General features: G+C 42.3%; 1 protein-coding gene across 1 annotated transcript; it reads left to right on the forward strand.

Moving 5' to 3' along the window:
- The first annotated feature begins 7,396 nt into the window (after positions 1 to 7,396).
- IFT56 (intraflagellar transport 56) lies at positions 7,397 to 52,466 on the forward strand. The gene is made up of 18 exons (XM_054167652.1): positions 7,397 to 7,444; positions 7,560 to 7,697; positions 8,052 to 8,144; positions 16,661 to 16,775; positions 27,481 to 27,530; positions 29,600 to 29,745; positions 31,107 to 31,278; positions 31,750 to 31,824; positions 33,049 to 33,151; positions 34,448 to 34,503; positions 36,266 to 36,319; positions 36,723 to 36,786; positions 42,553 to 42,641; positions 45,288 to 45,371; positions 47,488 to 47,557; positions 50,044 to 50,150; positions 50,564 to 50,697; positions 52,021 to 52,466. Exons 1-18 carry the CDS (start codon positions 7,424 to 7,426, stop codon positions 52,130 to 52,132), a joined length of 1,683 nt encoding a protein of 560 aa, XP_054023627.1. The 5' UTR covers positions 7,397 to 7,423; the 3' UTR covers positions 52,133 to 52,466.
- Positions 52,467 to 63,625: the final 11,159 nt, after the last annotated feature.

The following is a 63,625-nucleotide window of genomic DNA, read 5'->3' on the forward strand; positions in this document are numbered from 1 at the left end:
TCCCCAGAAAGAATATGATGACATGGAAAAGCAGAGCAAGAGTCTCAAACACTAGGGATATTCTGTGCAAGATAACCTCCCCTGGCACCCCCCAGGTTAAGTCACAAAACATCTTGAAAGCAAATCTTCTAGAATTGCTTATATCTCTCTTAAAAAGAGTCGAGGTTTAATCATCTTCTAATGAATAAAGTTCTAAGCAACTGCATCTGACATCCCCAGTGCACTTTTTCCAAGCTGTGGCTTCTAGGCATCCAGCTACTGTTGTCATCTTGTCAGAAAGAAAGATACCAACATTATCTTCACCGTGTGCAATTATCTATCCAGAAAGTCAATTCCTATGTGCGCATCAGTTTGAGTACCTCATCTTTGTAATCCCAGCATTATTTACAGCTGATGGATGTCACCCTTTGAGTCATTTCATACAAACCCTGTAGTTTATCACTTCTGTCTTCACAAGCTCAGGGATGATTAAGATTCAGATAGGCAGATCCTGTGTTTATTTGTCTGAGGACAAGATGCATTCCTTTGCCAACAACAATAATACTTGTGCATACATTGCATGGATACAAAGCACCGTAACAGGTCTCTGAGCAGTCCTCTTAAAATCTGTGTTAGATTAGAAATACCAACTCAGAATAACTCACCAGAGAAACTGGTTTCAGTGAAAAGTGATTTTTAGTGCCGAATTCTACAGTACCATTTGTTTGTTCTGACCTCTGTTTTATTGGACAATAAACAACCGGATATTATAGGGTGTATTTGAAAGAGATCATTAGCACTGACTTCCTGATCTAAAACTACTCTGAGAGGTTCTTCCAGTCTTCTGGAATATTCAAAGACACTTAAACAGAGAAAATGAAACCAGAAGAGCAAGAAAAAAACTCTAAGAGTAGTTCCTCTAAGTCTCTCAGCCTATGTAAGATTTTGCTCTACAGAACATTCTCCAGTCCTTTTGTTAGTGGTCCATGTGACAGAGCTTGCTGACTTTTCAGAACTGATCTTTTTTTCTCATCTACTGCACCAGAACATGAAGAAAGACTTTAGAAACACTATTCTTTGCAACTGAAACTATCTACTGATAAGCAAGCCTGTAAAACAGCAAGCAAATATGTAGGTCATGAGTTGCACGATCCTGATAGTACAGCAAGGTCCTGATCCAGTACAGTTCTGATAAAGCAGAAGTCTTCATTATATTGCCATTTCCATAGATTACTGATGTTCAGGTCAGTTCTTGGAGTTCATAGCTGCTGCCAGAGGTTAGGGCAGAACTGCAGTGCAAAGCACTGACTGTTCACAGAAGAAACTGCCAATCTAGAAAAAAGAAATCTACAGTCAAGGACAAGGAAAGTTGTAACTGGAATGGCATCATACTACCTGCAGCCTGGGTGGTGGCCTCATCTTCCCATTGATCTCTGTTGCTGCATTCCAGAAGAAGCAGCTAAATAGGTGATGTATCATATATGTTAAGCTCAATTAAGAAAGTCATCTTCCTTTTAACCCTTTCCCAACACATAGATACTTTGAGGTGAACATTATTGATACATTAACATGCATACTACTACCAAATAAATAGTAAGAATTCTTTCCTCTAAACTGATGATGATGTAGTCTTTCTCTAAAGCACACTTTGCTTCTCTAGTGACAGAACAGATTTTCCTTTCAGTGTAGGAGTTAGCCTCTGTTCTAGACACAGCAGGATATAGCTCTGTCAAGTGACAAATCTAATCTATCTGTAATGTGCAACCAGAACATCTGTTCTGGTTTTACTTACAAAGACAAAGGGCTCAAGTGTGTAGTAAGTTATGTCTTGGATGCATACTTCAGTTTCCACCCAATCAAGGGGAGCCCACTGACGAAGCCTTCTTACTCCAGCTACAGGAGGCATTGCACTCACAGGCTCTCATCCTGCTGGGGGATTTCAACCACCCCAATATCTGCTGGAAAAGTAACACAGCAAGAGACTGTAGGGTCTCCTGGAGTGTCTTAATGATGACTTCTTAAGATAGGAAATAGCCCCACCTGAGGAGATGTGATACTGGATCTCATGGTGACCAAAGTAATTGAGCTCCATCAGAAATGTCAGCAGCCTGGGCTGCAGCAATCAAGCACTGGTGAGTTCACAGTCCTAAGGGACATGAGTTAGGCAAAAAGCATAGTCAGGACCCTGAATTTTAGGAAAGCAAAATTCCAGCTCTTCAAGGAGTTAGTCAATAGGGCCCCCTGGGAAACAGTCCTCAGGGACAAGGGAGCAGAACACAGCCAGCAGATCTTTAAGGACATTTTCTGTAGAGGGCTGCATCAACAGAAGCATGGCCAGCAGATGGAGAGAAGTGATTCTGCCACTCTGTACTGTGCTCTGGTGAGACCTCACCTGCAGTACTGTGTCCAGCTCCAAAGCCCTCAACACAAGAAGGGCATGGATCTGTTGGAGAGGGTCTGGAGGAGGACCTCAAAAATTATCAGAGGGCTGGAGCACCTTTCCTATGAAGATAGGCTGAAAGAACTAGCATTATTCAGCCTGGAGAAGAGGTGACTCTGGGGAGACCTTACAGTGGCCTTCCAATACCTGAAGGGGGCCTATGAGATAGCTGGGGAGGGACTGTTTGTAGCAACAGGACAAGGGGCAGTGGTTTTAAACTATTGCAGGGTAGATTTAGATTGGACATTAGGAAAATGTTCTTTACTATGAGGGTGGTGGAACACTGGAACAGGTTGCCCAGGGAGGTGGAAGCCCCATCCCTGGCGGCATTCAAGGTTAGGCTTGACAGGGTTCTCAGCAACCTGGTCTAGTCAGGGATGTCCCTGCGTACTGCAGGGTTGTTGAACCTTCAAAAGTCCCTTCCAACCCAATGCATTCTGTAATTCTGTATTTCACCTTCTCTCACCATGGGTGGTCTGCACAGGGTGGATTAATACTTAGATGTTGCCAACTCCATAAAAAATGAGGAAATACTCTTCAAGTTCCTTGCTTTTAAAGGACCCATTTCCCATTTACACACCCCAGGGGACTGTCTTTGTAGCCTTAGCAGAGGAACATTTCATTGCTCTCACTTTTGAATATCATTTATCTTGCAGTGTTGTCAGATGCATTTTCAAAGACACAAGAGGCAGAACAGGGTGAAGCATCATTACTGAAAAAAATCCTATGATCTCACCTGGATATTGTGGGAATTGAAATGTGATTTTTGCTGTTGCAAAGGTCACTTCCTAACCTCCTGCTTTGGTTATATGGTTACTTTTTGCCCACACTTCTTACTTTTCCTTTCTCTCTCTTTCTTCTTTCCTTCCTCTCCTTTTCTTAGACCTCACTTTCCACCCTCTGATTTTTTTGTTTGTACTCTCATTACACTCTCCGATACCTATCTTGGTGTTTAGTCACAGGTGCCTGACTTCCCTTTTGCTGCTTTCAGTGCAAGTCAATTCCCTCTCTCCCAGCAATTTGGTGCAGGAATAAACACGATCATTAATCATTTTACAGTTCACAGCCTCCAAGGTAATGCCACTGCCTAATAGGGTGGTGATGGTAAGAACTGCAGTTTTCCTGCAGCTCAGCTTCTTGACTTGTCTTTAATTTATGAAGTGTCATCTTGGCATTTCATGTGAGGCAAAAATCATAACGTCTCTATTGACTTTGGTCTGCATCCTATAATAATATTTTCTACACCAGACATGCTAAAAAAACATTTTGGCCAATTTGATGCTGGTGAAAATGCAGAATGAAATTACATGTGTCCTCCTGCACAACTAACTTTGGTGAACATTAAACACCAATGATGATTCCAACTGCTCTGAATGGGTTTTAGACCACTCCTGCATGCAGAGAATCCACACTGACTGCCAAATTAATGCCAAATTCTAGTATTCTGCCCCCTGCTTACACTGCTCACACTCTATGTATAGGTAGCACCTCTGCAAATCAGGTAGCACCCCTGCAAATCAGGAGACAGTTTTTACATTGCATTCAATCCATGGCCCACTTGTTGAGTTGGGCAATTTATAACTAGCAGCTCTTCTGATGGCAAAATCTATGATTTTGAGGGATTACAATCACAACCAAACTCACCACCTTGTCCTTTAATACTGCTGTAGACCTCATCTATGAGGGAATGACCCGACAGGCAGCGTAACAGCTTTGCCTGATGAAGGCATGCCAGAATAACTCTGAGTCATGCTAAATCAGCTAAGAAGAATTCTTGGTATTAAATGCAACCTACAATTCTGCTTCATGTACAACATGTCCACAGTTTTGTAATTAGAGGCCAGACTGTCACATCCAGTTAGAATAAATAAATGTTTACTTTCTCACCTCACAGGTGAGTTGCATTTCAGTTGAACCTGACCTTTCATTGAACCTAACTTTATCTTTTTGGAAGCTATGACGGGACATATAAAGAGGTATGTGTGTACAGGCAGTGCTTAGATGATACGCCTCCAAAGCACAGCCATGGTTAGAAGATGTCTCCCATATGAGTTCACCCTGATAGGCACAGAGTTGGCAGCAGAGGAACACATTGAGCTTCCAAGCAGCCCCACTCTGCATGACCACAGAATTTTTGGTCAAGAAAATCCTTCCCTACAATGCAGGTAGACGTTAGAATCCCTCTGGTGTCATGTGAAACACCGCCTGCAAATTAAAAGGAACTGGTTTGGCTGCTATTACTTTTTATCTCAGTTGATACTGTCCTTCTTGTCTAACTCCCTGGTACTGCCCATCTGATAGCTTTCTCACATTCCCCAGCTTTGGACCCACCACAAAAGAATTTGAGAAGCCAATGGGAAATGAGAGAACTCAGTGGAGCAGCTGAGAGCTTTTGTCCACTTGAGTCAGTGTTTTAGCTGTATTTAGTATGCAGATGCTTAGAAAAGCAGGATCTCGTGAAAGAATCTATATTAAAAATGAAAGAAAGCAATGTAACATGATACATTTCTTTAACAAATAAGAATCTTGGCTAATTGTATTGTCTGTTGCTTCCATTTCAGCCAAAAATAGAACACCCTCATCAGCGACACCTTCTGCTCCTTTACCCAGTTTACTTCAGCTTCTGTATAGCAAAAAATTCTCAGATCAGAATCTTCAGTTTTCCTAGTGTGCTGTGCAGAATGTACTGAAAATCACTGTGAGGTATTTGCAAGAATCATTATTTTCTTTCTGTTTAAAATGATGCATTTCTGAGGCGATGTTTAAAAGCTAAAAGGAAAAAGTCATCTTACAATACCCCTGTCAATCTAAATGTTTCTCTTGATTTCACATTGTTCTGATAGAGGAGACTCTTAAGCTTTCTAGCCTGCTGAATTTTTTTCCTATTAGGCAATAGAAAATCCTAGACAACTGATAAGAGGACAGGTATCTCTATTATATGAATGAGTCTATATATACCATCGTGACAACATAAAACCCCACTCAAAATAAAATCTCTGACAAGGCAAATACTTTCAGAATTATTTATGGACAATAATTTTCTCCTGGCAGAAATAATGCCTTATTTAATAGAGAAGAGCTGTAAAAGGAGACCAAATCACTGACACAGATTCTTTATCACTTTGACTGACTAACTCGAAATTAATTTCCTGCAGCAGAATCCACTGTGGGAGAGTTGGTGATTTGCATTCATTCTTTATGGGCACATTCATAAGCAAGGGACACTATGGCTGTGCTGTCGTGCTCCTGTGGTTCCTGGTTGAAGAGTAACCTCTAGGGGACAGTTGCAAGGGTGTATCACTCCTGGGTCAAGCCATCCTGAAGTCATCAGGAGAAGGTTAATGTGGAACCCACGCTCTAAAGAAGCAGCACACAGCTCTTTACTGACAATGTGATAGATGATGGCACTGTGACAGGATATATATACTTACACACACACACACACAAAATAAAGGCAGCTTCTTTTTGTTCTGATGTAGTGCAAAAAAGAATTTTATTCTCAAGGAAGGAAAAATAGTTGAAATGCAGATACTTCACTGATCCTGCCCATGTATACGGGTTGGTTTTTTGTCTTGTTGAACTGTCAGCAGCAGTGTAACATCTGGAATTGCTAATGGCACAATGGTACAATTCAGGTTATATAAAAGTGAAAGTCTGGGAGATTCCACCCCATGGTGTTTCTCTCTAATTAGAAAAGATGTTTTATTTGCAGCAAATTGCCATGTCAGAGATGCTACAAGAAACAAGCTGTGCTTGAAAGTGGTCCAGAGTTTGCCAGAGAGATCAGCTACTGTATGCAGTTAAAGCATACACAACCCACATGCCTAGCATTTTATGTTATGCTTTCCAGCTTTACAATTACAGAAATGCAGCTGAAGTGGCTACATTTAGCAGGAAACTATGATCTTCTGTGGGATTCCACCCCCATAGGGCTGTTGCAGGAGAGTGATCTACCCATCAAGAACAACAGAGCAGCTCTCTGGTCATGTTACAGACTAAGGGGGACTGCTGATTTACAAGCATATGAGTCTCTTTAAGGCATGCCAGGGAAGGGCGTTTTTGAGATTGCACAAGACTTACTGTGGGATATTTATGTGAAGCACCAAAGGAAGGAAGAGGACATGGCGGGTTGGGGACGAACCAGTATGGGACACGGGACAAGGAGCTAAAAGGAGCCAGTGACGTGCAAACTGGTTTCACATCAGTGCATTTCTCTGGCTGTGTCCCGCACCTGATCAGCGTGGGGTCTCTTGTCTTCCTCTTAAACTCCATTTCATACGATTTTCCTGCCTGAGAGGAACCCCTGTGTGTGTGTACACGGAAGTTTAAGTGCCAGACTAAGACTATATAGAGGCCTATGTGCCCGGGGTGCCAGGAACCCGAGGGGCTGATTGAGAGGTCGACACGCGTCCATTCACGCTTCACCCCCCGCACTGCCGTGGTCGCTGCGGAGCCCGGGGCCGGCCGCAACCCCGCCGGAACCCGTGGGCCAGCGCCAGCCGCCAGCAGGCGCCCATTGGCCGCGCGCCGCAGCCCGCGCCGCCTCCTTCCGCCGCCCCGTGGTTACCCTGGCAACGGCGGAGCGGGGCGTGCGGGCCTGGCGGCGGGATGGTGAGGGGCGGCGGAGCGGGGCGTGCGGGCCTGGCGGCGGGATGGTGAGGGGCGGCGGAGCGGGGAGTGCGGGCCTGGCGGCGGGATGGTGAGGGGCGGCGGAGCGGGGAGTGCGGGCCTGGCGGCGGGATGGTGAGGGGCGGCGGAGCGGGGCGTGCGGGCCTGGCGGCGGGATGGTGAGGGGCGGCGGAGCGGGGCGTGCGGGCCTGGCGGCGGGATGGTGAGGGGCGGCGGAGCGGGGCGTGCGGGCCTGGCGGCGGGATGGTGAGGGGCGGCGGAGCGGGGCGTGCGGGCCTGGCGGCGGGATGGTGAGGGGCGGCGGAGCGGGGAGTGCGGGCCTGGCGGCGGGATGGTGAGGGGCGGCGGAGCGGGGCGTGCGGGCCTGGCGGCGGGATGGTGAGGGGCGGCGGGATGGTGAGGGGCGGCGGAGCGGGGCGTGCAGGGCTTGCGCGATGTTTCTCCCAGCTCGGGTGGGAAAGGCCTTGCCGCGGACCCCCTCTGATTCGGCTCCACTTTGCTTTCTGCCCAGATACTTTCCCGGGCCAAGCCGGCCGTGGGGGGAACCCCGCCGCCGGGAGACAGGCGGAGGAAGAAAGGGAAGAAGGTTCCGCAGCTGGAAGAGCTCCTGGCCCAGAGGGACTTTACTGGCGCCATCGCCTTGCTGGAGGTAACGGCCCAAGGCCGCCGCCGGTCCCCGGCCTACCCCGCTTCCCGCAGGAGAGCAGCACCGTCCTTGCCTGGCGGCGCCCGGCACGGCTGCGGGGCGAGGGGAGCCCCTCCCTGTGTCCCTCATGCCGCCCTCCACCCTTTAGGCCTCGCTGCGGCAGCTTTTCCCATCGCATGGCAGAAATGCCTTTGGCACGTGAGAGGGTTTCCTGCTGCTTCCCTCAGACGTGTGAGGGCAGCTCCATCCCACTACCATCCGCAGCTGTCAAACCATCCGTGATACGAGAGGGCCTAATATTACCTTATAGATGTGTGGCAGCTGACAAAACTCTTACATTCTTTCTTCTCTGCAAAGTTTCAGCGGCACGTGGGTGAGCAGGAGGAGGATGCTGACCTTTGGATCGGGTACTCAGCCTTTCACTTGGGTGACTACAAGAGAGCACTGGAGGTAAGGTGGGGAAATCCTGCTCACTGAGGTTGGAAATGGAGATGTTGTGATAAAGCAATGACAACAGGAGGAAGAAGTTCCATAATACAGAATCACAGAATTATTGAGGCTGGAATAGGCCTCTGAGATCTTCAAGTCCAGCCTATGACCTAACACCACCACACTGACTAGACCATGTCACTGCCACATCCAGTCTTTCCTTAGACACCTCCAGAGATGGCAGCTCCACCACCTCCCTGGGCAGTTCATTCCAGTGTCTGATTACCCTTTCCATGAGGAAGTGCTTCCTAACCTAAACCTCCCCTGGTGCAGCTTCAGGCCATGCCCTCTCATCTTGTCACAGGTTGCCTGGGAGAAGAGCCTGACCCCCACCTTACTACAACTTCCCTTCAGGTAAAGTGTGGTAACGTCCCCCCTGAGTCTTCTCCAGGCTAAACAGCCCCAGCTCCCTCAGCCTCTCCTCATGAGATTTTCCCCAGTCTCATCACTCTCCTCTGGATCCACCCCAGCACCTCAATATCTTTCTTGAAGTGAGGGGCCCAGAACTGCATGCAGTACTCGAGGTGAGGCCAGTGCCAAGTACAGGGGCAGAATTGCATCCCTAGTCCTGCTGGCCATACTATTCCTGATACAAGCCACTTGGGCACACTGCTGGCTCATGTTCAGATGGCTGTCAACCAGCACTGCCAGGTCCCTCTCTGCCAAGCTGCTCTTCAGCCACTCATCCCCCAGTCTACAGCACTGCATGGGGTTAGTGTGGCCAAAGTACAGGACCCTGCACTTGACTTTGTTAAACCTCATCTTTTTGGCCTCAGCCCACTGACCCAGCCTGTTTAGGTCTCTCTGAAGTGTCTTCCTACCTTCCAGCAGATTGACTCTTCCCCTCCAGCTTGGTGCCATCTGTGAATTTACTAACAGTAGACTCAATCCCCTCATCCAAGTCATCAGTAAAGATGTTGAACAGAACTGGGCCCAGTACTAATCCCTGGGGGACACCACTGGTCACCAGACACCAGCTGGATGCAGCACCATTCACAACCACTCTCTGTGCCTGGTCATCCAGACAGTTTTTAACCCAGCAAAGGGTGCACCTGCCCAAGCCACAGGCTGCCAGCTTTTCCAGGAGGATGCTGTGGGAGACTGTGCCAGAAGCTTTGCTGAAGTCAGGTAGACCACAGCTCTCCCCTTCTCTACCAGGTGGGTCACCCACTCATAAAATGAGATCCAATTGGTTAGGCAAGGCCTTCCTTTCCTAAACCCATGCTGGCTGGGCCTGGTCCCCCAGTTGTCTTGTATATGCTGCTTGATGGCACTCAGGATGAGCTGCTCCATGACCTTTCCTGTCACCAGGGACAGGCTGAGAGGCATGTACTTCCCTGGATCCTCCTTTTGGCTCTTCTTGTGGATGGGCATCACATTGGCCACCCTCCAGTCATCTGGGACCTCCCCAGTTAGCCAGGACCTGTGATAAATCATGGAGAGCAGCTTAGCCTGCTCTTGTGCCAGCTCCCTAAGCACCCTAGGATAAAGACCCATTGACTGGTTAGGGTCTAAGTGGCACAGCAGGTCACTAACTACTTCCTCCTGGATTACAGGAGGAATATTCTGCTCCTTATCCCTGTCTACCCACTCAGGAGCCCAGCTGTCCTGAGGATATCCAATCTTTGTTAAAGACTGAGGCAAAGAAGCTGTTAAGTACCTCAGCCTTCTCCTTGTCTCCCATTACTATGTTTCCCCCTCCATCCAATAAGGAATGGAATTTTTCCATGGCCCTCCTTTTGTTATTAATGTATTTATGAAAACACTTTTTATTATCCTTAACAGAATTGGCTAGATAAGTGCTAACTGAGCTTTTGCATCTCTAATTCTCTTTCTACATGACCTTACAATATCCCTAAACATTAGCATGTTTCTCTGTAGAAGTCTTGACAAAGTTTTGTTGTCTGTCTTGTTCTGTAACTCTGGGGGCTGGAATCAGTGTGCACACTAGGACAGGGGATGGTGTGGAGATACTCACAAGACTGTGTATGAGCTAGTGGAGCTTTGAAAACAACTCAGTGTGCCTGAGTATTGTCTCATTGCTGTATCCCTTTCAGATGCGAATTGCTGGGTCCATACAATGCTGTACTGCACCTCTTAAGGCTTGTTGTGTTTGGTTAGCATCAGCTGGGACAGGTCTCCATCATGATTCACTGTGAAGCATAACCAGCATAAGTATAGCTGGCTTTGCAGCTGTCCTGGTTTTGCTGAGACAGAATCATAGGCCAGCCCTCACTTGCAGGCCATTAGAGGTTTCGAGTCAGCCAGGAGCTTAAGCTGGGAGGGACAAAAGCCAGAGCAGCTGACCCATGCTGGCTCACAGGTATATCTTATAATGACTGTGAAGGTTACAGTATGAAAGGCAAAATTTGCTGAGAATGAGAGTTCCTCATCTTCCTCCTTAGAAGGGCTTGCTTACCATTCTGCTCCTGAAGACTGCTTTCCTATTTCTTGTGCTTGCTGTGCTTGAGTATAACTTGGTATGCTTTACATTTGCATGAGTGTGAATACGAGTGTTGCCCTTTCATTAACTGTATTTTCATTTCAGGCTGTGGGTCTCCTCTTTTTCCTGATCCTCCTCCCACTTCTTGGCTGAGGAGGGATCATCAGGTGGTAGAACAACTGCTGCAGTTTTAGCCTCAGATACAGGTTAAACATAAGACACCATTCCTTCAATTTATCTCCTCTGGAAGAAATACTAAAAACAGATGATAACTTAAAGTGTTAACAAAAGATAATAACCAGAGAGAAACAGATGAGAGACCAATGATACTTTTTCCTTTAGACAATGTTAGGTGTTTTAATTACAGTAATATGTGGTCACATGCACAAGATTTGAGGTGGAAACAGAATTTCTGAGGTTGCCAAGGAAGTTCACAAGGCACTTTCCCAGTTCAAAAAATGGAAGGTGAACAATCCCTTGGAGATGTTAGAAATGCTCAGTGAATCTGGATGACAGTGTGTAGAACAGTAGTATAGAACATTGTGGTAATATTCTTTCTCAGAGTTGTAGCGCTTGAAAACTGCAAAGGGAACAATCAGTTGCTGCAGGTAATTTGTATCTTGATGCTAGGGAGTGAAAGTTCAAACAAGAAAAAGGTTTGCATGCAAATGAAAACCAGCTTGCAGTTTCTTTGAGATAAATTCTAGCTGGAGCACCCAGGAGGTGCTCTCATAGCCCGAGTAGATTTTTAGATGTCTTCTTCAACAAAAGACTTAACAGGATTTGGTTTATTTATTTATTTATTTATAGCCATTCTGTTCTGTGCCTCGTGTGTGATTCTCCACTAGGTGATGCTCTTGATTCAGGCTTATAAAACCTGCAACCTCCTCTTCTTTTCCCCGGGTTTTCTGCCCAAGCAGGGACCATAAAAGGTTTGTAGGCACGGTTTGTGGTTTATTTGTTTGTGTGTGCATGTTAAGTCAGAGGTCACAGGGCCTGGCTTTTCACATCTAAGGTTGATTTTTGACACAATCATGAGTCCTGATCATTTTGTGGTGGCATGTGGGAAACGAGGCTGTGCATCTCAGCCTAGTTTCTTTTGGGACAGAGCACTGTAGTTGTAATTCCCAAGCCTCTAGTAATCAAGGGAAATGGTGCTGACTGTGGAGGCTGAATTGCCTTTCAGTTATCAGCTTCAAGGTTGAAGTGTAATGCTGTATCTTCTCTGCTATGTTACAGGGGTATTGTTGCTGTATTCTCAAGGACAAATTCCTTGATTATCTGTACCCTCCATATCATGGAGCACTCTCTGGGGAGTGCCAAGAGCACTGTAAATAAAATACTGTAAGTAGAAGATTCTGCAGAATTCTCCAGAGTGGCATTGCACACAATCTAAATGATTCACACTCAGACACACACTCTGTGTCACTATATACCCAGCTCATGGTTTATGTTCCATATATCTGACAGGGGTCATCAGAAATTATGCTGCTCAACAATCCTTTTATTTAAAATGATACTTTCATAGTGAGCCAGGTGTGCTGGTTGCATGGCAACTTTTGAAGAGGCTTGGGAGTTGGGGTGAGGTGGCCATCATTCTCTACTGGGAGAAGCAGGGGGAAAAAAGGAAAAGCACATACCTCTAGCTCCAAGAGTATCTTCAGAGAGCATGGCAGCAAAATATCTGGCATATACACTTGAGAGAATTCTCTTATAGGCACACCAACAGTCAAGTATTCTCTGGGTAGTGTGCTAACCTCAGCTTCACTAGGGTCACATTTTACCTTCTTAGTAGGTAGATGCCTTTCTCAAAGGATGTACACTGACAATGGTCTGGTGGGTTCATCCCTACTGCTGGCACTGCACTGGACTTGATTCTTCAAGCAGTCCTGGTGGCAGTCCCTCTCTGGAGACTGCCTAGCTTCTGTCACTGACAAATTGATCTTCACTAACACTAAGTGGCTGGTGTCATCCTGGCAACCAGAACACCCCTAGTGGATGGCAGCATCTAATTAGTTTTCTGGAGTTTTTCACTTGTACTACCTCTAATGGGGAAAACCCCACCTGTCCATCTGCCACAACTTGTTCATAGCACTAAAATGAAACTTCCCTGAAAAATTCCCCAGCGTCACCCAAGAACCAGAACCAGAGCATCATGATCTGATGATCAGAGAAGCTGCCTGATCTTACCAAAGGAAGCAACTGCAGCCTAAAGGGAGGGTAAGAAGATGTTTGAGGTATTGACAGTTTGAGAGGAACTGGCAGGGGCAGGTACACTGCTAGGTTCAGTTCAAGAGCAGGTTTCCCATTTGTGCTCCATGCCCTCTGAGCTGAAGCACACAATGCCATTTTGGCTAATCAGTTGTACACGTGAGGGGAGAAATCATCTCTGGCTGGAGCCATCAATGCATTGTTTCTGTCAACATCTCATAAGCTACAGCCAGCAATTCCAACAAGCTCTCCTATCTGCCACCTCCCTCCTAGGAGAGAACTGGGAGCCATTCCACCTTTGCACTGGACATGACCTCCTGCCTGCCCTGGCTTTGCTCAGGATAATTTCACTCACAAGAGTAAATTATGAAAGAAAGATGGAGATACTTGGGTAGTGTTTCACCCATGAGCAGTATCTTCCCTTACTTGAGTGCTTCTGCCAGAACTGGGAGAATACAGATCCATTCAATTTCCTGGCAGCTGAAAGTAGAAGGTGGAATTTTGGATTGTGGAAGTTCTCTAGACTTCTCTATCGTGACTGCAAATGGGTTGTGATGAGTATCTTCACAATCCAGACAAGTAATAAAGGCACAGAGCAGAATCCTGCTGGCCTCATCACTCATAAATATCTGTGGTTGTAGGCAATGAATCTGGCAGCCTGCTTTTGAGGATAAGTGCATGTGTCTTGTGATACAGGTGAAAGGTGGAGGAGAGTGAATTAGCAAGAAGTTCTTATGCTCCTGGTTGGCAAAGATAGGCCACAGGCTGACTGTCTAGAAATCTTGTGGAGCATTTAGTTAGGTTGGTTTTCTGGAGAGGAAGGGGAAAGCTCTTGTGAAGAAGTCTTTGAGAGACTGAAACTGAATGCCTTTTAGTGAAGAAAGGGGCAGCAGCATATAGTCTGGGCTCATGGCCCAGAACTACAGGGTAAGGAGCCCTAATAGTCTTCATTTTTATTTACTGTGTTTGCATAAATTCACACTGGTACTGCTAGAGCACTCTTTATGTATTGCTTGCTTTGAATGGCCAAGCCAGAACATGACTTGTGTTTATGCACTTTGTCTTTTCTAATGAATCTGCCTGAAGGCATAGCTGAAAGGGACCTCTGGGTGCATTTAATCTGAACACATTTTGAAAGATTCCAGATGGTCCCAATAAACAGCAGCAGCCTGTTTTTCAGAGCTTTGTGACAGGCCTGTGTCAAGATTGAACTGGTGTCAGTAGGAAAGGTTGATCTCTATGTAAATGTTTCTTTTTGATATTTATTTATTTAAAGTCTTTTTGAAGGACAGCTGGGCTCTGAAGCACTAGCAAGGCTGAGCAGGCTTTTAAGGGCATACCCTACCAATATCTTCGATGTTTGATAATGCAGTTTACTTTCACTTGGCAACAGGAAAACAATTTCTTTATGCTTGCAAACAATAAACTTTGCTGTCAGCATGCTTCTGTTCTCGGGATTCGCTGTCCTTTGTCCATGGCTTATTTTATCTAGTGCTATATATACGTCTGTGCCTTTCCTCCACAGTAAGAAGTCTTCACCAGCAGTGGCACAATCTGGTTCACTCTCTGTAGCAGAGGGAAATTCCAGTTTCTGTGTTTGGAGGAAGAGTTCAGAATCAGCAAGGGGTCATGTTGCTGGAAAGAATGAGAGGCTTGTGAGGACTGGGAGCGTGTGGATGGCATTCTTTCAGCAGCTCTTGTGAGAGCCTTGCCTGACCTTGCCTGCTTTGTCTTACGCCACCTGTGGGCATGGCTGGATTGAGAGCAGGAGCACCAGCAGGAGGCATCTTCACTGAGATGGTCCTTCCCAGTAATTTAGCAGAAACCTGCCAGAGGGAGAAAAACAGCATTGAATGGTCTTTCTGCCTCTATTTTTAGTATCTGTTGTTCAACAGACTGAATATATTCATCTTCAGGAGTGTCACAGTTTGGTACCTGCAAAGTTTGTATCAATTAAAACAAGTAGATTGAAAGATTGATCTGTTCTGTTTTTACTGCTTCACAAAGAACCAGAAGCAGTTTATGTGGCAGTATTAAGGGGTAAGTAGCAAATGTGGATGTGTAAGAAATATCAGAATATTGTATCTAGTGGTTTGCAACAGCTGTGGGCTGCAAGTAAATGGGAAGTGCCTTAGTATTTTTAAACTCTATCTTTATCCATTAGGAGATCTTGAATTTGCCCAATACAGACTTGTAGGCTTGTCTTTTAATGCAGTGGTCTGCAAATAATTTTGGTCATGTCACCCCCATGAGTAAAAAATCTTAGAGCATACTCTCCTGCCATATATACATACATGTGTGTATATAAATATAGATCTATGTAGGTATTACTGTACTGGCATTTTATGTCATTGGTTGGAAGGGACCCCAAGGATCATCTGGTCCAACCTTTCTAAGTGATAGTGTAGTTGAAATGAGGTGGCTCAGCACCCTGTCAAGCTGAGTCTTTAAACTGTCCAGTGTAGGGCAATCCACCTCTTCCCTTGGGAGATGATTCCAATGTCTAATTGTTCTCATGGTGAAAAAATTTTCTTCTGGAGTCCAATTGGAACCTCCCCAGGACTTAACTTGTACCTATTGCCCCTTGTCTTTTCTATTGGACTCCTTGTGAAAAGGGAGTCTTCATCTTCTTGGTATCCACCATGGTAATAAGGGCTCCCCTAAGCCTTCTGAAGTCTGAACAAGCCCAATTCTCTCAGCCTTTCCTCACAGGGCAGGGCTTCCAGTCCTCTCATCATTTTCACAGCCTTTCTTTGGACACTTTCCAGCCTGTCCACATCTTTTTTGTACAGCAGGGTCCAAAACTGCATGCAGTGCTCCAGCTGTGGTCTGACAAGCGTTGAGTAGAGTGGGATAATGACTTCTTTATCTCTGCTGCTGATGCCCTTGTGGATGCAACCCAGCATCCTGTTGGCTTTCCTTGCCACTGCAGCACACTGTTCACTCGTGCTGATCTTATCTACCAAGATCCCAAGTCCCTTTCCACAGTCCTGTTCTCCAGCTGGTTGGGTCCCAGTCTGAGCTGCACTCCTGGGTTATGTACTCCCAGGTGTTGAGCTTCATAAGGTTCTTGCTACCCTACTCCTTCAACCTGAAAAAAAGGATGAGGTAAAGATTAAATGAATGCTATTTTTAAAATATTTATTTGTTATTAATGGTACCAAGAAAAGTTTTCTTCCTCCCATCAGTGACACTGTCTTGCACAACTGCTGGGGTGCACATACCTCACTTTGGAGACCACTCTCTTAAGTTACACTAACAGACTACCTACAGGTTTGCCAAAGCATGCTTAACATTTGCTCCAGTAAGTATTCACAAAGAGATTTCCCTGGGGTTTATAGCTCCCAGGCATAGAGGAAAAGTTAGGAAAGCTTCAGAAAAGACTGAGGAAAAGGTGGTTATGTTGACACCTTTATAACTTTAACATCTTTATCTTTTATAAATAATAATACTATTTGATACTAATATCTAATAACAGGAATACATTTTTATAACTTCAGTATTGACAAAATTCTTGCTCATACAGTGAAGATTTACAGTGCTGCTTGTCCCTGTTGTCTGTTTCATTGTTGTAAACAAAATAAGAGCTAGGGCTACATCTTGGGTTAAAATGCAGTAGTTTTGTTAGAAGAACTGCAATGAACAGGTTGGACTCGATGATCTTTGAGGTCTCTTCCAACATTAGTGATACTGTGACTACTGTGAACTTGAGAACAAGTTGCTTGATCTCCATAATTTAATGACATGTTGGAGTAAAATGGTGGAAGAAAGAATGATATTTAATACAAGTCCTTTTTAAAAACCAGCCTTCTTTTCTGTGCAGGAATATGAGGCCTTAACCAAAAAACCAGCTTGCAGTCCAGATGTTTGGGTGAACCTTGCCTGTACATACTTCTTTCTGGGAATGTATACACAAGCAGAACAAGCAGCCTTGAAAGGTGAGATATGTATCTCTACTGGAAAGGACTATTTGCTGACTTGAACACCTAAAGTGATTCTCATAGAAAGCATTTGATGCTTCTTTTTCATGGGAATGAAGTGTCCTCTTGAGCAAAGTTTTTGGGTTTGGGGGTTTGGTTTGGGGTTTTGGTTCTGGGGGTTTTGTTTGTTTTCTTTTTCATTTATCAGGACAGTCATCATGCAGTTTGCTCTCTAAAAAAAACCACCTTGGCCAGGTGGAGTAGCTGGAACTGAAAGAAGCATCTGGAGAAAAAATTCTCCTACTAATTTCTAAATAAAAACCCTAGGGGTATGCTGACCAGCAAAATGTTACTTTTCCTTTGACTGATTCTATGTCTCTGAGCCAGTGCAGATGAAGCCAATTATGCTAGTGAAATTATCAAAAACTAAGCATCTGAAAGCGTTCAGCATTCTCCCTGATGTGGACAAGGACTCTGTTTATGTAGTTTCAGTGACTTAGTAGGTGGTCTCTTTGCCTTGTAAGTCAGATATTAGGTATCTGATTCTTCAAGGGGTGGAGTTCACTGAAGTCACATTTTTTATAGCTCTGTTTTAATCTGAACATGCATGGGATCACTTAAAGAAAACCAATGAAAACAGATTCCAAGGCAATTTTTACTGCCTAAAAATGTTTTTGCAGTTTAATTCTGTTACCCATTGCCTTCTGTTTATCTCAGTGATTTATACAACTTCCTGTAACTGTAGTATCTCAGTGCTTTTTAAGTGGAATTAATAGTAGTTACACTCTGAGTCAACTTCTAACTCTTGCCATTTCTAGGATAAAAGTCTTTTTGAAGTATGGGGTTTCTCCTTTCTTTAGTCTTCTAGTCTTGGATTGAAAATAGGGTGGGGAGCAAGTGATTATGTACTTTGCTACTGTACAGGAGTGCCTTCAAATGACAAATACTCAAAACTTTCAGTGCTTGAAATACCAGCTATGCCTGTATTAAAGTCCAGAGCTGGACAGTGAAATAGAGAAGAAAGGCAAGTACAGTGACTGATCTTGGCCCTGAAAATTGCTCTGGTAATTCATAGACTCATAGAATCAGTCAGGGTTGGAAGGGACCACAAGGATGATCTAGTTTCAACCCCCCTGCCATGGGCAGGGACACCTCACACTAGATCAGACTGGCCAGAGCCTCATCCAGCCTGGTCTTAAACACTTCCAGGGATGGGGCCCCAACCACCTCCCTGGACAACCCATTCCAGGGCTTCATCACTCTCATGGTGAAGAACTTCTTCTTCTCCCCACCTCCAGCTTCATTCCATTCCCCCTAGTCCTATCACTACCTGATATCCTGAGAAGTCCCTCCCCAGCCTTCTTGTAGCCCCCTTCAGATACTGGAAGGCCACAATTAGGTCACCTTGGAGCCTTCTCTTCTCCAGAGTGAACAGCCCCAACTCTTTCAGTCTGTCCTCACAGGAGAGGTGCTCCAGCCCTCTGAGCATCCTCATGGCCCTTCTCTGGACATGTTCCAACATGTCTATATCCCTCCTGAAATAGGAGCTCCAGAACTGGATGCAGTACTCCAGGTGGGGTCTCACCAGAGCTGAGTAGAGGAGGAGAATCACCTCCCTTGACCTGCTGACCACATTTCTCTTGATGCAGCCCAGGATCTGATTGGCTTTCTGGGCTGCAAGTGCACATTGACAGCTCATGCTGAGCTTCTCATCCACCAGCACCCCCAAGTCCCTCTCCTGATCCATACAGGTCATTATAATTGTTCTGATTTTTTTTTTTCTTCCTTCCATTTTTAAACTTTTTAAAGCCATACCTCTTAATCAAAAACCCCACCCAAATATCAAAAAACTCCAGGTGCTTAGAGGCAGCATTGGACTGTGACAGAAGGCAGGACATGGTGGTGTTGGGTCTGATCTTGGAGATTTTTTTCCCAACCAAAACAATTTAATGATTCTATAAAGGAATTTCAGAAATGACAGGTGTGTAGTATGTTTTGGAAGCTACTAGATTTTCATATACTCTTAAATTCCTCTGAAAGGTCACTCTGAGCTGGAATCCCACAACTAGAAATGTTTTGTTTCCAAGTGTGAAAAGTTTCATCAAGAGCTCTGTGATCTGTCTTGCTCAGGAGGTACTTAAATTTCTAATGTTTGCAGATAATAATTTAGTCTTTAGTATACCACGAAATTGAGCTTTGAAGAGTGTAAAAGCAGCTGAGCAATAGAGCTTGAGGTGTCACTGTGACCTACACCATGGGAGAAGCAAGCAGCTGCATCTTGCACCAGCTGGAGTCGTTGTCATTAGGTTCACATCACGTGAATTGCAATAAGGCATTCTAGAGATGACAGATACACAGCTGGGCATGCACCTTCATTAACTGGGAGCTGGAAGTGAGAGAAGCTTGAATTGTTTTTGTGCTCCTTCAGATTAGTTGGTAGTAGCATGGTGAGTGGCAGCTTAAGGGGTGCAGTTAGTGGCGCTTGCGTGTTGGAGGAAAGGAGCTCAAGACCGAGAGCTGTAGCTGAGGGAGGCAACAGAGAATAACTGAGTGTTCACACTAGTAATACCAGTTTCTGATTTTTATGAAAGTGTTTAAGATGGTCAATTTTTATAGTGAGATGCTAAACATTTCTTGTAAACTCTGTATTACTGACTTCTGTCTACTTCAGCTTGGTGGGGGACTCACAGCTGAAGATTTCTAACATTTGTTGATTGAAAGCTTCTAGTTGTTATCTGTTCCCCTTTCTGCTCCCATCACTTCAGTCTTTCTTACACTGAGGTTGAACCATTTTACTTTCACTCAAGATAGATCCTCCTTTAGGTTTTTTTAACATCTTAGGATTGCATCAGTGATGACTGTTAGAAATGTTGACAGCTGAGGTCATAACATCTTGTAATCTCCTCCGTGGTTTGGCAGAGATGCTGAAAAAGCCAAATATATCATTGGGTATAGACACAACAGATGAAGGCTCTAGAAGAACATCATTTATCCAGTACTGCCTTGAATACTACTGAAAAAATTATAGATAGTGTTAATGCTGGGCTGCTTAGCGTTGCTATTTTGAGATTATTTTGCCTGAGTTCTTGCATAGTGCTTGCTGTTTATTGTTGCAGTTATGCTAAGCCCCTGAAAGTAGCATAGTGCTAAAACAAATGAGGGAGAAATAATCTCTTTTCAGCTATCATTCTAAATTTCTACAGTGATGGAGTCTCTGTGTCTGCATTAGGCCTGCGCTAGGAATAGCGTGGCCAGCAGGAGCAGGGAGGTCATTGTGCCCCTGTAATCTGCACTGGTTAGGCTGCACCTTGAGTACTGTGTCCAGTTCTGGGCCCCTCAGTTTAAGAAGGACATTGAGACACTTGAACGTGTCCAGAGAAGGGCAACAAGGCTGGGGAGAGGCCTTGAACACAGCCCTGTGAGGAGAGGCTGAGGGAGCTGGGATTGTTTAGCCTGGAGAAGATGAGGCTCAGGGGTGACCTCATTGCCCTCTACAACTACCTGAAAGGTGGTTGTAGCCAGGAAGGGGTTGGTCTCTTCTTCCAGGCAGCCAGCACCAGAACAAGGGGACACAGTCTCAAGCTGTGCAGGGGAAGTTTAGGCTCGAGGTGAGGAGAAAGTTCTTCACCGAGAGAGTTGTTCGTCATTGGAATGTGCTGCCCGGGGAGGTGGTGGAGTCACCATCCCTGGAGGTGTTCAAGAGGGGATTGGATGTGGCACTTGGTGCCATGGTTTAGCCATGAGGTCTGTGGTGACAGGTTGGACTTGATGATCTTTGAGGTCTCTTCCAACCTTAGTGATAGTGTGATACTGTGAAAAGGAACATAAATGTCAGCTGGTTTGCAGCTTTTCCACACAAACGTGTCAATATGTGGAAATCAAATGGAAGTTCATTCTTGCCATGTACTGTTGCTTAAGAAAATTATTGTTATCTGTCTGAGGAAAAATATGCAGAGTATTAGGAAATTAGCATTAATAGCCATGAGGTAATGCTTGCATTTTGTACAAGATACATAGTCTGCAATCTCTTATGGAACCTGGTTTTATGTTTATTTTATGATAGATGTGTTCTCTGAGCTTGTTGTTACTTAACTAGAATTTCATGGGACATTTTCTCAGGGAAGAATAAATCTGTATATCAAAAGTCATATAAACCAGAATTACTGCAAATATAACCTAAGAAGTAGGGCAGAAAGGCAATAAAGAAAAATCCTTTGAAGGTTTCTCATTACAGTTGTACTTTATCTCCTCCAGGCTTTTTTCCAAATTCCTTTCAGATATTTCTGGCTTCTCCTTTTTCCCCTTCTGTGCCCTTACATTAAGGTTACTAATGTTCCTGGATCTGAGGTGAAGGTAGAGTTACTTCAAGTCATAGATTCACAGATTGCATCAGGTTGAAAGGGATCTTCAAAGGTCATCTTGTCCAACCCCCCCCTGCAGTGAGCAGGGACACCTCCAACTACATCTGGCTGCTCAGGGCCGCATCAAATCTGACCTCAACCACATCCCTGAGCAACCGTTCCAGTATTTCACTGCTCTCACTGTGAAAGAACTTCCTCCTAATGCCCAACCTAAACATACCCTGCTCCAGTTTCAAACCATTTGCCCTCGTCCTGTCACGACAAGCCCTTCTAAACATTCCCTCCACAGCCTTTCTGTAGGTCCCCTTCAGATATTGAAATGCAGCTACAAGGTCTTGACAGAGTCTTCTCTTCTCCAAACTGAACAGCCCAAATTCTTTCAGCCTGTCTTCATAGGAGAGGTGCTCCAGCCCTCTGGTCATCTTTGTGGCCCTCCTCTGGATCTGCTCCAGCAGGTCCATGTCTCTCTTGTCAGCTGGACACAGTACTCCAAGTGAGGCAGCTACTCTTGTTTTATAGTCTTCCCATAGTGAAGCTACCAAGTGTTGCTTTGTTAGCTCCTTTAGCAGCTGTGCTCTCATGCATTGGATGAATATGTTTTCCATGCTATGTCTTAGCCCATCTAGCCTTGGGCGAATGAGCTTGAATTTTTTTGTCTTGGTTTCATAAATAATAATAATTTTTTAAATCACCTTTTTTATTTCAAAACCAAATAATCTCATGTAGTGTTCCCAGTCCCTGTGCCTTGCAGAGAATGAGGGTGAGAAACTCAACCAAGAGGGCTCAACCAGTGGCATCCTGGCCTGCATCAGGAACAGTGTGGCCAGCAGGAGCAGGGAGGTCATTCTGCCCCTGTACACTGCACTGGTTAGGCCGCACCTCGAGTACTGTGTCCAGTTCTGGGCCCCTCAGTTTAGGAAGGAGGTTGACTTGCTGGAACAAGTCCAGAGAAGAGCAGCAAAGTTGGTGAGGGGCTTGGAACACAAGGCCTATGAGAAGAGGCTGAGCGAGCTGGGGTTGCTTAGCCTGGAGAAGAGGAGACTCAGGGGTGACCTTATTGCTCTCTACAACTACCTGAAGGGAGGTTGTAGACAGACGGATGTTGGTCTCTTCTCCCAGGCAGCCAGTACCAGAACAAGAGGACACAGTCTCAGGCTGCACCAGGGGAGGTTTAGGTTGGATGTGAGGAAGAAGTTCTATACAGAAAGATTGATTGCCCATTGGAATGGGCTGCCTGGGGAGGTGGTGGAGTCACCATCATTGGAGGTGTTCAGGAGGAGACTTGATGGGGTGCTTGGTGCCATCGTTTACTTGTTTAGGTGGGTTGGATTGGTTGATGGGTTGGACACGATGATCTTGAAGGTCTCTTCCAACCTGGTCTGGTCTGGTCTGGTCTATTCTATTCTATTCTATTCTAACCTGGCACACAGTGAGCCTAGCAACTGATGCCAGCATTGAGAAGCCTGCATAGGTGCTCTCAGAACCCTCTGGCTAGCACTGCATTAAGAAAAATGCAAGAGCAAAGTGTTCCTGTAAACCACAAAATGTGCATGAGTGGGGCCACAATCCAATCTGTTATGAAAACCAGCCTTTTTAGGCTAAACAGAATTTACAGCTAAATTGAAGATCCATGCACAGACAGGGTTGTGTTGCTGAAGCAGTCATTAAAGTTTGTTTGATATTTTTATTTTTGATGGGCAAAGCTTTGTAATTACTTCCTCACAACTCTGCATGTGTCAGATCTGAGTGTGGTTCAGCTGAACAAAGATACCTCTCACTGCACAGCTTGTACTGGAAGAAGCAATAGTGTTCAAAAGCAGAGCAGAGGTGGATCAGTAAGAACAATGACATTTTCCAAACCACTTTTGCTTATGCATGTACTGATGTTTGCCAGGTGTCAGATAGTTGTCACTGGTGAAAATGTACAGTTACAAGCAGGCATAGAAGGGTTGCTGGGTTTTCTCTGTCTTTAGACTGCATGTTCACCTGCACCCAGAATTATTTGGTTTCTGCTTGTACTGTATTTCTTGAGAGCAGTATTTCATTTTCATTGCATTTTAGCTGTGGCTTCGAAGCAGCAGAGCTCAATGCATAGAACTACCAAAGTGCACAAGTGAAAATATCAATTTATACATATTTAGACTTTAAAAACTATTAGCCTTATTTTCTTGGCTTGCCTTTTAAAGTATAGTGGAAGCCACAGAACAGGAATAATGGATAGTATTTTGCTTACATGATATTTAACTTACTGTGCTTAGCAACTGAAATGAAGTATGTTTCTTTTGCAAGCAACTGAACATACTTGAACTGGCTTTTGAGTATTTTGGGAATGGGAAAAATTTCAATGGATGCCCTCTAAATTTCATTCAAGCAAATTCTGAACAGTTCAGCTATTCAAGTATGTGTGTGAACACTACTGCTGGGCCATGTGGTTTCCAAACATTTTCCCCATATCCTTACATTTTCCCTGCACCAGCGAGCCTGCGGTTCTGAGGCACAGAGAGCCTCATTCAGCTACTGTTCTGGGGTGAGCAGGCTGTTGTTTCTCAGGGACAGGAGAGTAAGGTTTCCCTCTGGTCATGTTTTCTGTGCTGTCAGGCTGGAGCCTTCTCAGCACTGTTCCATTCCTACCAGCTCCTCTGTGTATGTTTAAGATGTGTTCTACATCTGTTAGTGTGTGAAGTGTGTGTGCATTATGTCTCCGAGATAGGATTTGTTAATGCAGATGCATGACCAGTATTGCCTTGCATTCTTAGGAGAGGGCACATATGTCCATGTGTGTGGCAGCAGTACTGAACCCACCAGGAGTCTCAGCTGGCATTTCTAGTGAGCTTAGGGTTTTGTTTAATAATTACTGAACATAACTGTTTTCACTCTTACTGTAGCTGTTTACTATATTTTAACAAATACTTCTCTAGGTGCCTGTTCAGTGTCAGCAAATAAAAATACACAGAATGCTTTCAAGGTCAATGTCAGCTTTAACTTTGATGCCTGGAACATAGGCAGTGAGCATGACAAAAAAACCTAGAGTGGGAATATTGGTGTGTTTACTAGCTGGGATGAGGTATATCCTGGCTTGCTACCTCAGTGATGTCTTTAGCACAAGGCCGGTAATAGACCTGGAGCAGGGGTCCAGTTTGTTATGCAGCATTGTCATCAGGTTTGTTGTGATCCCTAGATTGCTATGTACTGATTGAAAAAAAAGGGCAGTCATCTTGAAAAAGCAGGACAGGAAAAGAAGATTGTGCTTCCATGTGGCATTGATAGATCAGTGACAATGAAATTCTGTAGCAGCAGAGAGCAATAAAAGAGCAAGCCTAATGTCCCTTAAAAATCATTCTCTGTGATGAGGCAGTTGTATCACTTCCTGCTCCAGTGATTGACAAGAGCTCTATCCAATATTCTTAGGCAGATTCCTTCTGGAAACTAATCTGACCTTATTCATGTGTTTCCTTGTCATCCTCAAAAATGCATTTGGCTTTGGGAGAAGAGAAACTGCTGATATTGAATGTTTCAATATTGACAGGGCTTATTTTTGCCCCCCTCCTTTTGTGGTTGATACTAACTTCAAGTGCCTTATTGTGAAGAATATCAAATGCCTAGTACCATATCTTATGAAGCAGGACATTTTTTTTCTCCCTCCATACATCTGTGCGCAGCATCAGAACTCAGGTTTCATGTTTTGCCTGGCTTTAGGTATAAAATTACACAGACTAACCCTCCAGCTTTTGCCACAAAATAAATACCAATTTTGCTGTCAGATCAGATGCCAGGTTTGCAAGGGCAGCACTGCAGTCACTGGTTGACCAGTGGAAGAAGAATTCCTTGGGTTAGAGTCTTGAGGAGGTATTGCTTGCAAGTCACAATTTTCACAGTGTAATTAATGCCCCAAACCCACTCAAACAAACAAGTGGAAAAAAAAAGGGAAAAAGCAATGAACAAATACTTCATAAAAGGAACACTGGTGTCTTTCCCCACAGCACTGTGATTATACAATATGATACTTTCATTGTAAATCCCACAATCTGCCCTGCTTGTATTTTTGGAGTGTTTGAGGACCAAATGTTTTGAATTGTGAAGGGTGCTTCTAATTGGCTTAAGTTTCACACAAAAGCACATGTGGGGTCCATGTGCAACCCTTCTGAACTTTGATATTTAAACCTATCAATTACTGCTGGGGTACATGTGGAGCTACCACAGTATGCTTGCTGACAACATTTTGAAGAACATGCATTTAAATTAAATTACTCTTAACTTTTGCAGCCCAGTGGATGAGGTCATCTCTGGAATGTGCTGTCGTGTCAGTTACACTCCAGCTGCTGCTTATCCAATAGTGATTGCAGATCAGAAACCCTTTTTGTTCTTTAATAATTAGGCTAATGAGAATGCCCACATTTATCTTAGCTTGAAGACCACCATAACTTGATGCTCTGTTAGTAACACCTCCTAAGATGTGGCTTTGTGAGGTGGTTCTCATGCCTTTGTCTTTGGGAACTTCTAGCAGTTACAGTATCACAGTATCACTAAGGTTGGAAGAGACATCGAGGATCATCGAGTCCAACCTGTCACCACAGACCTCATGACTAGACCATGGCACCAAGTGCCACATCCATGCTCCTCTTGAACACCTCCAGGGATGGTGACTCCACCACCTCCCTGGGCAGCCCATTCCAATGACGAATGACTCTCTCGGTGAAGAACTTTCTCCTCACCTCGAGCCTAAACCTCCCCTGGTGCAGCTTGAGACTCTGTCCTCTTGTTCTGGTGCTGGCTGCCTGGGAGAAGAGACCAACCCCCTCCTGGCTACACCCACCTTTCAGGTAGTTGTAGAAAGCAATGAGGTCACCTCTGAGCCTCCTCTTCTCCAGGCTAAGCAATCCCAGCTCCCTCAGCCTCTCCTCATAGGGCTTGTGCTCAAGGCCTCTCCCCAGCCTTGTTGCCCTTCTCTGGACACGTTCAGACAATTCACTGTCTTCTGTTTCGAGGAATATGGTTAAAAAACACAGCTTGGGAAGGTGGGAAGGAGAGAAGCAGTTGTTGTAGAGGGGAGAAATAATTGCTGTACCTGTGAGAAATGGGTGGGCAGCCCTGTATTGCCAACCTGATGAGAATGGCCTGGGTTTTGGCATTGCCCACTGTGTTATAAAGCTTTCTGACTGTGCGGAGAAAGGTTATGAAGTTTGGAAATCTCTCCCTCTGTGGCTTTTTAAAAAAAGACTAACTTATTAGTAAAAAATTCCATCCTGAAGTAGGGGAGGGAAGAGGTTTTGGTGGTTTGAGCCCTCTTTCATGGTTTAGGATGTCAGGAGAATTACAGCCTTGTGTTGCAGGCCATTGCTTTGCTAACTCTGCACTTCTCCAGCCTCATAAGCACAGTAAGTAATTCTGCTTTTTGTTAAGATTCCATGTATGTCCTTTCTGTGGAACGTAGGTTGCCAGCTGGTTGGTCTGAGCAACAATAAGAGTGCTCATTAACTGAGGAGGCTAAAGAAAATGCAGGAAACAAGGAAAGGCTTTTTGGAAGATTGTTTGCAAGAGAAATTAATAGCTCTGTTGGACGAAGGACCTTTGTCACCCTCACTGAACCCTAATGGCTCTCTCTATTGACTTAAAGCTCTGCAGTTAACAATTTGTGTCATGAAGTGAGTTAAATCGAATTCCTAATCCTGCTAGAGCAAGAGATTTCATGAACCTTAATGGCTCTAGAAAGGAGATGTCTCCCTTAAATCCCTGCTGTATCTTAGTTGGAATTTTTTCTGCTCTGATTGTAGGATTTTTTTGTGTGTCTTTTGTTTCCAAGGACAGAAGAAATATTAGAACTAAGGATAAAGTAATGTGTATATGTTACAAAATGGTATATCATTGGGGTTTGCAATGCACTGGGAGTTGACAAGATTCCTAGAATTATAAATCATGACTTACTTCAAATGTGACACTTCCAGTAGCCTTGATCAGGAGTTTCTCTGTTGCTTTTTTATTTTGTAAAAGGTGATGTGCTATGTGTCACAAAAATACCCCAGAGAGTTATCCAGAAGGCCATGCAGTGAAATGATAGTGCAGTTCCTGAAAGTTTTAAGGCTTGTGGAAGACAGAAGCCAATGAAAAGTCATTTTCAATAGAGACTTCTAAAGAAATGGTCAGGGAGTGAATATGGGAAGAAGGGAGGCCTTTAAACTGCTCTAAAATAGGTAGAAACAACCCTGGGGCATGACCTGCAAAAGGCTGTGTCAGTGAACAACTGGGCTTGGACTCTTTAATGAAAGAATATGGATGGATGCATGTCTCCTGAGAAGGAGGGCTTAAAATAGAAGAGACACTCTGAGTTGTTCTTCACAATGATACTCACTGAGTTTTCCTTTCAGCACCAAAGAGTCATCTCCAGAACCGTGTACTCTTTCACCTGGCACATAAGGTACGAAGTCTTTTCTTTACTCATGCTTGCTTTGTTTTCTTTTCAATTTAGTGATGTGAAATTTATGCTGCAAACCTGGCAGAATAATGAAAGCCTCTGTGGTGGCAGGAGAACAAATGTTTTTCATAACTACTGTATTAATAAGTGGAGGAGAAAGTTAGTGTGAAAACATGATCCCAGAACAGATGCCCTCGGCATGTATCCAAGGAAAGTCTTAACAATGCATTTCACATAAGTCATACAACAGGAACCTGATGGTATTTTTGATCAGGAGGAACCTGGAACTTGAATAGAATCAGAAATGTGTAAGCCCCTGTTTTTCTTTTTCTTGCAAGGATACCATTTTCCTAACTTAGAGTTGGCTTATACTTAACAACTTGACCAAAATGGTCTAGATGCTACGTCTGATCCTCCTAAGTTGTTCAGTATCCCAGAAGTAATATTGTTTATAGCATACAATTTACTTTAATTTCAACAATTAAATGCTTATTTCACTTACCATACATACCTATCTTCCCTTCAATTTGGTTTTGTACCATCCTGTGTTATGCTTAATGACTATTGTGCTGCCAAAGGGACTGAGTTGAGAGAAAGTATGAATCCCCAGTGTTAGCTTTGATGTCAGATTCTTTTTACTTAAATCTCTGTTGAGTTTAAGAGAGAAATTTTACAACATTTTTGTAGCTCTCTGATGCAGGTGTGTGTGTTAAGGAGAAGTTGAATAATTCCTAGTCTTTGGAAATAAAGGAAGCCCATTGCCTTCAGTTCTGTTAAGCAACTTCTCTTGCTTTGGTACTGGAATATCAATTTGTGACTGGCCTAAAGAGGGAGGAAAAGGATTTGAAGAACACTGAGCAGACAGGTGAAAAACAAATTTGTGAGACAGAATTTGTGTAAGAGAAATTCATAATTACTCTTGATTCAGCAGTAGGGAAGCAAAGGGAAGCACTGCAGTAAGGGCACTAGACTAATGAGGTGAATAGCCTGAACTTTACTATTGTAACAAAAATATCACCAGTATGTTTAACTCTGTTCCTTGCTTTTGCCCTTGTGTGTTATGTGCTATAAAGCAGTGCTTTTAAAAATAGAATATAATAGAATAGAAGGTTGGAAGGTTGGAAGAGACCTTCAAGATCATTGCGTCCAACCTATCATCCAACCCACCTAATCAGCTAAACCATGGCACCAAGCACCCTCTCAAGTCTCCTCCTGAACACCTCCAATGATGGTGACTCCACCACCTCCCTGTCACTCTCTCTGTGTAGAACTTCTTCCTAACCTCCAGCCTAAACCTCCCCTGGTGCAGCTTGAGACTGTGTCCTCTTGTTCTGGTGCTGGTTGCCTGGGAGAAGAGACCAACCCCTATCTGTCTACAACCTCCCTTAAGGTAGTTGTAGAGGGCAACAAGGTCACCCCTGAGTCTCCTCTTCTCCAGGCTAAGCAAGCCCCAGCTCCCTCAGCCTCTCCTCATAGGGCTTGTGTTCCAAACCCCTCCCCAACTTTGTTGCCCTTCTCTGGACACGTTCCAGCAAGTCAACCTCCTTGCTAAACTGAGGGGCCCAGAACTGGACACAGTACTCAAGGTGTAATAAGCCATTTAGTTAAACTGGAATTTGAAGGGGCCGATGAAAGAGAATTTGCTAGTGCTGTAAAGAAGTCTTGTGAAAATTAGTGCTTGTCTGTTGGCAAGTCTTGCATTTTTCTGCTGTCTGCAAGAAGCAAGATTTGGATCTACAAACAGTGAAAGTCAAATCTTGTGTTGCAAAATCCTCTTTGTGAAATAATTCATGCAGCTCTTCCTCTCTTACCCATTAAAGCACGTGACATGTAATTATGTCTAAATCACACCTGAAAGGAAAATGTGTACTTAGTTTTAGCCTCACATTTATCTAGTTTCAACTGGTCTGCTGCTTTAATGTTTGGCTCAGTGGTTGAATTAACTGTACCAGAGCTTTTCCAGGTGTTTCCTATGAATCACCTACTGTTTGCCAACAAGGACAAAGCTAATCCAGCTCATTAAAACATTTCTCTCACTCAACTCTTCTGAGAACGTGTCACAATCTTTTTAGTTCAGTGATGAGAAGAAACTGATGAGCTCTCACCAGAATCTGCAAGACATTACAGAAGATCAGCTTAGCCTGGCATCTATCCACTACATGCGGTCCCACTACCAGGAAGCTATTGATATCTACAGGCGCATTCTCCTTCACCATCGGTAGGCACCTCTGCTCCAAACCTCCTTCCAGTGTCTCTGATTCTGTTGGTATTTGAATTCATTTACTTGCTGGGTTTCTGAAAGCAGGAGTTTTCCCCAATGACTATGTCCCTTTCCCACCACAAAATGTACACAAGTTGCATCCCCCTCAAGTTTGTTCATTGCAAAGCATTATTGAAGTACGCATGTTTAAAAAGACATCTGGTCTCTGTTGCTTTCTTTGGGGAATTCTTTCTCAGACTTCTGTTTGTTTGTTTTGTTACTTCTTCTGAGATTATATGTGGTCGAGTACCTGCTTTGTCCTTCCTCCCCCAGTCCAGCAACCCTGGCTTGTTGGTTTCTCCTTCACCTCTTAACCTTCCTAAGAAGGGTTTGGTTCTTAGTTTTTATGTAGAGAGTTCCTTGCATTCTTTCCATTTCTGTTTATCCTGGTATGACACTTGGCTGGTGTTTTTGCCTATTATGCTCTGCAACTTGTGATTCAGAATGTAACAAGGAACAAATTTAATTGAATTCTTAGGTGGTTGGAAGTATCCGTTAAATAAAATAGAAACTGCTGTCCAGAATGCACAGCTACCTTTCAGCAGTATCTCTTCTGCAGTGCTTCAGAGAAGTCCATCATGATGTATATAAGTATGTTATATAATGCTTGGGGAAAAGATTCTTGACTTCCAAGTCCTACAGAAGCAATCACTTAAAGCTAAATGAGCAACCTTATCATAGAATCAATAAGGTTGGAAAAGGCCTCAAAGATCATCAAGTCCAACCTGTCACCCAAGACCTTATGACTACTAAACCATGGCACCAAGTGCCACGTCCAATCCCCTCTTGAACACCTTCATAACAAATCTCCTTTTACTTACTCTTCTCACAAATGCCTGTCTTATTTCTGTCTAGTTTCTTCTAGTTCTTGATCACTTGTAATGGCAAGGAGTTTTTTACTAATTGTACTTGGTAGAAGATTGTAAGAGCCATTAAAATATTTTCTAAGTGTTATGTGAATATTAAATGTGTTTGGATGTGTTGCATAGAAAATCCTATTCTGCCAGGCCAAATACAGGCCTGATGTTCTGTGTGCTTCTGTAGAATGAAGTGGCCACCATTTCCTAGATCTGCAAATTAGGAGTTTTGTAGGTAATTCTTTACAGCTGCAGTAGCTGCTGTTAAAAAAGTAATGTGAAGCTGAAGCTGTGCAATTGTAGCTTACAAACTAGGGCTCTAAAGTAAGCATTTCCCAGAAAGCCCAGTTTTGGTGTGCTTGTGAAAGATGTGTAGATGTATGAGAACTTGGTGTGAGATTTGAATGTTCTGTAGTATATCTGAGGGGATTTAAATGTTATTCTTAATCCTCTTTCCTGCAGGGAATACCTGGCTCTGAATGTATATGTGGCCCTATGCTATTACAAGCTGGATTATTATGAAGTGTCACAGGAAGTGCTATCTGTTTATCTTCAGCAAGTTCCCGATAGCACCATTGCTATTAACCTTAAGGCTTGTAACCATTTCCGACTCTGTGAAGGGAAGGCCGCTGAGGTACCTATTGGATGGCCCTTCAGGTCACCTTTATTTGAGTTCAAGATTCCATACAGCTTTCTTTTCCTTGTTACCTGTCTTAACCAGTGATGTTGATCATAGAATCAATAAGGTTGGAAAAGGCCTCAAAGATCATCAAGTCCAACCTGTGCCCTTTATCTTGTTATTGTGTCCTTCTTTTAGGACTGCCACCTATTTCAGTTTCCCCTGTATATTAAGCCCTCTGTCCACATGTGTGCACAGTGGTCTTAATGGTCTTCCCAGTCTACTTGGGACCTTCTGTCTATAAGTATTATCCAGCTGCTATAATGATCACAAAGAAGCTGGAAGGCAAAAATTTTCCAGTGACCCAGGATTGCTGGAGATACCTTTTTGATAAGCTTTAGAGCTCATGTGGAGTTCTATTTATGCTTGTATGCTTGTTTGTTTGTTTGTTTTCATGTTGAAATTCTGTAATATCTGTAATGCCAGGCAGAGCTCAAGAAGTTGACAGACAGTGCCTCATCGTCTCTGGAGTTTGGCAAGGAGCTCATTAAGCACAATCTGGTGAGTAATGCATTTAATATGAACTGCTCTCATTTGTAGAGCTACACTTGATGATTCATAAAATGGAATAATTTTTGAGATTTAATCTTTGTAGTTGGAATCAGTTGTCTTTGGTGCACAGTTTGTATCCAGGACTGCAGACCTGATTGAGTCTCTGCTGCCATGCAAGTCCCATTGCAGAAATCCTACCTGTGTAATAGGTGTGCCATCAAGTGTATTTTTTCTCCTCTGGAAGTTTTCTGTCAGTTTGAGACTGTGTCAAGAAAATAAAAATGCTGCTTTTACCTCCAGAGGTGTATTGAAATAATTCATCTCTTGTAAGAAGAGCTCTGCAAGATATTTGGGGAGGACACTTTAGAAACAAGTCAGAATGCTTGACCTTGAACTCCTATTTAGTACAATGTGAGTGGAATTGAGGTAACTTGTGAAAACGGTCATCGTCCAAAAAGAAATTAACAAGGAGTTCTAGAGGCAAAAGGTGTTGATAAAAGCCAAAATCCTTGTGTGTTCTGCAGTGAGTCACTAATCACCTGTTATTTTTTCCCTGCAGCAGCATTAATACTTTGATGAACAAGCAGTAACAGCAGATTGCTCTTACATAATGATGAGCAGCTGCTTGGTTTGTCACTTTTAAGCTAACACTTTTTCCCCTAAGAGCCTAAGAGTTAAAATTGCTTTCAAAGTTTTCTGAATTAACATTGTTTTATTTTGGATGTTGGGCTTTTGGCCAGCAGATCATTGAGTAATAATGTTAGATTTTGGTGGAGGAACTATCATGTGAAACTAGAGGTGTAAAGGATTGACTGCTCCTCATCACTTTGGGGTCCTGTGGCATTCTAAATACATGTGGAGCTGTTAGTCCGATTTTTTTTCATGTGACTGCATCATAAGCAAAATGTCATTCTGTGTGTGTTCCTCTCACTCTTGTCTCAGACCATATTAGTCTTTAAAATCTTTGATATATAATGTATCACTGCTTTGAGCTGCTAAATGCTGAAATAAGGTTAATCTTTACTGATGGATTAAACACTTTATACTCTTGAGAATAAAGATGGTCACATGTTGTAATTCTGTAGTTGTATTAAAGCAGGGATTATGCTAATGCCAGTACCATTGACCCTTTCCTGCTGTTACTGTAGGAATTTAAGGATTAATTTCCTTGAACTAAGACATAATGGACAACATTTTCATACACAGTTATCAATATACTGCCTTTCTCTGCAGGTGGTGTTCCGAGGAGGAGAAGGAGCTTTGCAGGTCCTGCCTCCTCTAGTTGATGTTATTCCCGAGGCAAGACTGAATCTTGTGATTTACTATCTCCAGCAAGGTAAATACACCTTCTTCTGACTCTTTTATAGCTTCAGGGGTGGCATTCATTCATTCATCTGATCTCACTGACTGTTCAATGAAATGCTTTGTTTGTTTCTTTGCAGTAAAAGGTAATTCGTTTCGTTTTCTGTTCTCTGGAAAATAGTGAGGTTAGAGATCCCATGGCTTGCAGAGAAAGGTTTTAATTGTGTGCAGACAAATAACTCCACTTTAGCAGAGTGCTGGGGGCTCTTGGGTTGCAGGAGATGGCTTTAGGGACAGTGATGTTTGTATGTTTGTAGAGAGAGGATCTCACTTTTGCCTGAATATGTGAGGATGGTCTTTCTCTAAATGGAATTCTGCACAGTCGATACCTGAGCCAAAGTAACTGTGAACAAGGCTGCAGTTTGTGAACAAGATGTTTCATTCCAAGTCTATTTTGCAACTCTTAAAGAATGCAGATAGGTAGCCAGAATCAGTTGGAAAGGATTTTCTACTTGTTTCTCCTCTTGGTTGGCTGACTCCTTTGAATTTTGTCTGAGTTGAGTTTCAGTCTCATTCCTTTTCTGCCATTGTGTTGCTTTATTCAAGGGTGGGTTGACTGCCTGAGTGATGAGTAGGTGTTAACCACAGTCGTGTAATGTAAGGTGATGTGATGACTGCTTGGTTGCAATGCTGTATCAACAAAACTTTGCCAGTAAAAAGGGTATCTTGGCTGGGCTGGTTTACAAAGTCAACCCTATTCCAAACATATTTTTTTCTAATGTAGGTAAACTTTAGGATCTTTTCAGTTTACTTGCATAGGAAGTTGCTTATTGAATTCCAGCTTCACATTTAAACTTCTGAGCTCGTTGTGCTTTTTGCTTGTTAGAATTAGGCTCAGGTAAGAGCTGCTGGACAGATTTTGAAATATTGATGAGGAAAAGATGTAGTTTCCCTTCAGAATCACATTACCTTATCCTCCTTGAGGGGTAAATAAATAAGAGGAAAGACGGTGAGATGATGGATTTATTATCTTGACCTTGTACTGTTGAGAAGCGAGCCACTGGATTATAAGCAAAGGGGACAAGTCATCTCTACTAGGAAAATTGTAGTAATAAAGAAGCTATTACTCACTCTGTGTTTGTTATTTGAGTTCTGGAAAGCCATCACCATTGTGATATAAATTCACAATGATTTATAGTTACCTTTCTCCTCCTGTCTAAATGCTTTATTTCTTAGCCTATAAGTGTTGGGGAATGTTGTAGAGGATGAGTGACTTGGTCTAATACAGTGTGCTATTGGTTATCATGCAATCTAATGTCTGCCATTTAAGGTGATGTGCAAGAGGCTTATAACCTGATTAAGGACCTGGAACCCACAGCTCCACAGGTAATTGAAAACTGATGTCGTGGGTACATAAAGACAGAGGTTATAAATTGATACAAAATCTGCCATGTACAAAAGTGGTATCCTCAAGACAGCTTGCCCCACTCCTGCTCTTAACTCATGTGTTCTCTATCCTTTTATCAACAATAGACTTCATATGCATGCATAACATAACATGTTTATTACTGTACCACCTGGGGTCAACTAAGATTACAGCTTTCTTGTGTGCAGACTTGATTGTGGGGAGTTGACCATCAGTACATAAATAAAAGGTCTCTTTCAGCTACAGCTTCTTGTCACTTCTGCCTTGTTAATGGTTGCCATCCCTCAGATCTGCTAGCTCAGATGCATGTGGTTTGTCCTGAAGCCATATCAATAAAAATGAGCTAGATTAAATTAAACAGTTAAAATAATAGGTCTTTTCTAATCTCCCTTCAGCTGCAGTAAGTGGAAGCTGCACTGTCCCTTGGCTACTACTGTAATTCTCTTTTGTGGCTGTTCCAACATCTTTACTCTTTGATTTATTCCTCTTTACAGTTTATTTTCCAAAGGTCACATAGCTGGGTATGAAAGAGACCTTTCAGGAGTGAATGTGAGGATTAGATGGAGGGATGGAAAATGAAAACCTCAAGAACATAGATTTAGTGATTCTGTGTTGAGAAGTGTCTTCTGCTGTTGCTTTTCACTTGCATTTTCCATTTTAGCAAGGCTTACTTGAACAGTTCTCTGCAGCTGTAGGTTCTTTAGCCTCCACTTTCCCTGTGTATATGCCTAATATAAATGATAGTGTTCTTGATCACATTTTGAAATGAGGATATTGTGCTTTTTTCCCCATTTTTCTCACCCACACTTGGAAGGAACTTACTACTAAGACTTGCAAAACTACTTCTACATCCTCCTTCAGTTCATCTGAATTGTCTTCTTTGTCATGATGTCTATAGGATAATAATTTGGCACTTAAAGAGGCCTCTTAAAGAGGCAGTGAGTTAAAATGATTGCTTAGCTTGCTTGCTGGTACTCTCAGATTGCTTTCTTGCACTTCATTGTTGGTCTGTATAGATGTCTGTCTTGTTCCATGTTTACATATGTGACAGGACTGTCCAGATTTACTGAGTACCAACTAAAACAGGCTTATAGCCATAACTCTTAATGATAAGACTTAAATAAGACCAATTTATTTGTGACACACTGAGGAAGATCTTGTTCAAGGAAGACTTAAACTATGGTTGTATCTCAGAGGAAAGGTAGCAGGGTACCCACTCCTGTTCTGAATTTCTGTACAGCAACATGACCACAGAGCACAAACCCTTGGATATTTTTGCCCTGATGAGAAAGCTATGGATTTTGGAGCAAGGATAATTATGAATAACTGATGTGCATACTTGAAGTGGAATCTGTGGATTTATATAACAATGCGCTTGGTTATTGGTCAGGGAGAGGGCATGATAGTATGATATAGTATGTTAAGGTGCTCCTTCTGGTGCAAATCTTTGAGCATAAGACTTACCAGAAAACATGCTACCCCTTTGCATCCCACAGATTTAGCAGAAATGATGAGCTAGCAAGTAGAATGGTTTGGGGGGAGGGGTAACATTGTACTACTGTGCTGAAGCACTATCATAGCATCACTGAATCAGCTACTTATGAATTTGATCGGAGATAGAGTGGAATTTAGAAATAAAATTAATGTACATGTAGGCTTTTAAGTGACTCCTGAAATCTGCACCCTGTCTTCTTTCTTCCTTATTACTTTTCTTTTTTTCAGGAGTATATCCTCAAAGGAGTGGTAAATGCAGCACTTGGACAAGAAATGAACTCGGTGAGTGAAGCCTCTGAGGTTCTCCAGCTTTGCCAACAGTAGAATGAGAACAAATCTGTAGGGGCTGGAACGGAGTGAAAGAGGCAGGATCTCACAGTCTCTTAATCTTCTTCTGTGCAGTACTGAATCCAGAGGAAGTGAAATGTGCATCTCTGTTGCTAGTCCTGACAATAAATAGAGCTGAATTTGGCTTCTCTGCCATGCTTCCCAAAAAACTGTTTGCTTTCTACAGTGTTCTTGTGTATCTAGGCACCTACAGTGGCACATTTACCTTTTCTGGTTTTACTTCAGCCCTGTTTTGTCTGTTAGTTGCTCCTTATCTCAGAGCATGTTTTCACTGTGTATTGTAGTATCAACTCCAGAACTCATGTTAGATTCTTTACATTAATTTTCCTTCTTCCAGAGAGATCACCTGAAAATTGCTCAGCAGTTCTTCCAGTTGGTGGGTGAATCAGCCAGTGAATGTGGTATGTTTTAAATGTTCTTTCCCTGTTATCTAATCCTTCTTACAGTATCCAAACATACACCGTCATATCTTTGTCTAACTGCTGGCTGTTAACATAACTACTTCCAGGCACTTTGTTGCTATATTATGAGCCACAGAAAGTCTAACTGAGAGTCTAAACCAAATTTGCAAGCTTAATTTAGAAGGTTCAGTTGATTCCAAACCTTAGTATATGAATTTGGCTCAAAAAGAGGCTATATGGCAAACTGCTAGTCTTCACTGATACACTGTGGCAGCTTGCCTTTGACTAATAATACCCATTATGAAACAGAAGGCAACAGCCTAATTAGGTGAAGTGTGTGGCTGAAACCTCACAGGTACAAATCTAAGGCTGCTAATGAAAGCCTATTGAGTACAAAGAGTCCTAGCACGGAGTGTGCCCTTGAACTGAGGGTGCTAAAAACATAAGGAGGAATTGGGCTGCAGAGTGATGGAGGATCTGGGACTAACTCTGTGGCTGAACCAAAGGAAAAAAACCCAACAAGATGAAACCTAATTACAAAAAATCCATACATTTTCAATGTTTGTTTTTACTTAATGCCTAGACCAAAACAAGACCTTGTATTCCTTTCCACACATCAAAGTAAACCCAGAATCCCAACTCTAAACAGCCAGTAGTTGGAACAGAGAAATTCAGCAAAAGTCCCTTGTAGTTGCTGTCACTAGGACTATTTCTTTAGGTGGGTAACTTATGCATGTTTATGGTGCATGTGGTCCTAAGAGACAAAATGCTATCTCCTGTGTCCATGGTGACTGAAGAGGAGTGCAACAGACAGAGCAGCAGCAGTGATGAAACTTCCAGAAACACTGTTGAACCATTCTTTTATTCTTACAACTCTTCTACTATTGATATTATGCAGCAGAGAGCTTCATGTTGGAAGGCTGGAAGTGGTACCATAGATAAGGTCTCCCTAACACATTCCTTTCACATTGAGGTTATCCCTTTGCAGCTGGGATCCCAGCTAAAAGCAAGAAGCAAGGTGAACTGTAGAAGTGGAGGAGGCTGTTAGTGGGCGTATTGCTAACTGGGCTTGTGATGCCAGTTGTGTCACAGGGTGATATAGTGGTGGTAGGCCTCTTAATGTCCACAATTGTCATGCAGATATAATGAGTGACCATAGCACACATGGATAAAAATACAGAGATAGTCTGAGAAAAGATACCCTGAAAAGATTTATAGTGAAGATACAGCACAAAACCAAAAGTGAAGTTGGTAGGAAGCTTAAAGTCTTAATTTTACTGTGCAATATTTTTAAACCCATAGGTAAACAAAATAGAGAGGCTGAGACTTGAAGTATGGTTGAGGGTTGGCAGGAAAGGGAACAGAAGTGTAGTCCAATTAGGAAGATGGGTTAATTGAACAGAAAGAGCCTATGGGAAGGACTGGTTCCAACTAGAAGGAAATGGAAGCATTAGTACTGCAAGCATCTTACCCTCTTGGTACTTCCATGTAAAAACTGCTTTGTCATCTTTAAAAAACATGGCAGAATGCTGACTTACAGAGAGTGAGTAAGGCTTACAGAGGAAATAAGTGAGACCTAAAGAGCCAGTTCAACTCATCCTTTAAAGCCAAAATAGTATGGGGGGAAAAGGAGAGGGGTGTATCCTCAAACAAGGGACAAACTGTAGACAGGAAATAGAAGAGGCCAACAGAGTTCAGTTTAGATAGGACATAACAAAAAGCAAACACATGAAGAGCACATATGTGTCTTCAGACAAATACTAGATGCTTTACAAGAAGATGAATGAAGAGGAGCACCTGGGTTTAGAAGAGGAGGCTATAAACCTAAAATAACTCTTTTAACGTGACGAGAGGAAGGCAACATGTGGAATATTGATCCTAATTTATAATGGGGTATTACTAAGTAGGTTCTGTCAGTGGAGGAATAGTTCTAAGCATTATAGAAACCTCTTTTCTTTATCAGTGAGTAATATAAAATTGTTTTAAATTACATGTTCAGATAGGAGACTCATCATGTGCAGGCTAAATTATTCACCAGCCAGCCTGGATGGCAACAGTGACTGGCATACTAAGGAAGTTAGAGGTTTTATATAGCAAGATAATGAAATAATATTTGGAGATTTCTGCCCATGTTGAGCCAGTAAATGCCATGACATGGCATGATACAAAGAAGGAATTTTTAAATGCTAAGTTTTCACCTCTCACACAACTGAACACGTGTCTCCAGTACAGAGATTACACAGAACCTGAGCTGATGGGGTTTTTTTAAATGAAAATCCAGTTTTGTTACAGTGCTCTGGGTATAATCAAATTCAAAAACCTCTGTTAGCAAATAACCTCAAAAAATTTCCACAGTCCTAATTTCAAGAAGGGAAACTCCATAATAGCCTTTCCCATTTCTAACAGAAAATTTTCAGTGAAGAAGCAGTGAAAAGAATAAAATGCACCTGATTTGAATACTTGAATAAACCTTTTGTTTCTTTAAAGAAAGAGCTTGTATTCATAATTAATGAGCTATAGGAGACAAATAATGACATGTCTACATTTGCCAATTGTACAAAATTACCCATAGTAGGAAAAAAGGAAAGCTTCCACAATGATGAAAGCTGTGGAGGAATATATAAGGCTGGGTAATAATACATGAATTAAATTTATCTTTGATAAATGTGAAGTAGTATGTAGGGGAGGCTGGGGGTGGGGAGAAGCCCTTATACTGTATTGGCAAAATTATCAGAAAACCTGAAGAGCATTTTAGGAATTGATGAGGAAAGAGAACAAACCAAAAGTAATGACTGTGTAATTGTGGATCCTTTTCTTGGATACTGTCTGCAGTGGTGGTTCTTAGATTTCTATGAAAAAATATGGTAGAACAAGAAAGGGTGCAATAAAGACAGCAAGGATGAGGAGAGAAAGGGGATACCTTCTTGAGCTTAACTAAATGAGGATATGTGGCCTGGAAAATGGTGATTGAGTTTGGTTGCATTCACAATACACAGCCCTGTAAATGACAAGGAAAAGAGGAATAATAGAGAAGAATTAGTTACTGTACCAAACAAAACCCAAGGAGCACTGACAGAAATCATCATGCAAAACAATTAAAACAAGCAGCACAAATTTCTTTTCCACATGACTCAACTTATTTGATATAGAATCTTAGGAGAAAGGGAAGGTATAAAGAAATTTGTAAGTCAAATCCACTGACTATTTAACACAAAATGTTCAGTGATGAATCCTCAGTGCAGACTTTTGGAAGCTGGGAGAAATGTCAGAGGAATTGGGTTTGCATACCAGAGCAAGTATTCAGAATATATTCTTTCTATAGCTGTGCATTCTTACTCAGCAAGCTCCCAAACCAGACAGACTTTGGATCCATTATGATTATTCTTATGTCACTTATCATATTAGCCACTGTGTTGTATATTTGTAGTCATTTTTGATCTGCCTTTGTTTTGCTGAATGTAGAAGGGAGAACAGAATGCTTGCTGTTTGTACACTTGAGCTTTTGCTAAGTAGTCAGGCACGCTGTTCAAGCATGTAAGTCATGCTTCAGCACTTCCCACTGGGCCAATCCTTGCAAGAAGCTAGTAGCACTAGCTTGTCTGTTTAAGATCTTTATCAAGTTACTTAGCAGATTTATAATACAAAAGTAGGTTGTGCTCCTCAGAGTGAGGAAATCCGATGCTGTGTATCTGCTTGCAGCTGGGCCTACAGCGCTCCTGACTTTTAATATGGATTATCAGAAATTAATGGATTAAAATGAAGATGTGGAATATTTATTTTTTTCTAGAACAAGCTTCTGTCTTTCTGACTCCCTCTTGTTAAATCCCATGACTGCATTAAGAGCAAAACAGCAGTAGGCAGTTTAGGAAGAATACAGTGTCATGTATTTATTAAGTACTTTGGAAGCATCAATTAAGCCTTTTTGCTGTTTTTCATTTGACCTGTGCCTTGGAGGCTCAAGGAACACAGAGCACATGGAGTTACATAGAATACATAGAATAAACCAGGTTGGAAGGGACCTTCAAGATCATCGCGTCCAACCCATCAACCAATCCAACACCACCCAAACAACTAACCCATGGCACCAAGCACCCCATCAAGTCTTCTCCTGAACACCTCTAGTGATGGCGACTCCACCACCTCCCCAGGCAGCCCATTCCAATGGGCAATCACTCTTTCTGTATAGAACTTTTTCCTAACATCTAGCCTGAACCTCCCCTGGCACAGCCTGAGACTGTGTCCTCTTGTCCCGGTGCTGGCCGCCTGGGAGAAGAGACCAACATCCGTCTGTCTACAACCTCCCTTCAGGTAGTTGTAGAGAGTAATAAGGTCACCCCTCAGTCTCCTCTTCTCCAGGCTAAGCAACCCCAGCTCCCTCAGCCTCTCTTCATAGGCCTTGTGTTCCAAACCCCTCACCAACTTTGTTGCTCTTCTCTGGACTCATTCCAGCAAGTCAACCTCCTTCCTAAACTGAGGGGCCCAGAACATGTGTAAGTCCTTTCCAATACATGCACGCATTTCTTCTCATGTTGGAGGTTCTGTGCTTTGAGAGGAGGAGGGACCGTCAATATTCACCTTCTAGCAGCAACAAAGAGCACCCAGAGCAGCAGCCTGGTTTACTGGGGTTTCTTTTAAGCTTAATAAAAATTCTTAATCCCACTGACGCAAAATGGAGCTGGCATGACAAAGGAGGTTGTAACTACACTTGTGTAGTTAATTCTCATGCTCTTTCCCAGGGTCTCAATTGGGTGGAAAATTAAACAGATCAGATTTCTGAGATAAGTTAAGGAGGAAATGGGGCAAGAGGGACATTAGTGAAAGTAAATGAACATTAACATTTCCATTTCTGATGCTTAGCCTAAGTCTTATGAATACTGCAAGACTAATGGAGAAAAGCACCTGTTTCAATTTCAGTGCTACTCTTTTAGGACCAGGTCAGATATATCTGGTCATGGGAGGGAAGAATGAAACATTGCTACTTGGGTTCATCCATCTGTGACCAGTTTCTCCTGGTTGGGTCTAACAAAAGTTAGTCTTAGAAAAGCTTAGTTCAGAACCTCTAAAACAAAAGCTTTGAAGTAGTTTTCCAGTGACACATCTTGCAGTTTTGAAGTGGATGACAGCATAGCATGACAGCAGCAAAGTTTATGGTGACACAGATGGCAGCAAGGCTTACTGACACTCATATGAATTAACATGCCTAGCTCATGGCTTTACCACTTGCAAACAATGTGGTGATACCAAATGCATGGAAATCAGTTCTCATAATATATTCTGTCACTATTTTCCCTGTGCATGTATTAAAATATTGATAGCAAGTTTACTCACTGGAACTAAAACTGCAATACACAGAGCTTCTTTGTCAAAAATAACTGAAAAGCATAATTTAAAAGAAAACAGGCTAATGAGGTTAGAACAACAAACTCAGGCTTTGTATCAAGCATCATGTCTGAAGAGTAAGAATAATCCACAGTAAAATCATGCTACATGAATTGTGTGATGGAAAAGACCTGTAACTTAAACAACTTGTCTTCGTGGCATTTGCTGTTGAATACAGCCATGCAATAGTTATTGTATGCAGCACAAAGAGCTGACAAGATGATCTAATAGTTTTTCTAACCTCTAGTATGGTTGCTTGCCTGAAAAGGCAAGTTAACTATTTTTAGCTGTTAGCTGCTTTTGTGTTTCCCAGCAATCCTGGCAGTGATTTCCTTTACCATGTCAGTTTTGAATTCTGTTAATCTGAATTTCTCTTTTGAATTTTAGATACCATTCCAGGGAGGCTGTGCATGTCCTCCTGCTTCTTTCTTCTTAGACAGTTTGATAATGCCCTGATTTACTTCAACTCAGTCAAGGTTGGTATTATTTTGTATTGGTAGTCCTCTAAAGTATGGAATCACTACTTATGGAATCAGACTGTAGTGTGAGAGACACTATGGAAACATAACAAGATGCCGACACAGAAGAGGAACGGCAGGGAGACCTAAGTGGCAAGTACAGCAAATGGATCAAAATGTAAAGCAGCAGCTTGGTGGGCATGATGGTCTCATCACACTTGGAATGTCATCGTTACCACACTTTCTGGGGGCATTACAGAAGACAAGGAAGATAATTACAGGGAGTCAATGATATGTGTGGATATTTATGGAACAGACATCATGGAGGAAAAAAAACCCAAAATGTTTTCTTAAGACTTATCAAATGAGTGATGGAGATTATTGTCACTGCTTAATAATTGGGGACAACATTTTAATGAAAAAAAAAAATGTGTAAGGAAGAGAGGATTTGAAGGACTCTGAAAGTAATTACATCTCTACTCTACAGGGAAAGCAGTCCCTGAAGGGCTGTGATAGGGCAATATTAGCAAAGCAGTAAGCTAAGAATATTATTTTTGCAGAAGTAAACTGAGTGGTACTGCAAGCAATGCTGCATTTTATCATAACATAATGCAGTATTATCAGTTCTCTGGTATCCAATGGATAAAATGGGTCTAATTTGGAATAGAATCATGGAGTCATTTTGGTTGGAACAGACCTTGAAGATCGCTGAGTCCCCAACCATTATCAAACTCTCCCAAGTCTGGTACTCAACCATGTCCCTAAGCACCACATCTGTGTGTCTTTTAAACACCTCCAGGGATGGTGGTACCTACTCCAGAGTTCAGTAAGACTTTCTGTGAAGAGGTTTCTTCTAATATCCAATCTAAACCTCCCCTGGCACAACTTAAGGTCTTTTCCTCTCAAATGCTCCTCATAAGACTTGTTCTCCAGACCTTGCACCAACTTCATTGCGCTTCTCTGGACCCACTCCAGCATACAGAAGATGGTTACACAAGGTGGTTGCATGGTTTAGCACCAGACTTGGTAGTTAGATAATATTTGGACTTCATCTTAAAGTTCTTTTCCAACTGAATCAATGCTGTTATTCTAAGATAAGCACAATTACAATGTTCTAAGGAGGGTGAGACAGAAAATAAAACCAGTGATTGCAGTGGTGCCAAAATCAGCTAATAGGTGAAAAAATTGAAGATGGAGTGCTTTTAAACTTTGTCTGGAAGGAGATCATTGAAGAAATCCCGAGGGGCTCTAGCCACTAGAATGGCTCCACTGTAGTGGATGAAGAGACACCACCCCACCACCCCCCACATTGGTGTGTATGTGAAAACTATCTGGAAATTAACAGTGAGATTTGTTTTGCCTAACTTGAGGCATCTGTAAATCAGATTTCTAGCATTAACTCATCATCTGCTCTTAGTCTATAGCCAACAGGGGCAGATGGTAATTTCCAGAAGAGAATTCATCCTGTGTATTTCTTGCACTTATCTTAGAATGGCATGAGTCACCCCATAGAAATGCCCAGCTCTTTCCATTTCCTTTAAAAAGTTCTTAAACAACTAGTTCTAACCTGAAAATGTTCAAGTTAAATGTGATTACTCACCACCTCCAAGTTACATGGGAAAGCTTAGAAGTGAGAGAGAGAGAAGAGTAGCATCTGGGGAGACAAATGGAGTTGTCATTAATATTGGAAAGTAAAGCTAGTGTTTGTGTAGGAAAGAGCGAGGAACTAACAAGACCCTAAACAGAAATTATGGGGGTGGAAGTGGGCAATGGAGTCATCAAAGGATAGGTCAAAGTCATGAGGCAGGAGAAGTGCTACAGGAGGAGAATTAGGTGAGACAACGTTGCATCTCTGAAGGAATAAAGGAAAGTGGTGTAGGAGGGGTTGGAAAGAAAATCTGAAGGGAAAAGGAAGAGCACAGAGTACTCGGTGTTGTTTTGTAAGATGTTAGTAGGAGCCTATACAGAGGGAAATGTTCATGAAGAATAGATCTAATGTTCACTGGCAGATCTAATGTTGCACTTCAGACAGAGAGAAGGTTGCCTGCGAGCAAAGCTTGGGCTTAATGAAGTCCTATTACATGGTATGGTGTCTGGCTGCAGCCAGATACTGTGGCTCCACCTCCATCATGTGATCCAGTGTGTCAGACTAGCGTCTGTCACACAACCAGATCCACAGGATCTCTTGTAGAACCTTGAGAAGTGTTGGAAAAGCCAACTGTTAATCTCCTTAAGCCATTAGGGAGTCAACTGCCTATTTACCACCCCAGTGGTGAAATAAGTGCTTGGGAGGTGAAAGACACTATGGCAGCACAGCGTGTCTTCACATGCCCAACGTGAAAATTATCCCCACAAAAGCTGCCACTGCAGTTTTGAGCTTGGAGCAGTATCCAGGTCTCTCATGGTTAATACTGTGGAATGTTCCAGCTGTTTGTAGTCACAACTGTAGGATGGAAAGCCAGTCCATAATTTTCTACCCATTGTTTATAAATGCCTTATGTTCATAATGTGGGTTTTTCTGTCCTTCCCATTGTCTTGATACAGTCTGACTCAGATCTGGGGGAGGGGAAGGTGGGGGGGTATTTTTAATGTTGTTATACCATGGGAGGAGGTTTTTTTACTGTTTGATTTATCTGGGGTTTGTTTGTGTGGCTTATTTTCCAGAGTTACTTCCACAACGATGACACTTTTAACTTCAACTACGCCCAAGCCAAAGCTGCCGTGGGCAGTTTTGTTGAGGCTGAAGAGGTATATATTTACTTGCCTTAAAAAAACCAACAGTGGAAATATTTCCCACATACCCTCCTCTTTCCTTCCTTTTCTCCCTCTAGATCTTCATGTTGGTTGAAAATAGGCTGGTTGTGTGGAACATCATCTTCCCCTTCTTAGAGGAGCTAAAACTCTCAGTAAACACAATTCAGAAAAGATTATCTTGCTAATCTTATAATGTGAGGTATATAGGGAGTCATGCTGCTTGTGATGCATCACAAGGGTGCTTGCAGCTATCTCTAATTGATCAAAGAATGCTCTTTTAATCAGATTTCCTACGCTTTGTCTGGGATCCCAGGCAGTCTTATTGTTCAGACTGACTCGGGCATGCTGAGTAAAAGACACTGAATAGTTAAGAGCTTCTAGGTGTCCCTAGAAATTTGTGTTTAAAAAAAAAAAAGAATAAATTCTTCCACTGGGAGATGTGGGAGGAAAAGAGGAAGTGTTCAGTATCTTATTCAGCAGCATCCAGATGCAGCTGGAAAAGATTAACCTACACGCAGCATTTTTTGTGTCTATGTGCAGTAGGAACTTAATTGCAACTAAAATGTGCAAATGCAAATAGCTATTATGAAGATGGAAGCAACATTTTCCACAAGGCCAGAAAGAAGACATGCCAGGGGAAAAAAAAAAAAGCCAAACCAAACAACCACATAGTCTAAACTGAAGCATATAAGTTGGGTTGGTTTGGGGTTTTCTTTTCTTTGTTTCTCCTATCTTTCTAACTTTTTAACTCTTCAGGGTTTTCAACAACAGAGCCCTCCCCCTGAGGTCTCTTCTTTTCTGTCAGGCAAAATGGAGATATATTTCAGTTCACCTACCTTAGTTTAGTTAGCTTAATGGAAATGCAGGTGAATACCTTTTCAAACTGTGCTAACAGGCTACTCTGAGTTCTGAGACTTCATACAAACAACAGTGCTGTAAGTAAGCTGTAGCTGCAGCCAGACAATCAGGAGTCACAAAGATCTAAACAGCTGCTAGTCCACATTCTTCCTCTTCTGTTCTTAAAAATGTTTGTGTATAAATTTGTGTTTGGAAGTTGATGCAATTAAATGACAGAATTATGTAATTACATTGATTAGTCTGCTCTAATGTCTGATACTTGATAGCAAGGACACTGTCATATAAAGATCACCTTTCCCCAATGTCTCAAGCTTGTTAAAGGATCTCCAGATACAGCACTTTTTAAGTTAAGCTTAGCTTAGCTCACTGGACATAATGAAGTAAAACCTATGATTGAATGCTCCTTACAGTGATAATGCTGCTATATGTTTATTTCTTCCTTCTTACCCCTTCCCCTCCCTCCCCAAATTAGGAGATCTGCAATATTTACCCAATAAAAATGTCAGTCCTTTGTGGAACTCAGTACATACAGCTGAAGCTGTAGAGGTATTTTGAATTTTGCCAGTAGCACCCCAGTGTAGTTACAAACAAACCCGCAGAGAGGCATAAATAGCTTCTTTCTGTGAGCAAAGCCAGAGTACATTTTAACATGTGTGACATCCCCCAACACATCCCTTTAGATGCAGAGTGTAATAAACCTGTATTTGTACAGTAAATTGCAAAAAGCAATTGTTTTGCCTCAGAACCTTACCGAAACCCAAAGGCTTAGAAATGGCTTATTGCTGACCTGGAATGATCTTTGACATGTATAGGGAGGAAAGGCTCATATATATATATATATATATATATATGTGAAACTTCTGGTATTTCAAGAAGATGCTAATGTAACTGCTTGCATTGCTTTCTAAACAAACACATTCCAAATAGCTTTTCCCACAGGCCCAGTGTTCTTTTGTGCTGTTTGTGTTGCATGGCCACCCACTGGCACTTGTTCAGAGCAAGCCGCACCCACTGCAGAGCTCGGTGTTTTGAAGCTGCTGAAGTGCCTTGACAAGCATGGCACTGTTTGAATCCTCCACCTACCCAACACAGAGAGATGGCCCTGCACTGCACTTGCATGGCCTCACTGTTCTCATGAAGCAGTTGCTAGTGTGGTTTAAGCAGCAGCTACATGTTGAAACGAGGCAGATCTCCCTTCTGCTCGTGTAAAAGTACATGCATGTATAATCTCCTGTTTTCCTTCTTCCTGCAGGTGTTCCTTTTGATCCAGAGTGAGAAGATAAAGAATGATTTTGTTTACCTTAGCTGGCTAGCTCGCTGCTGTGAGTCACTTTGCTCTCAATATTGCAGGAATACAGATCCTCCTCTATTGCATCAGTCTTGGCAATCCACTTCCCTAATTTAATTTGACATTGTAGGTGGATTCAGGACTATGAAAGTGAAAAGCTGATTGCGGTAGTCACAGTGTGGGCAGTTGCTGCACCCTTCATACACTGGCTTGTAGTAAGCAATTACTGCTTCAGTGCAGTGCTGTTACAGTTCTGTCAGTGCAGCTCTTCCTGGCAAGTGAACTTCTCAACTGGCTACTCAGTTGCTTGAGTAGAGATTATTTTCCTCTTAAAAGACTGAGTTACAACTCTGAAATGTTCAGAGTAAAACACCAAATGGAAATGTCGGTACTGGGTTAGGCCCAGCACCTGTCTGCCTCCAAGAGCAGCCAATGTCAGATACCCAGGGAGGTGAAGGATCAGGCAAGCATACACTGCATTTTTAATTCCTATACATACTCTGTTTTCCCCAAACTCCTGTGCCTGGAGGGTGACCTTTTTAATCTCCAGTGTGTTTTCTCTTCCAAAACCTTTCCCATGTTTAATATCCTGTACCAAATTCTACTTCGTTTTTCTGAACAGGTTTTTAAAACATTGCAGAGTACACCTCAGGAGAGCTCTAGCTACAATGCCACATGCAAAATAGCATGGAGGTTGGCTTTTCTAATGAGTCAAGTCTAAGACTCCCTGGGCTAACTAGTTTTCCTTAGAGTGCCTCAATACCAAAATGTTGTGCTATCAAACAATTTTCAGTAGTTGTAGTTGCAATGTAATTATGTATGTTTGGGGACATTATGCCTCTCCAGCATGATCTTTCCCAGACAGGCACATCACACCTATGAATCTATGACTCTATTTTAGGACATGCCAGCTGATTTCCATTTTCATGAAGCTGCAGTACCTGGCTGTGTTTAAGTGGTTTATATGTGACTGGTTGATGCGATTTCTTTTCTTGTTTTAATGGGAGGCCTCTCATTGCAAAGGCAAATCATGGTAGTTTGGTGTTCATCCCTTCAACTCTGTGCTGTAGTAGTTCTTTGACGTACATCTGGGGATGCAGACCTTTTGGAAGATGTTAATTATTGCACAAGGAGTAAAATTAACACTATGCCATCAATGAAAAAACTCCTAGCTTGTTCACAGGAGTTGCTAAAGGAGCTGCTAAAGGCCATTCTCAGTTCCTGCTGGAGTTTCAGTAGAGGTGCTCTATTCTTCTGTGTCTGCCTGCAAATCTTGATTTTTGTTTTATTCACTCCCAAGCAGCTGCTAGAATTCTTTGCACAAACAACTGTTCAAGTATGTAGATTGCTAGTACAGCCTTCTGGATAAAAGATGCTGTAGAAATTGGAGAGCATTAGAATACATTCACGTCAGAGAATGATTAGATAGCGAGTTGTGAACAATTTGATGCTGAAATGTTTCCAACAGCCAATAAGTACCAGAGATGCATCTTTCTGTGGATTTGTTTAATAGTATTGTGCTGTTTATACTGAATTCTTCTTGGAGAGAAGGTAGAAAACCAACATTGAATTAGCACAGTAGTACATTTCTTTAGATAGATGGATTAATGTTTGGAAATTAAGCCCTGGAGTTTGTTACTGTGTACGTGTAGTAGCAGTAATAGATTACTGCTCTGCAAGTAGCTGGTAAGACTTGAAAAAGAAAGGAAGAGTTCATTTCATTTTCTTTTCCCCCAGTACTCACTTGAGGCTGAAATTACCAATATCTACCTCAGGCTCAACAGAATGGGTTCTTATCTCCAGAAAAAAAACAAACAAATTTCAGAACTCTGCATTCAAGCATCCCAGCAGAATTTCCACTAGCTTAGATGGAAGATTCACATTCTTTTGTTTCTAACTGTGTATAGCAGTGATGTTTAAAGGCCAATGAAAAATTCTATTCTCATAGGAAAATGTAAAAACCAACCAAAAATCTCAAGAATTTGGAAACATTTTTTCTAATAGATGCATAATGAGAAGTTGTGTTGTGCTTGGAGAGGCTTCACCCACACACACCCCTGTTAGTTTGCTATGAATCGTGGAAATTGAGTGTTTAGATTCAGGTGGTTACCAAGTGTTAAAGACCTCACTTCAGTGCCAGTTAGTTTTTATTCTGTGTAAGAACACAGAATCCTAGATCTCACCGTCTTAATGGATTGCTGGAGTTCATTGTCCTGCATAAAATAACTTCTCTGGTGCTTTCCATTCTGTTCCTTAATCACAACTGAAATTGTGAGAGCTGTGCTTATTGCTGTATCTGTGAAATATAAATTGAGATGTAAACATCATAATTACTCCTCTTGATGTTGATATTCTCTGATGAATTGGCACTAAGGACGAATTTCCGTTTCCAACCTCACACTCACAGGGTGAAGCATGCATTTACATCAAGGGAAGAAACTTAGGAACACTTATTCCACCTGCCATTGAGTATTGTGCATGGCATGTTCTTTTCAAAGTCCAAGATTTTTGTTGTTGCAGATATTATGAATAAGAAACCCCACCTGGCCTGGAAGCTCTATGAGAAGATGGAGACCTCAGGGGAATCCTTTAGCCTATTGCAGCTCATTGCAAATGATTGCTACAGAGTGAGTCTTCTTTTCAGAACTTGGTGTATGCCTTGTTAATTCAGTGACTGTACCAACAGCCTTTGTTTTGTTTTTAATACTTTCCATCATTGTTTTCACTAGTGAACTTCTTATAAGAGTGAGGTGTCTAATAATGTAGATGAGTTGGCAAGGATTAGTCAGTATTTTAACCTACAGGCCTCCTTTGTGGACAAACCAGTTATTAAAATGTTGGCAAATTACTGCATGATTGAGCTATCAATACTGGTAACATTTTCTTATCCTAGTAGGCATTCATTCATGGTAAAAATGACAAGAACATGCACATTGCTTCTATGACTTACTGCCAGTGTCAGAAAACTGTGCTCAGAGTTTTTAATCCACATCTGAAGGATGGTCACGTAGTTGGGAATGATGTTTTACTGTCTGTGCAGGTGCGCCAGTTCTACTATTCAGCCAAAGCATTTCATGTCCTGGAGAGTCTGGACAGTAATCCTGAATACTGGGAAGGCAAGAGAGGTGCTTGCGTTGGTGTCTTTCAAATGATCGTAGCTGGCAGAGAAGCAAAGTGAGTATTCTCTGTTGTATCTGAATTTACTTTGCTCATTTCCTGTTTCCAGCATCATAATCTTAGCTTTAAGACTAGGTGTCCTTTTCCAATTCCATGTTGTCATACAACAGATACTCTGGCACCCATATGCAGTGATCAGTTTGAAGTGTATCTTTCACAGCCAACAGTTAGAGAGTATGTGGTGGAAAGTAAGTTATCAGCTAATGCTGTGAACGGTAGGAAACCCAAATACATTCATCATGATATTGGGACAAGCTAAATTATGGCATGTTCATGAACTGAGGGAAAAGAACCTTCCCCCCCCCCCCCCCCCCCCCCTTTCGTGTTGATGGCTTAAGAATGGAAAACTGTCCCACGACATTTTAAGGTTCACAGAACAGAACTAAGGAAACGTTTACTCAACAGTGCAGGAAGGTCACAGTTTCTCTAAACAGTGAGTAGATGAGACCATGTTTTCACTCAGATTTGCTCTCTGAAGACACTGTCCATGACAGATAAATACACTTACTTGAGGAAAGCCTAAAGGAACTTATCTTTGTTACCTTTGGCCCATTTCACTGGCTGGGAGAATGAGAGAGTAGTGAGGCTGTATTTAAGAACTGTTCCCTTATGATGCTTCTGCTGTGATGCCAGATGGCCATTCTCCCCTGGCCAAAGCTGCTGTTCTGTACATAGCTAGTAGGTGTGTGTCTTGGCTTCTGCACCTTCCTTGTATTCCTTTCTCTCTAATCTCATTCACTTCTGCACCCTTCAAGTGTCCTTTTAGCAATTACTGCAGTAGGTGCAGTAAAAGACAGGCAGCTTGCCTGCTTTTCAATATGCATGCAAGTTCTTGCTGTAAAGTAGCTGGCAAACGGCAGTTTTGCATTGGTTTCTCCTATTGGCAATGTTCATTTCCATGTTGTTTGGTTGATGGATAAGGTGCTTTGGCAGCATTAAGCTAAACGCTGCCATACTGAAGACCAACAGGAAGCATTAAAGACCAGAAAAAGAAAGTTTGCTTTGTTCAGAGGAACTATTTTGCAAGAATAAAGATTTATACCACATGCAAGCATGCTAAACTCCAAACTAATTACATTTTGCTGGTAGTATTTTTAAGTTCTCTCCTTGTTTGTTGGTTTGGTTTTGTGTTGTTGTTGCTTTTATACTTTACCCCCAGGATCTTCTCCCCTTTGCATTTTGTACTAATTCCTGCTTTGCAAATGAATGAACCTCTCTGGCAAGGAACTATGTTTGGAAAATAGCTTGCATCTGGGTAGATGTATATTGTATTGATTGGGTCTTGCTCTCCTTTTAAGTCTTTGCTTTTCACCTTTGTAGAGAGACCCTCCAGGAAGTAGTGCTCCTTCTGGAGAGCTCTAGGAATCCTCAAGCAGAATACATTGTCCGCGTCATGAAAAAGTGGGCCAAGGAGAACAGAGTCGCTATCTAAGTCAGAGTCACTGTGTGGCTGCAAGATGTGATTCTTGGTTGTTTGTAGGTTGGTTCTGGTTTTTTAATTAAAGCTTTATTGGTGCTTTTCTGTTGCACCACTTTCTATTCCATATTCACAGTTGCTGGGGGTTTTAGCAGTAATTCCAGCTGTCCACAAGTCAAAGTGCTCCTCAGATGTTCCCCGGACTTCTCTACACAAGTTAACTGGAATGCTTTATGGGTTGTTGTTTTTCAGCAAGTCTGCTGGCTTCTGGAGAAAAACATTTTGTTAAATGACTGAGCATTGTCCTTTTCTCAATAAATTTCAATAACAGATATCTTCCTTTCTTATTTTTGTCTATAAGGATTATTTTCTCTCTTACCATTATTTTTGAAGATGAGGGTTAACCACCCCAAAATGCCAAGCTCACAAGTGGCTGATTTGCTTTCTAGGTTGGTGTTGTGGGTTTAAGACTGGATGTCTTAACCAGAGAGTACAGTCCTCCAGAAGGACTAGATAGTCCATGGGTCGACACTGGAAAGTGTAATCTTTTGTTGTTTCATCCCATCATGCCTGCATCTACTTCCCTATATAAATGGGCATAATTGTCTCTCTGGGCATTGTGGCGGCTCCTGCCTCTGGTTGGAAGGGGAAATAGGGCTTTGAGCTGGCAGCTAAATTCTTGCTGTGCAGTGCAGCCTGGAGGGGGAGGGAAGCCTTGAGGCCTTTTGGCCTGCTGCCTTTATCTGGAGGTAGGGGGTGGGAAGGGGGCAGTTGTCAGCCTGTTTGAGGGCATTGAGGCCTGGTGATGGGGAAGGTGTTTTGGACGATGTTGGCCTAGTGAGGTTTTGGTAAGCCCAGGATGGAAAACTGGGCTGAGACTGAATATGGATTAGGATGGAGAACTGGGCCGAGACTGAATATGGATTTGTGTATTTTGTATGGTTTTGTATTGTTGTGTATAGTTGTGAATAGTTTTTCTTTTACTTCTTTGGGGTGGAGTTAAAGAGCTTCTGTCCACTCTAAAACTACATTGGGTTGGTAGCAAAGCATGGTAGGGCCATTTCTTTCAGAGCACAGAGATTTGACTGACTGCATTACTCAATCTTGCTTTGAGGTTTGAAACTCCAAACGTTTATTCAAGTTAATGAAATTGATAGGAGCATTCTCTACTGTCTGTGTTTTGACTAAAGCTCTCAAGTGAATCGACTAAGTGATCCTGCTTTAGCAGGGGGGTTGGAGCCGATGATCTCCCTTCCAACCTCTAAGATACTGTGATACTGATACAGGTGAGTATGGTCTGCGTTGCTTCCTGCCTCCAAAGTTGAACTAGTGTATTCATTTTGCTGTGGAAGAGGGCAGATTTGTGACTGATCATTCAGGAATTGGTTGAAGGGCAGACAATGACCTTGGACCTGATTTTATGGCAGTTTGCTGGAAATAAGGTGGCTCGGTGTATATGGAATGTATTTAGACATTTCTCCCGTATCACATCAGGGTTTTTTTACTGCTTTAAACAAAATAATTGAGTTCCATCCTTCAGCTATCTAGAAGTACACTGATAATTATGATTACTTGCATTTACACACGTTTATATCCCAAAAAACCAATCCATCATACCTAGCAACAATTACAGAGCCTTTCAGCAGGGTCAGGGGCAGTGTTACACTCATTCCAAAGAGGTGTGAAAGGAGCAGGATTTCCACTGAAAGCAGTTACAAAATGTGCTTCACTTGGAAAAGGCATTTTTCTTTTCCCTCCCAGTTTAATTAACTTGGAAACAGATCGGGAATACAGTTATGAGTCTTGATACCAAGCTTAGAAAAATCGTGTTGGTGGCTTTGTAGCAGATGTTAAATGCATCTAATTACTCCCTTTATTGAAGTTTAACCTACAGGAGAGCTGAAAAGCATCCAAATCCATTGCAGACTATTTTACATGTTGGCTGAATCTTCTTAAATAAGTGTGATGGCATTGCAGCATAAGGGCCTGGGGACTCATTTTGAATTCTTTCTCTGTGACCACTGAAGAAGTTTTTGAAAACCTCACCTTTATGCACTGTAGTCACAAAGCCATTTTTGATAGGCTAAATAATGTGAAGTTAGCACAGTGCATTTTATTGACTGGTAATTAAAGCTTTTGTCACTTAAGACATAAAGAACAGGAGACTGCAGGGCTTTGTCTTGAGCAGTGATGAAATAGAAGGTATACTACATGTTCATAGAATTATTAAGGTTGGAAAAGACCTTTAAGATCAGTGAGTCCAACCATAACCCAACTACCATGACCACTCAACCATATCCTGAAGGGCCACATCTACAGATTTCTTGAACACCTGTAGGGATGGTAACTCCACCACCTTCCTGAGCAGCCTGTTCCAACACCTCACCACTCAGTAAAGAAGTTCTTCCTAATGCCCAGTCTAAACCTCCCCTCGGGCACAGCTTAAACTCATTTCTTCTCATCCCATTGGTAATTATCTGGGAGAAGTGACCAACAGCAGCCTCACTGCAACCTCCTTTCAGGTAGTTGTAGAGAGCATAAGATCTCCCCTTAGCCTTCTCTAAACAACCCCAGTTCCCTCAGCCACTCCTCATAGGACATGCCCTCCAAACCACTCACCAGCCTCATTGCTCTTCTCTGGACACCCTGTAGGACCTCGATGTCTTCCCTATACTGTGGCACTCAGAACTGAACATAGTATTCAAGCCATGGCCTCAGCAAGGCTGAGTACAGGGGCATGATTGCTTCCCTACTGCTGGACACATTGGGTTTGATACAGGCCAGGATGCCACCCATCTTGTAATTTGCTTGACCAGGCTCAGTTTTCCAGCTTTTGCAGATCACTCCATCTGACTTACCTTATCCTCACAAATTACTGGTCTGTTTCTCTGCAGCCTTTTCTTAGTGCTGTTTTACATCTCTGTCTGGATCATCAAGGGATATGTTGGATCCTCCATCCTTTTAGGACCTTACTTAAGTAACCTCCCCCCAAACGTTCTAGTAATGATGACTGATGGCTGCTTTTCATCATTTGTCAGTCTCAAGTTACTTAACATGCACTTTAGAGATCCTTTATTACACTGCTCTTTTACATGAGGTACATGACATTAGAAATTTATGTGTAACTGCAGTATTGCTGTATTTGGCTAAACTTGCAGAAGATTTGTGTCATGGGAGCTAATACTTCCCATTCATTCTTTACTAGATGAACCTTGTGGCATCCCAGAAAGCTTGATGGAGTGCAGTTGTTCAAGGCTGCTTGCACAATTGGAAACAACTTCTGTTTTGCCCTGTAATCACATTTAGAAGCCACACACCAAAAGCTTTTTTCGTTTGGTGTGGAATTTAAACTTTCATTTGGAACAAATAAAGCAGGCATCAAACATGTATGGGCAGGGGACAGTTCCTAAATTCCTTAGAGGTCTTGCTTCATTTATGAATTGTACTAGAATCTATTTATATATTTTGAAATATGAATCTATATTTAGTAACAGCTACAAGACTTCTGTGAGGCTGGTGTATTCTTCAAATAAAAAGAGAAATTCTCATTCAGTTGATTTTTACACATTGTCTTGGGCTTAGTTTTTCCAGATTATATTGTTCCTAGGAATTACTTCAAGATAAATTAAAATAATTGATGCAGTGAAGTAAGTAATGGTCCTTAAAATGTTTTTACAAGCCAATCTTCCAGAACCTGGGACTTAAGTTATTTTGATAGGCAGTATGCTATGGGACAGTTTGTACCAGTTCTCAGATACAGTTAAATCTAACTGAAAAGTGGAACACTACCTATGCTGTTGTCTCTGAACTGCGCTTTCATGGACCTAGGAATTCCATTCCTTTTTTGGAGTGCTCAAACCACCCTTTAAGATGGCCTTTAACTAGTGATGAGCCTCAGACTTCACCATCTGTTCCTTGATCGTTGCAAGCAACCTCCGTGTGGTCAGGAGGATCATCGCAGGATGAAAACGACACACCATAACATACTATAGCATGTTTTAAGAATACATATAGTACCACTGAGAAGGCTTATGTCACACAGAAAATACCATGCTTCAGTTCTGACAGTTCCACTGTGCATCCTAACAGCTAGAGTTTTCTCTGTTTTACCCTTAAGCATGATGGGATCATTATGCCCATCTACTCCAAAGATACTTGCCTCCTGTCAGTGGGTGAGGCCATTATGGAGGTAGCCATTGTGTGCCAAAACACAATGTCTTGCTTTGCAGAGATGGTGAATTAGTTCATATCACATGAAGTAAATATGTCTCTTGGATATCAATCCAAGAAGAAACCTTCAGAAAAATGAAATTACAAAAACTGATAAACCAAGTCTTAAACTGCCTGGTACACTCCCAGTTCTGATATTAGCATAATATTGGTATTCTACAAGTTCAGTCTTCCCTTTGTCTGAGTTATTAATGATGCCACGTGTGCTTAGTCATCGCTGAGCAAACTGGGAAGTTAGTTATTTATGGAAAAGAATGGTTTTCCACACCATTTAAATGTGGAAGAGCTATTTTCAAGTCACAGCAAGGTAATTTCTGAGGCAAGCTTCCCACTCAGTTTAGCTAGTTATTCCCAAACAGGTTCTATGGCTGTGTCTGCTTTTAACTTCTGCACATTCTCCTTCCCTTTCCATCTATCCATGTGACTGGCCAGACAGGGCTACCACAAAGTACTGCCAAGGTGCTGCTGGTTTCCATGAATCTCTTCCTCCCCTCCCTCCACCTCTGAGCGTTGCTTGCCTCGCTCTGCTTCACATTTGAAGCAAGATTTGTTCAGATTTGTAAAACATCCTAAGTGCTAAGGAGGACTAGACATCAGCATGACAGTAAGAAATAACTCAGTCTCTTACAACGGTGTGGAAGTCTCCAGATAAGTACTCAAATAATGGAAACCTGACTGCACAATTACTTACCAATGGAAGGGGGGACTCTTCTAAGACCAGGAAAATGGCATTTGAAACAAAGCTGTCCTACAGAAAATGCAGCTTATTTTCACCAACATTGCTGATGTGTAGCATCCACTCTGTTCTTTAAAACTGCCACTGCTATTGCTGCTATTCTACACTCATTTTCATGTCTTTTCAGTAGAAAAGTTGAGGTGGTGAGAAAAGAGAGTTTAATAAAATTCCATTTATCTGTTTAAATTATTCATGTGTAGAAACCCCTTTTTTTTGTAAGTAATTTTTCACATGCTATTTTTAATGCTGTGGCAACTCAAAAGCAGCTTTGTGTTGAATCTGCAAGCTCAGTGTGTTGTTAATTCTCAGTGATGAATATGTGCTTTGCTTTTTGAAGGCAGTTTGGCTTGGAAGTAGAATCGTGGAAGTATGAAAATGCTGAACTGCACATGCAAAGTACACTTCTGTCTAATCCCGAGCTTGTATGAAAGTTAAAAATGTGGGAATTTGTTTATGCAATCCCCCTCAGCTGTCTGTGATAATGTGCACTACTCATTTAGATGTCGAACTTTACATAAGTAAAAGCAGTTTCTAAAGCGCTGAGAGGCATTGCCCGGGGGAAGGAGGGCGGGTGGGGGGAGGGAGGGGAAAGAGGGGAAGGGGGAAAAGACGGTTAGGGAATTGGAATTTTTGTACAATCGTTTTGAAAGTTGACAGAGGAACTAAGGAAAACCAAGTCACATTTCTCCAGGGTCATAGCCAAATGTTACATCGTATAGCACTACGATTCCTAGAAGGCTGGTTTGCAGTCTACATCTGTAGTACAGCTAATTCCCATTTTGGGGAGGGTGAAGGTTGCTTTGGTGAGTTTTTTTTTCCCTGAGCAATGACTATACTATGTCTTAACATATGACAGTATTTAATAGATTAAATAAATTTCTGATAATTCTGTAAATATTTGTATTTCACTAAAATCCGGAAAATACCACAGTGGCAAGGGACCAAGGCTTGCAGTCTGACTGGCTCTGTTTTCCTGGGCACCGAGAGACTGTCTTGTTCCAGGTCAGCACTCACAACAGAAACCCTCAGTAAGAGCAAATCTATGGCACATTAGCTTTTGTATTGCTGCGAATTACTTCCAGACCCTTTTTACCTCATTAAACAGCATTACCGCTGCTTTTACTGCAGAAATTGTCATTTAACCCGAGAATTCCCTGCAAGGCCAGTCCTTCTTATTCATATTACAGGTGGGTGGGGTATGTATGTGACTCATATTCCTGTGTGGTTTTAATTGCTATTGGTAGAATAAACCCAGCAAACAGCAATTCAGAGATAAGACAATAACCTGACTCCAAAGTTTCAGACAGGCTGCTAATCTTCGGCTGCCTCCAGGGGTGCTGGCCTGATGGAACCGGCTTTTCATCGGAGATAAGCATCCCACCCTGCATGTCTCTTTAAAGAAATGCTGCAAATGAGAGGGGGGAAAAAACCAACTGAGGGACGACTCCCCAGAGCACATAATCCCTCTTAATCTCTGTAAATATCTAGGTGTTTTTACACTGTGTAATGAGTAGGTGTGAATCATAAAAGAGCTACCATTACGGAAATCCGGTCTTTCCAAAGGCAGTCCCTCATCAGTTTAAACTCGGTTTAAGTACGGTTAAAGTGACATTGTTAGACACAATCAGCATGCAACAGGCAGGTGCTTCTTGGTTTAAGCTTCTTCACCACCTCACTGAATTCTGGTCCCTTTCTATACATTTGTCTTTTCAATGAGAAAAGCTTATGCTCTTCCATGTTTATTTCCAGCATATCCCTTCTTGTCGTTCTTTATATCTACAAGGAAACGCCAGGATTTTAGCAGAAAGATTCATATATCTTTGGTAATTCCCTGGGTTTCATTTTCTTCTTGCGACCATTTAGAAGGTGTTGGAAGCAGGGGTGGAGTGTTTGGTTTCGGTTCATGGGATGGGTTTGTTTGTTTGTTTCTTCTGGTGTTGTGTTTTGGGGGTGGGGGGGTGTTTGTGGGTGGTGGTGTTGGTTTGGGTTGGGTTTTGTTTGTTTGTTTTCTTAGCAAAGTAAAGGGTAAACCTGCAAGGAAGAATTTCCTGGTGATTTTAGACCTCAATTTAATCTTCACTGTTTGGCAAGGAAAACCTCTCAAATGCTGACATTCCCAAAATAATTTCAGTTCAGATGCAGCATCCACACACCACTTCACCTAGAATCATTACTACTGGAGAAGTTTACAGCTTATTTGTCAACCTCAGCTGAGTTCACCCTTAACATTAGGAAAGCTTCAAGATGAAAGTTGCATGCTTGCTCCCGCAAGAAATCTTTTGAGATGAGAGACAATTGTTAACAATTAAGTTAAAAATAAGATATAACTAGAAAACTGTGCTTATCTTGTTTGTTACAATTGACTTTGCTACTGTTATCTGACGGGACACATTACTCACATTCTGCTTGGTAAATGCACCCACTTAAGAGCTGATGTGTAATGTCTTAATATCTCACTTTCACTCCAGGATCAAAAGCTGTTCCAAACAGCAGCTTCTTCGAGCAGGTTGTTCCTCCTTACCTAAGATGTAGTCCTTCTTTCAGTTTTCTCTTACCTCTTTTTCATCCTAATCTGCTATTCCATGTGAACTCAGCACTTGAGGCTTTGAATTTTCTCTGAGGTTCCTTTAAGTTAACACTCCTATTTAGCTGAAAGAATGTTACAATGTTCCATAGGGCACAAAAATCACCAGTCATACAGAAGTTGTGCCCTTTTCCAAGTTCTTGCTGAGAAACTGCAGGTGAGCAGCACAGATGGTAGTTGAGCCCCCTGCCTTTGGATGAGGACTCACGCTGTCGCGACATACGCGATCCCGTAAACCTCTTTATTTTTCTAGCCAGAAGACTTGCTTTGGTTCTCAGCGTATTTTTAATGTGAGGTAAAAGCCAACATTCTCTTTTCATCAGCTACCTACCAGATACCCAGTAATGCCATTTATGCTATTCTGGCACACAACAGTATCAGAAGACCATTCCTCCATTCGGGAAGTGAACGGTGCACCTAAATCCATTTGTAGAGGTAAAAAGCAGTTCCAGTCACAGGAGCAGTAACTACCTTTAGCATAGAAATTGCTGCTACTCTTAAAACTTCCTGATGGCTATGTTTGAACTTTTGATCGGGTTTTGTTCAAGTCTCTTCTTGAAGTTCTTCAAAGCAATCCAGTGTCTCACAGACTCAAGCTTTCATTCTTCCAGAAGTAATGTTTGGCCAGTTCACAATGCAGAGGATAAAGTTCACAGTCATGGTTCCTCTGCCTTGAAATTGTGATAAATGAGTATTCCTGCCCTAGTAAATTACATCCTAATTACCTGAATCTAATGTGGTCTTTTCTAGTTCCAACATCTGGCATTTCTCTACCTGCCTACAGTACTTCTAAACTGCTGTTCGCTTCACTGAATAGAGTACTCTGGACTTTTTAAGGATGTGGCAGAGCAGCTGGTAACAACTCTTAAGCACATGTGCCTGAGGAGAGAAAGTTAGATGTATGTTCTGCCAGAAACAGTATTTTAATTAAATAAATAAAAAGAAGAAGAAGAAGAAAAAAAAAGGAGGGGAAGGATCCTGTAGTTTTGAAATGGTTTGCAGGGCATCGGTGCTTGGTTTTGGAAAGTGGGGGCGGATTTTAGTCCTTTACTCTGGATCTGGCAGGAAGCAACTTACTAAGGCTGTAGGAGGCAAGACAAGTTCAATAAAAAGCACACTTCAGTTCAGACAGCCTCGTTAAATAGAAAGCCAGTGACACCAGCCACACTGTAGGTACAGCAGATTCTTGTAATGCAGCAGCAGTTCTAGTAACAGCTACACAAACACCATCCTGCCTCCAGCTGTATCATCTCCTGACAGCAATGAAAGTAGCAGTTGCTGTGGCAGCAGTTTCAGTGAAGGGACCATAAGGATCAACAAGATTCCCGGATGGACCATAACAAACCAAGACAGCAGGGGGGTATCTTGAGGAAAAAGCCCACACCAAGTAGACATATCTCTTGGGGACTTTCCAGTGGCTGAGCTCTGACTCAGCTTTACTAGCAGTAAAGCTCCTGTTTCAGTGCAAGCCCCAGTGCTCGTCTTAAGCAAAGCAGAAGACAAATTGACATCCCATGCCACCTAAGCTTGAGTGGGGAAACTTATAAAAACAAGCTCCCTGGAGACAGACACAAATGATCATGGGTGAGGGGACTGAGAGCTCCCTCAGTAAGTTTGCAGATGACACCAGAGTGGGTGGGAGTGCTGATCTGCTTGAAGATAGGCACTCCATTGTAAAGTGCAGCAAATTATACCATGTATGAACAACACATGAGACAGCTTAACACCAAAGAACAAAACAGGTAGACTAGAAAAACAATGGCATAAAACCCCAGATCTAACTCCTCTTAAAACTGTTTGATATGGCAAACCTGGAACTTGTGTGTTCAAAACCAATCTGTCTTTGGCAAGCTCACTTGAAATTCACAGATCCAGAATTACTGTTTTGCTAGTCACGTAAACAAAGCCTCATAAAAAAATTGTTCTCCAAGATGCTCAGAGGTTAGATAACACAGGAAGGTGTATTTGTCTAATTAAACTCCCAGAAGACAAGAAGAGGAGGTATATAAACACCTATGAAAACCTTAGCTGTGAAAGGCTGCTTCTGCTATCAATGCCTGCAATCTCATAACTTAGAACAAATGGCTACCTGAAACTGTTTCCAAGAACTACTTCTGGTTTTCTCTGTAACCCTGTCATGGGTCAGGTGAGTTGTTGCTATTCAGCTTATTTTTCCCTACTTTAAAAGTATGTTAAAAACCTGAGCAGAATGTGCTACAAGCCGAGATAAAGTACTGAACTCAGATACTTGCAAAACTTTCTTTCTTGTGGAATACCTGTCCTACACTCATTACTTTTGAATACATATGTCTTAGGGGACTGAAAGACAGAACTGAGTTCTAGGCTGGATACTTTTAACTGCACAGCTTATCTTCACCTCTTCCCACGGATATGTCCAAGTACTACCTGTGAACAAAGAATGTTGTATTCCTGGTATTTCAATGTCTAGTCTCCCACCTGGTAATTGAAAGCAAGCATTCATCAGAACTGCAGAAAAGCCCATGATTTCCACACAAGACTTGTTTGCTGAGCAATAAATGGGTGTTTTTAATTGGGTTTGCTTGTTTGTTTCTGAGGAAAGGTTCCTTTTGCACCGTAATATGTTTAATGACGTAGGCTACGTAGCACGTTGATGAAAACTGGAGTCTTCCTGGCAGGACCTGCGTGGCTGGAGCTTTGTTTGAATCCAGAAATACACAACTCTGTGTATCATCAGTAAGCTGTACATAAGAAGTGGGATTTCAAAATAATTTTATTATGACACTGAAAGTAAAAACATATTTGAGGAGTACCTCTCCCAAGCCTGCTAGTCGTACCAGAACACACAAAGTTTTAAGACAAAACGAGTCTTTTTGACTATAAAACTCAACAAAGCCATTGGGACTTCAGAAGGAGCCAGCCCACACTTCTCAGCTCAGTTCAGTCATTCCACTGACTTTCTGCTGTAAGCAGCATTCTGGAATGTTCTCTATTCCCTTTTAGTGAAACCATAACTTTCAATAATGCCATTTTAGTGACACAGATCTTCTCTAGATGAAAGCAAGCAGTCATGTTAAATGAGTTCATATGCAGCGAGAAGAAAACATCGCGCACTGCCACAAATGCAATTTGGAAAGTGGAGTAATGTGCTGCACAGAACAGTCTCCTGTAATTATCCAAAATAATACATGTATGCAAATTGTGTTTGGTTTAAAAGAGAAGAACAAAACTACTCCTGACTAGCATTTCTGAGGCTAAAAAAACAGGGGGGGGGGAATATTGTAACATCTTTCTCAATGCATCAATGCATCTTCAATGCAGCTGGTGAATACACTGCAAATGAAGTTGTTTATGGCTTCCTGAAACTTGGTAGTGCCTAGGTGGCACACCTCCATCTGGAATTACCAGCCCTCAGTCTGTCCAAGTAGGTGGTGACAGACTGAACACTTGCACTGTCTGCAGGCAGCTCTGGCTCATGAAAGAAGTCTCACTGCTGGTCACAGTATCACAATATCACAGGACATTTAGACTAGACTAGGAATAGAATACAATAGGAATAAACCAGGTTGGAAAAGACCTTTGAGATCAAGTCCAACCTATCATCCAACATTTATCTAATCAACTATACCATAGCACCAAGCACCCCATCCAGTCTCCTCTTAAGCACCTCCAGTGATGGTGACTCCACCACCTCCCTGGGCAGCCCATTCCAATGGCCAATCATTCCTTCTATGAACTTCTTCCCAACATACAGCCTGAGCCAGCATAGAGGTTGGAAAGGACCTCCAGAGATCATTGAGTCCAAGCCCCTGCCAGAGCAGGATCACTCAGAGTAGTCTGCACAGGAATGCATCCAGGTGGGTTTTTTAAGTCTCCAAAGAAGGAAACCCCACAACCTCTCTGGGTAGCCTGTTCCAGTGCTCTGACACCAGCTCATGGGACCCTGTGTGGTAGAGTAGAACTCTTCCTCACCAATCAA

Source organism: Dryobates pubescens, chromosome 15 (genome assembly GCF_014839835.1).
Source record: "Dryobates pubescens isolate bDryPub1 chromosome 15, bDryPub1.pri, whole genome shotgun sequence".
NCBI lineage: Eukaryota > Metazoa > Chordata > Aves > Piciformes > Picidae > Dryobates > Dryobates pubescens.

What these genes read in the sequence shown, in the direction of transcription:
- IFT56 (XM_054167652.1), top strand. Translation starts at nt 7,424, where the DNA reads ATGGTGAGGGGCGGCGGGATG. An exon ending in CGCATTCTCCTTCACCATCG is followed by an intron (nt 29,746 to 31,106) that starts GTAGGCACCTCT and finishes TCTTTCCTGCAG; the next exon opens with GGAATACCTGGCTCTGAATG. An exon ending in TGAATCAGCCAGTGAATGTG is followed by an intron (nt 36,787 to 42,552) that starts GTATGTTTTAAA and finishes TTTGAATTTTAG; the next exon opens with ATACCATTCCAGGGAGGCTG.